Source organism: Pyrus communis, chromosome 6, assembly GCF_963583255.1.
Source record: "Pyrus communis chromosome 6, drPyrComm1.1, whole genome shotgun sequence".
Taxonomy (NCBI): Eukaryota; Viridiplantae; Streptophyta; class Magnoliopsida; order Rosales; family Rosaceae; genus Pyrus; species Pyrus communis.
The window spans coordinates 1,837,696-1,909,784 of NC_084808.1; the positions used below are offsets into that span (position 1 = coordinate 1,837,696).

Sequence of the window (72,089 nt, forward strand, 5' to 3'; positions counted from 1 at the left end):
GCCCCCTTGTGCCATGTTTCACCCTTTGTTCCCACCTATCACATGCATCATCATCAAACAAACTCCAATTGCCGTGGGTTCCCTTTGCTCCCCTTGTGCAATTCCAGTTTTCACATGTGTCCTAGCTGTTTTTCCATCATTCCTCCACACAAATGCTTAAACAAACAGCCATATGTTCCCTCCACTACCCCTATAAATACCCTAGCATTCATTCATTCACGCCCCATTCAATTCATATCTCATATTTCCATTCACAACACTTCACACAACACAAATACCATTCCATTGCCGTGAGTCCCATTCCATTTTCTGTGCAGTTTTTCTCCTTCATTGCAGCCACTATCCAACCACTTCCCATCCCTCCAAAACACTTCACATAATCCCCAAAGCTCACTTAGACCTTGTGCTACAACAACGAGGAAGAAAAGAGTGCCTAAACGTTCATACAATTCAAGTTTGAGTTGTTGGAATTTTTAGGTGTTTCTTTGATTTCAAAGTTTAAATTTAATTCTCTTTGTTTTGTACGTATGAGAATGGAAGAGAAGAGTGCCTAAACGTTCATACAATTCAAGTTTGAGTTGTTGGAATGTTTAGGGGTTTCTTTGATTTCAAAGTTATGAGGAACTAAACCCCCTTTAGCTAGGGGGTGATTCGAAACTATGTTTATATTTGCAATATGAATTGATTACTTTTGGTTGGTATTTCATAAGTTGTGGATTCAATTCGTTTAACTGTTTGATTGATGAATTATTTATGTATGTTCATTAAGATTGCAAGCTTAATTTTCATGCATGAATATGACGCTAGAATATAAGTGAGTTTCACCTAATCGTTATGAACTTATATTCACAAGTAGTGGAGGTTGCTTATAAACAATCGCGTTAAACGAATTCTTGGCATAAGTTTCATGCGTATTCCATAGTAACGAATGCCTCGTCGATGTTTATGATTTCCGTTGAACTTAATGATCTTTGTTGAATGTCTCTATCATGCGTATTCCATAGTTAGGGACTTTGATTAAGAATAATTTGGTTGTAATGCGTATTCCATTCAATCCAATGAATCTAGGGAAATCTGAAAGTTAATTTAAGCGAACCTAATTAACTTGGAGCATTGAGTTTCATAATTTATCGAAAGACCAACCGAAAATCAATCTTGTATTGCAAGTGTAACATGTGTGGAGAAGAACCCCTTGGCTATTCCATCATCCATATTTTCATCACATTCATATTTACGTTTATTCGTTTTACAATTTGCTTAGTTTATTAACTTGTTTTGTTATTTCAATTTTCGTCAAATCAAACTTCCCCCCCTATTTTGTTAAGTCTTAATCATTTGATTTGTCTTATTTTATGTTTTTAAAGTATTTGGAGTCTTTTGAACTTGTTTTGAGTCTTTTAAGTTTGTCTTAGTGTTTTAAAAGTTAGTTTTATTTATTTAAGTCAAGTGTTTAGCATCCCTAGTTAATCCCCGGTTAGAACGATCCCTACTTACATCATTACTACAATTGTCACAAATAGGGTTTAATTTGTATGCGTATAATGCTCGCATCAAATTTTGGCGCCGTTGCCGGGGATTAGCAAAGTTGCTAATCCCTTGTCTTTATTTTTATATTTTGTTTTTCGTGCATTCTTATTTCAGATTCTTAGTTTGTTTGTTTCCTTGTTTTTTTTTTAGGTACTGTGTATGACTCGTAGCTCTCGTCCTATTATAGAGAACATCTCCGACTTTGACGGTGATTTTGAACGCACTTTGAGGAGAACGAGGAGTCAACAAGAGCCACCACAACCTCCACCACAACCTGGGCTTGAAGAAGACGCGGTAGGTGTAGAAGAAAAGCCCACGGATCAGATTTTTGAAGAAGAACAAGCCATGGCAGCAGATAATAGAACCATCAAGGAGCTTTCGGCCTCGGGTTTGGCCAATGCAGACCCTCTTTGCATTCAATACCCCGCGGCTGCCCAAGGCAAGACCGATGAATTTGAACTCAAATCCAGTTTGTTACACCATATTCCGAAGTTCCATGGCTTATCTATGGAAGACCCCAACAAACACTTGAAGGAGTTCGAGGTGGTTTGTTCGAGCATGACCCCCGTCAATGTGGATGGGAGTATATTGAAGATGAAGGCCTTTCCATTTTCACTTATGGACAAGGCCAAAGATTGGCTCTACGAACTAGCCCCGGGAACTGTGACTTCGTGGGAGAGTATGAAGTGTGCTTTCTTGGAGAAATTCTTCCCTACTTCGAGAGTGATTCTCCTACGGAAGAAAATTAGTGGTATTCAACAGAATCATGGTGAGACATTCCCGGCTTATTATGAGCGCTTCAAGGGCCTTGTAGCTTCATGTCCTCAACATCAAATGAAGGAGGAACTTCTCCTTCAATATTTCTATGAGGGCCTCCTTCCTATCGAACGTCAAATGCTTGATGCATCAGCGGGAGGAGCATTGGTGGACAAAACACCAAGGGATGCCAAGAATCTCATAGCTAACCGAGCGCTCAACGCCCAACAATATGAAGGAGTGGGCCAAAGGGAAGCACCACGGCAACAAAGTGTAAATGAGGTGAGTGCTATTTCTGAAATTCAATCACAACTTGCTAATCTTACTTCTCTTGTTTCTCAGGTTGTGATTGGTCCAAAAGCACAAGAACACCAAGTTTGTGGCGTGTGCTCAATTCAAGGGCATCCATCCGACAAGTGCCCTCAACTAATCGAGAATGGCGGGTGGGAATCTGCCAATGCCATGGGCTATGGGAATCAAAACCAACCAAGGAACGATCCATATTCTAACACATATAATCCAGGTTGGAGAGACCATCCAAACTTCAAATGGAGGGAGCCACAACAAGCTGCCCAACAAGGAGGATTTAGGCCAAACCCCCCTGGTTTTTATTCCAAGCCGTATGCACCCCAACAATCCCAACAACCTTCGGCATCATCTCATTCAGGTACGTCTTTGGAAAGTAATCAAGCTATGCAATTACTAACCTCTATTTCGCAGGGGTTGCAAAATCAAAACAACCGGATAGAAAATAACGAGAAGGAGATGATGGATATGAAGAAACAAATAGGGCAGATTTCTGAGTTCCTTGGACAAATTAGAGAGCAAGGAAAGCTTCCTAGCTCAACCACAGTCAATCCAAAGGGAGGATTCGAATCCGCCAAGGCCATCACCCTAAGGGGTGGAAAAGAAGTTGGGACCGAGCCAAACAATCCCAAATCTGCCCAGAAAGTAGATGAAGATACGACACAACCTGAGGAAGTATCTAGCTCACCCACGGTAAGGGTGAAAAACCCAATGCCGCAAGCCCCCAATCACCCTAACTCGGCCAAATCAGGTAATTTAAGTTCAAATTCATGTACTTCAAGTTCTAATCTGCCCAATGTACCTTTTCCTCGCAGGTTCATGCAAGAAAAAAAGGAAGAAAGCGAGAAGGACATTCTTGAAACGTTCCGGAAGGTGCAAGTGAACATACCGCTTCTCGATGCAATCAAACAGATTCCAAAGTATGCTAAATTCCTCAAGGACCTATGCAATACAAGGAGAAGAAGGGCAAACAAAGAGGTAGTGAAGGTAAGCGAGAATGTGTCCGCTGTTTTGCAACGTAAACTGCCTACCAAGTGCAAAGACCCCGGTTAGAACCAAATTATCTAACATTATCCTATCTTATCCTATCCAAATCAGGTTGTGCCTTAAATCTAGCTATTTAGAAGGGATTAGTTATCCATTTAAACACCTAATTCAGATTCTATAAGCCTAATCCCTTTGTATGCCGCATGTAGGCCATTCCTTGTAGGTTTAGGAGTTGTAATCCTTCCTCTATACCTTTGCCGTGAGTTTGTCCCTTTAGGTCTAGGAATCTGCCCTAAATACTCTTTCTAGAACACCCTATCTTTCTCCTACAAATATGCCGCACTTATCCTTCTAGAAGTCCCTAAAACCTTGTCGTGTATCCCCTATCCCATTCCTTGTTGGTTTCTGCAAAGACTTAACCCTTTTCCCATTGGATTGTGCAATCCTTTTCCTTCAGAAATTGTGCATAAATTAGCCTATAAATACAACCCTATGCCGCACCATTCAATCCATCCATTCACTCATTCATTCATTCAAACTTTCAGCCATCAAACACCACAATTCACACCAGATCACCCTAGTGCCGCAAACAAGGAAGGAAGGAGAAGAAGACTTGTGCAATCTGCCATCCAAGGGAGTGCCGTGCATGCCATTGGAGTGTGGAGCGTTTCTTGGATCTTTCTATCCTTACTTTTAGTTCAATGTTTATGTTTATTTGGTTTTCAATTATGATGAACATGTTGAACTAATTTCTTTTTAGTTAGAGGTGAATTCGAAGCCATGATTATATGTTTTATATAAATTGATTACATCCAGTTATTGTTTCTTAAGCCTTGAATATGATTTGCTTATCTAAGTTATTAAAACTTGTTTATGTGTGTTGGTTAAGGGTCGACACTTAATTTGCATGCATGAATTTGATGCTAGAGTATAAGGGATTCTCACGTAATAGTTATTCACTTGTATTCACAAGTAGTGGAGGTTGCTAGTCACAATTGTGTTAAGTAAATCCTTGGTATGAGTCTCATGCGTTTCATAGTGATGAATGCCTTGTCAATGCTTATGGTTTTCACAAAACATAATGACTTTTGATATGTATCTTTATTATGCGTTTCATATAAAGAACTTGAAAAAGATAATTTGGTTGTAATGCGTATTCATTCAATTCAATGAAATAAGGAAAATCTGATGGTTAGTTGTGCGATGCAACTAACTTGGGGCGTTGTCATTCATAGTCTAAAGGAATAATAACTGGAAATTGGTTTATATGTATATGTCATGTGTGGAGAAGGACCCTCTAACTAGTCTTTCACTCATTTAATTCACTTAAATTCGTTTTTCCAAAATGTTTTCTACAAAGTTTTTGTTTTAAGTTTTAAATTCGTCAAAAATAATCCCCCTTTTATTTAGTCTTATTATTTGAGTCAAAATCTGTTTTCTTTGAGTCTTTTGAGTCAAGTTAAGTTCTATTTTCGTCCAAATCACTTGTTAGGTCTAGAATTGAGTCTTTTTTATTGTTTGTTGCTATTTTTTAAGTGTCTTAAGTTAGTTTTGAGTCTATAGAGTCTAGTTTATTGTTTTTGAGTCTTATTTGTATTGATTAGCATCCCTAGTTAATCCCCGGTCTAGAACGATCCCTACTTACATATCTACTACAATCGTCACAAATAGGGTTTAATTTGTGTGTCAAGTTAATTTTCACATCATAGGTGATAAAATCTGACGAAATTCATGAAAAACACTTTGTTTACCACCCCACACTTAAACCAAACATTGTCCTCAATGTTTCAAACATAGACTCACACACAAACAATCAAACAACACAACTAACAAACATGACAATTATGGCAAAGTAAAAGCAATAAAGAGTAGGGTAAAAGAAAGCAAATCTAGTTGTAGGAGTCGGAGAGTCTTAAGTCTTCTTTATTTAAACGCATGGGTTGCCTCCCAAGAAATGCTTGTTTTAACGTCTTCCAGCCAGAGGATACCTCTATTCAAGCTTTACTAGGGCCAACGGCATGGAGGGGTATGTCCTTCATGACATGCTCCTCAAAGTACTCATAGTAAGGCTTCAAATAGTGTCCATTCACTTTGAATTCGTGTCCTATCTTTAAACTTTGAATTTGGACTGCACCATAAGGAAAGACATTAGTAACAACAAAAGGACCAACCCACCTAGAACGCAACTACCTGGAAATAATTGAAGGCGAGAGTTGAAAAGCAACACTTTCTACCCTATAGAGAACGTCTTACTACGAATCATCTTATCATGGAATGCCTTCGTTTTCTCCTTGTAAATATGAGCGTTTTCATAAGCCTCATTCCTAATCTCTTCAAGCTCATTCAATTGAAGCTTCCTATGGATTCCAGTGGCATCTATGTCCATATTGAACGTTTTGACTGCCCAATGTGCTTTGTGCTCCAATTCAACGGGAAGATGGCATGGTTTCCCATAGATGAGCCGAAATAGGGACATCCCAATTGGTGTTTTGTAGGTTGTATGATACGCCCACAATGCATCATTTAAACGCAAGCTCCAATCCTTCCTAGTTGGCCCAACTGTCTTTTCCAAAATCTGCTTGATTTCTCGATTAGAAACCTCGGCTTACCCACTTGTTTGAGGATGATAAGGTGTTGAAACCTTATGCGTGACGTTATACTTCTTGAGCAGTGCCTCAATGGTTCGATTTCAAAAATGGGAACCCCCATCACTTATGAGCACTCTTGGCATCCCAAATCTGGAAAAGATCTTAGTTTTGACAAAATCTGCAACCACTTTGGAATCATTAGTGTGGGTGGATTTTGCTTCCACCCATTTCGATACATAATCAACCACAAGTAAAATATAAGTGAAACCATGAAATGAAGGAAAAAGACCCATGAAATCAATACCCCAAACATCAAAAATTTCGACAGAAAAGATAGGGCTTTGCGACATTTGATCTTTTGCACCTATATTGCCCGTTCTTTGACAACGATCACAAGTCATACAAAAAGTTCTAGCATCTTTAAAGATATTAGGCCAATAAAATCCACATTCTAAAACCTTAAGTGCTGTTCTTTGAGTGCCAAAATGACCCCCACGTGCATAAGTGTGACAGAAAGTTAAAATTGAATTAAACTCGGATTCATGTGCACACCTACGAAGAATCTGATCAGGATAATATTTCCACAAATATGGGTCATCCCACACAAAACCATGCATCCTTTTTAAGTTTATCACGTTCGTGCTTGTTTAGGGTGCTTGAAACTTGTTTAGACACCAAATAATTCACTAAATTGGCATACCATGGCTCACTTACCTCAATGGACAGCAGCTACCCATTTGGGAATGCTTCTAAGATGGGTAATGGCTCCTCATCGTGTACCAAACGGCTCAAATGGTCAGCCACCACGTTTTCACTTCCTTTCTTGTCCCGGATTTCGATATCGAACTCTTGGAGAAGAAGCATCCAACGAATAAGCCTTGGCTTGACCTCTTTCGTTGTGAGTAAATACTTCAAAGCTGCATGATCAAAATAAATGATAACTTTAGTTCCAAGTAAATAAGAACGAAACTTATCTAAAGCAAACACAATAACAAGTAGTTCTTTTTCAATGGTGGAGTAATTCAATTAATCATCATTCAAGGTCCAAGAAGCGTAGTAGATGACATGCGGCTACTTGTCCTTCCTTTGTCCCAAAACAGCCCCTAACGCATAATTTGAGGCATCACACATAAGCTCAAAAGGAAGACTCCAATCTGGCGGAACTATAATAAGTGCCGAAGTGAACATTTCCTTGAGGTGTTTGAAGGCATTCTCACATGCTTCATCGAACACAAATGGCACATTCTTTTGTAGGAGTCGGCATAGAGGTGTAGAGATCTTCGAGAAATCCTTGATAAAACATCTATAGAATCCTGCATGTCCAAGGAAAGAACGAACCTTCCTCACCGAAGTGGGAGAGGGTAAGTAGCGTACAACATCTATTTTTGATTTATCAACTTCAATTCCCTTCTCTGAAACAATATAACCTAAAACTATGCCTTGTTTTACCATGAAGTGACATTTTTCCCAATTTAAAACAAGGTTAGTTTCAATGCATCGTTTCAAGATTAATGTGAGATTAGTCAAACAATCATCAAAAGAATCACCAAAAACACTAAAATCATCCATGAAAACTTCAATAATCTTCTCAACAAAATCTGAAAAGATACTTACCATGCATCTTTGAAAGGTGGCTGATGCTTTACATAAACCAATTGGCATTCGACGATAAGCAAAAGTACCAAATGGACAAGTAAAAGTGGTCTTTTCTTGATCATCTGGAGCTATAACAATCTAATTAGATCCTGAATAACGATCAAGAAAGTAATAAAAAGAACGACCGACTAACCTTTCAAGCATTTGTTCAATGAACAGCAAGGGGAAGTGATATTTCCTTGTGGTGGCATTGAGCTTTCTATAGTCAATGCAAACTCTCCAACCTGTTTGGATACGAGTGGGCACAAGTTCATTCTTTGCATTCTTTACCATAGTGACTCCAGATTTCTTTGGAACAACTTGAACCGGTGAAACCCAACGACTATTCGAAATTGGATAAATCACTCCACAATCAAGAAGCTTGATAATCTCTTTTTTCACAACTTCCATCATTGGAGGGTTGAGTCGACATTGAGCCTCTCGAGTTGGTTTAGCCCCCTCTTCTAGAAGCATGTGATGCATGCATGTTGTAGGACTAATTCCTTTGATATCGGCCAAGGTCCATCCAATGGTTGTTTTGTACTCCTTCAACACCCAAACTAGTTTTTCCTCCTCCATTGTCGTGAGTGATGAAGAGACTATGACGGGCAAAGTCTCTTTATCTCCCAAGAAGACATACTTCAAATGATTTGGTAACGGTTTAAGCTCAAGGGAGGGTGCCTGAATCACTGAGGGTAACAACTTATTAGTAGAAACGAGAATTGGAATTGGGATTGGAGGCTTACCAATATGTTGTGGCAATGACTCAAGGGAAGCAACCATCTCGGCCTCTTCTTCACATTTAGGCACGGCAAAGACCTCATTCTTGCCGTGAGTGTGCATAGGTTCTGCCCCTTGGTCTTTGAGTTTCATTCCTTGTGTAATGGTTGTTTCAAGGGCATCCTCATTTAGGCCATCAAGGTATTCCTGCGCTAATGAATCGAATACATCAATAGAAAAACAAGAATGATCATCTTTAGGATACCTTATAGCTTCATAAATGTTAAAATCAATAATTTCAGCATCAAATTCCATTGTTAACGTCCCGTTGAACACATTTATCTTGGTGCAGGCTGTTTTCATGACAGGTCTCCCAAGTAGGATCGGCAATGGTGTGGAATGAGCCGAATCTTCCATATCAAGCACATAAAAATCTCCTGGAAATATCAAGTGGTTAACCTGCACCAAAACATCTTCCAAAACTCCTTTCGGATATGCATTAGAACGATCAGCTAATTGAATAATAACACCATCATTTTTAAGCTCTCCTAGGTTCATAGATGCATAGATAGAGTATGGCATGACATTAATGGAAGCACCTAAATCTAGCATAGTATATTCAAACTTAGTATTGCCAATAACACACGAGATTGTGAAACTACCTGGATCTTTGCATTTAGGAGGCAATTTCCTTTGTAAAACTGCTGAAACATTCTCACTTACCCGTACCACTTCCTTGTTCAAAATCCTTTCCTTGTTGTACAAAGCTCTTTCAAGAATTTGGCATACTTTGGAGCTTGCTTGATTGCATCTAGGAGCGGGATATTGACTTGCACCTTTCTAAACGTCTCAAGAATGTCCTTGTCACTCTCTTCTTTCTTAGATTGCATAAATTAGCGAGGGAAAGGCACATTTGGTGGAATAGGGTTAGAATTAACTGAATTTGGACCTAACTTACTTGAATTGGACGGTTTAAGATCCCTAGGTGGTTGCGGCAAGGGTTGTTCTACCCTTGTCGTGGCTTTGTCCTTTTCCTCCTCCTCGAGTTGTAGTTTCTCATCCTCCTTTTGGCTAGATTTGGATGGTTGTGGGTCGATTCTAACTTCCTTGCCACTTCTCAACATGATGGCCTTGGCAGTTTCAAAACCTTCCTTCAGATTCACAACGGTTGAACTAGGTAGTTTGCCTTGTTCCCTAAATTAGCCCCATGAACTCCACCATCTGCCCCATTTGATTCTTTAATTCACCCATCTCCTTGGCTTGGTTCTATAAGCCCTGCGTCAAAGAAGTTAGTACTTGAAGAATTTTATCATTATCCAACGACGAACCTGAATTTGTTTGGGCAAATTGTGGTGGAAGTTATGGTGGTGCGAATGGCCTTTGATAGAGTCCCGAAGGTGGCTGTCTATATATGCCTTGTTCCCTCCACTTCATATTTGAATGATCTCTCCAGCTCGGATTGTAGGTGTTAGAGAATGGGTCATGCCTTGGTTGATTTTGGCCTTCATATCCTATGGCATTAACATTTTCTCATCCTCCATTCTCTATCAATTGAGGACATTGATAATTGGAATGTCCTTGCATAGTGCACACGCCACAAACGCTTACTCTTTGCACTTTGGATCCATCAAAAACCTATGACACAAGAACAGTGAGATTAGACAATTGAGATTGAATTTCGAAAATTGTACTTACCTCATTCACTTGGGTTTGCTGTGGGGTGTCTCTTTGTCCAACTCCCTTATATTATTGTGCATTCAAGGCTCGACTGGCTATGAAGATCTTAGCAGCAACTGGGGTTTTGTCAACCAAAGCTCCACCTGCCCAAGCATCTAGCATTTGTCTTTCAATTGGAAGGAATCCTTCGTAGAAATATTGAATTAAAAGCTTTTCTTTCATTTGATGTTGTGCTCATGATGCAACTAAAGTCTTGAAACACTCATAATACGCTGGAAATGATTCTCCTTGGCTTTGTTGAATTCCACTAATCCTCTTCCTTAAGAGAATGACTCTCGAAGTTGGGAAAAATTTCTCTAAGAATGCTCTCTTCATGCTTTCCCAATAAGTGACGGTTCCAGGTGCTAGTTCATAGAGCCAATCCTTAGCCTTTTCCAAAAGAGAGAATGGAAAGGCTTTCATCTTCAAAATATTCCCATCCACATTAATGGGTGTCATACTCGAGCATACTACTTCAAATTCCTTCAAATGCTTGTTCGGATCTTCCATGGACAACCCATGGTATTTGGGAATATGATTTAGCAAACTAGACTTTAATTCAAACTCATCGGTCTTGTCCGGAGTTGCCTTAGGGTATTGAATGCAAATAGACACAACATTGTCCAACTCTGAGGCTGAAAGTTCCTTGATTGTTCGATTGTCCACCACCATGTCTTGTTCTTCTTCCTTTTCTTTTTCAAATTCAGATTCAGAGCTAGAACTAGGTGGATTTGGTTCTGGTTGCTTCCTCTTCCTTCTCAAAGTTCGTTCAAAATCGTCGTCAAACTCCAATATATGTGCACGAACAGGTTGGGAACATGGAGTCATACACTAGTACCTAAAACAAAGAAAACAAAACAAAATAAAATTAGAAACACAAGAAAAATAAAAACAGAAACAAAAGGGAGATTAGCAATTTTGCTAATCCCCGGCAACGGCGCCAAAATTCGATGTAATATAAAATAACACACAAATTAAACCCTCTTTATGTAGTTGTAGTATGTATAAGTAGGGACCGTTCTAGATCGGGGATTAGGAGGGATGCTAATCTACTCAAATTAGACTCAAAAACACTAAACTAGACTCTAATGACTTAAAACAAACTAGAATGACTCAAAATAGCACAAAACAAACAAATTGACTCAAAACAAGAACTAAAGGGTGATTTGGATGAATTCTAACTTACGTTGACTCAAAACACTAAAAAGAAACCAATTTAAACATATTCTAACTAAAAGACACGAAATATAAAGGGGGAGGTGGTTTTTGACAAATTTAAAGTAAAAGCAAACAGATTTAAAGACTCTAAACAACTTTGGACGAAATTGGGTGTTTTAATGGATGGATGGCTAGCTAGAGGGTTCATCTCCACACATGACACATATGCATACAAATCGATTTCCAATTATTATTCCTATAAACCATGAATGGCAATGCCCCAAATTAATTGTGAACTGCACATATTAACTCTCAGATTTTCCTAATCTCATTGAATTAGACTCATCGACGTAATCAAATTATTCTTATCAAGTTCCCTATATGAACTGTATGATAGAGATACATATCAAAGATCATTAAGTTCTATGAAAATCATAAGCATTGACATGACATTCGTAACTATGAACTGCATGATACTTCTACCATAGATTTACTTAACACGATTATGACTAGCAACCTCCACTACTTATAAATATAAGTTCATAACGATTAGGTGAAATTCCCTTATATTTTAGCAGGAAATAGATTCATATCACATATATGTTCATGGCTTTGAATTCACCTCTAACTAAAACGAATTTAGTTCCTCATGTTCACACTTAAACAAGATAACTTTAATTAAACATTGAAAACAAAAAATAGAATACACCTAAGAACATTCCAGCAATCCAAGCTTGAATGGCAAGGCACGGCTCCAAGGGTCTCCTCTCCTTTCTCCTTGCAAGGCTGCGACACTAGAGAGATTTATGTGTATGATGGATGTGTGGTGCGAATTGTGGTAAGAGATAGGTGATTTATGATTACTGCGGCACAAGATATTTATAGGGAAAAGGGAGGGCACGGCAAAGGCTGAAATGGAGGGGAATTAGGACTCCAAATCAACAAGGAAAAATGACACTTCTCATTCAGATTCCAGGGAGGAAAAGGAATGATCCTTGCGGTAGGAAACATGGCTTCTAGAAAGGATGTATACGGCATAGATTTAGGGATAGGGCTTTGGCTTCTAGAAACCTGATTTGTAGGTATCCTAATGTCATTTGGATGTCCTCCTTGCAGTTGGAATTAAGGTAAATTAGGATAAGGTTAGGATAAGATAATGTAAGATTTTGGATAATGTTTGGATAAGATAAGATAATTTGGATAATGTTTCCTTCTTCTTAGCTGATTCCTTATCTTCCAAGTCTTGAATTAATTTCTTCAACTCTTGAGCACATTCCTAGCCTCTTTTAATCTTCAAAAACGTTCATCTACCTTGCTCCATGCATGTGCTATCCATTTGAAGCCCAAAACTGCTCTAAAATGCTCCAAATTGCACTTTCTTACCAACTTTGTCATTTAAACCTGAAAACACACGAAAATAGTTTAAAACACTCTAATAAGTAGCAATTAGCTACGTAAATGCAAGAAAACAAGCTAACTAAGTCGCATAAATATGCTTCTATCATAAACCAATTCCCTGACACCCATATGGGTGTGCTCTCCAGTGCGAGAGGGTAAACTAATTCCCTGACACCTATACGGGTAAGCTATCCAGTGCAAAAGGGTAAACTAATTGCTCTTCAGTGAGAAAAGGTAAACTAATTCCCCGACAACCATCTGGGTAAGCTTTCCAACACGAGAGGATAAACCAATTCCCCAACACTCATCTAGGTAAGATCTCCGGTGCAAGTTGATAAACTAATTCCCCAACACTCATCTAGGCCACACAACTCAAAGGATCGAATACTCGAACACCAACTAAGTAGTAAATGGTCAGGAGGTAGCAACCGACGATGAACTCAACAGCTTGACGCCCCAAGAAGCCCAAACTCACGCCCATAATGACTATGTGAGATCATTAGCCTTCTTCGAAGTAGCGTGCTTAACCGACGATTTTATGGCTAAAAGTTTTGCAAAACGCTTCAAGCAAGCAAAGTTTCAAGAAAAACAAAGATGGAGTAAAGTGAAAGCAATTTATTAAATTTCTAGCAAATTGATAAACTTATTATGAAGGTCACCGAAATTCAACACAAGCTAAACAGAGCAAACTACTCATTTAGTAGCTTGGATAACCTTAGGCTCTCCAGTAGCCATCCTGCCTTCAGTAGCCACTTCGCACTCAGCAGTTTGCTCACCCGAGACTTCATCTTCAGCAAGTCCGATGTTCGTAGCACCATCTTCAATTACTCCATCTACGACAATTGAGAAATTAAACTCAAGCAGTTTCTTCCTTCTTGACAAGCAGCACAAACATGGCAGCCTAAATCGTGGCCCCTGCCACACCATTTCCTCGGCCCATGCCGAGCCAGCCCTTGGCTCCAGCCTAGCCGAGTAGCCCAAACGGTGGCCCTTGCCACACCACTTCCTCAGCTTATGCCAAGCCGACTCTTGGCCTATGCCGGTCAGCATGCCACACCACCCCGACGACTGCCGCACCACCCAAGAAGAAGACAAAGAAAATTAAATTTTTCTTACCTTGGTGCGGCGCGGGGAAGACAAAGAAATCAACAAAAGACGGTTCTTTGCAAGGGCAAGCAAAGAAGAATGGTAAGGGTGGGGGAACAAATATCCTCTAGGTTTCTCTCTTTCTTGTAAGGATAAATAATTGCCCTCCAAGTGGATTTAATCCCCTACTTAAGGTAGGCTTAAATAGGCTTTGGAGGTGATTTATTTCCTTTTCTTAGAAGAATCTAATTCCAAGTCCAACTGGGATTCTGCATCAGAGTTGGAGATCTCTACACCTGCTGCCCTTTCTTGTGAGCAGCCCAGCAGGTGTGAGGGCATTTGTGGAGGAAAAAAATAATCAAGAAAATTATGCAGGTGACACATGGACTTTTGGGTTAAAAGGACAAAATTACCCTTGAGGCACACTGGGATTCCCACACGCATGCAACAGACAATAACGGCTCAATCAAGGAAGAGCCAAATGTGATCAAAATGGTATTTATTCAAATCCCTCTCATCACTCCTCATCAAAATCTTATTCAAAAGGTAACTCCCAAAACTTCCTATTTAATTTGGGATTAATTACCATGTTAATTGCAAGATATTATTTCATATAATATCTTGCAATTATTCTCCAATTACACCATATATGACCGGCCACTATTCTCCAAATACGACTGGCCACCCTCCTATAAATACCCATCTTATCCCACTAAAATGTTAAGCCATTTGCCACAAACTCCTAAACACATTCTTTTTAGAATTCTAACTTTGGCATCGGAGATTCTTCGGCCAAAGCGCCCCCCCCCCCGGCCCATTCATCATTGGCGTGTGAGGCTTTTGGCCTTAATAGGTGCTATTATTTTTACAGGTGCATTTTCATCAAAGGAGAAGATGGTGGAAATTTGCATCCACAATTTGCACCTACACACTTGTGGAATCAAGCTATATCCATCTATTCTAAACCCACTTCCATACACCAAAGTGAAATTTTAAATGACTAAGATGCCCTTAGAATTGTTTTTTCCCAAAACTGTAAAATAAATAAATAATAAAATTTAGTGGTGGTTCCTGTAGTGTTTTCGTGTAGAAGACTAGAATATGCAGGAGTTTATGATGGCAATGATTTTGAATTCGTAGCTAGGTTGGCTACTTTGATATTGTAAAACTAAAGATGCGTTTGCATTTACAGTTGAATGGGAAAAAAAAACCTAGCTCCATTGTTTTTCTGTTCTAAAGAACAACGGTGAAAAGAGTTTTTTGATATTCCTAATGAATTGGATATTGTCTGGCAATGAATTTATCCATGATGAATATTGTACTTTTTTGGATTCTTAACGCTTTCTTTCTAATGTTATATTTGCATGTCACTTTGGTAGTCAATCTTCTATGAAAATTATTTTGTACTTTTCCTTTTTAGGGTTAGGTATTGTCCACTTTTGATGCTTTGGACAAGTAGTAAAGACCATTATGATGAAATTTAAAACTTCAACCAGTAAACTGTGACACTCAGAGCAAGATTCACGTTATCATTTGGGCATCTTTGTTTCAACTATTTCGTATTCGAAGAGATTTGAATTCTTTTTCAGGTTTTCTTAGACCTTAATTGTAGCGAAGCGGGAATTGGCATATGTCATTACTTAAATGAAATACTATTATCGTGACACAGCACAAAAATAAAAAAAGGACACCATGACACCATTGCAACATTAGCTTTATGGCTATCGATGAACCATTCTTAAAGTTGACTGGACTTGTTTCTGTCTAGCGGTTGATAGTTTCCATTTTTTGTTGTGGGCGAACTCGAATCATGGGAGAACTTATATCGTGGGAGAAATTTTATAAGGTATTCAGAGTTTAAGTTTTGGACGTTGTCATTTGTGTTTTTTTATGCTGATACATGTGATGCGAGAATTATACGCAAAATTTGATACGTGAATTATACGCGCACAAATTAAACCCTAATTGTGACAATTGTAGTAATGATGTAAGTAGGGATCGTGCTAACCGGGGATTAACTAGGGGTGCTAATCTTTTTTGAATTGACTTGAAAACACAAAAACTAAATGTAAATACTCTTAACAAGACTACTATGACTCAGAATGGCTTTGAAAAACTCAAACTGCCTAAAACAATCAAACTGACTCAAATAGAAACTAGAACTTGATTTAGACGAATTTGAAACTGTTTATGACTCCAAAAGCTTAAAGATATAAAAATAAAACAAATACGAATGATTAAAACTCAACGAAATATGGGGGAAATGTGTTTGGACGATATTAAATTAAATGGACAGAATATAATTAAAGGCAAAATGTAAATATGAATGTGATGAAAATATGGATGATGGAATAGCCAAGGGGTTCTTCTCCACACATGTTACACTTGCATACAAAATTGATTCTCAGTTGGTCTTTCGATAAGTTGTGAAACTCAACACCCCGGGTTAATTAGGTCCGCTTAAATTAACCGTCAAGTTCTCCTTAAATTAATGAATTGGATGGGTTAGCGCAACGTAATTCACCACATTCTCCAAAAGTCCTTTACGTGAAAAGCACAATAAAGATACAATCAAAGATCATTAAGCATTATGAAAACTATAAGTGTTGACGAGGCATTCGTTACTATGATGAGCATGAAACTAGTGCCAAGAATTCATTTAACGCGATTGTTTTATAAGCAACCTCCACTACTTGTAAATATAAGTTCATAACGATTAGGTGAAATTCACTTATATTCTAGCGTCATATTTATGCATGAAAATTAAGCGCGCATTCTTAATAAACATTCATAAATAAGTTATTAATCAAACGGTTAAACAAATTGAATCCACAACTTATGAAATTCCAACGAAAGTTAATCAATTCATATTGCAAATATAAACATAGTTTCGAATCACCCCCTAGCTAAAGGGGGTTTAGTTCCTCATAACTTTGAAATCAAAGAAACACCTAAACATTCCAACAACTCAAACTTGAATTGTATGAACGTTTAGGCACTCTTCTCTTCCAATCCTTATACGTACAAAACAAAGAGAATTAAATTATAACTTTGAAATCAAAGAAACACCTAAACATTCCAACAACTCAAACTTGAATTGTATGAACGTTTAGGCACTCTTTTCTTCCTCGTTGTTGTAGCACAAGGTCTAAGGTGAGCTTTGGGGATTATGTGAAGTGTTTTGGAGGGATGGGAAGTGGTTGGAGATGGAAGAAAAGATGCAGGAAATTGAAGTGGGACTCACGGCAAAGAAGGAATGGAAGTGTTTGTGGTGTGTTGTGTATGAAATGAGATGTGATTTTTAATGGGGAGTGAATGAATGCAAGGGTATTTATAGGAGTAGTGGAGGGAACATATGGCTATGTCATTTGTAGGTGAAGTAAGTGTGTGAGGTTGGTGAAGTAAGTGGAGGTTGTAGGTGAAGTAGGTGGATGTTGTAGGTGAAGTAGGTGGATGTTGTAGGTGAAGTACATGTGTTTAAATGGTTGAAATGTGTAGATGATTATGAGTGATAAGTGATAAGTGTATGATATGTTAAGTGATAAGTGAATGATTATGATAAGTGATAAATGAATGTATGATATGATAAGTGGTGAATGATATGTGGTGAATGATAAGTGGTAGTGTTTAAGTATTTAAAATAGGGAACAAAGCCCTTCCTTGCATGGCAAGGAAGGGAGACACAAGGAAACACACGACAATGTCCTAAGGTTGCTAGGAATGTTGTTTTTGTGTTCTAAAATGCGTAGGAGTTTTCAATGATGCTCAAACATGAGGTCTTTTTAGGATTTAACTTTCCTACTTCAAGTCTTCAATTTCGTCCATCCTTTTGGCTCCAAGCATATGATATCCATTCCAATCTCTAATTTGCTCCAAAAGGCTCCAAAAGACATCCTTTTGCATACTTTGCCCTTAGAACCTGAAAACACACAAAAGAAGCATAAAGAACTAAAATAACTAAAGAAACATAACGTAAATGTACGAGAACAAGCCATTTAAGTCGCATAAATATGCTCCTATCAAATACCCCCACACTTAGCTTTTGCTAGTCCTCGAGCAAAACAGAAAAACAAAACAAAAAGAACAAAACACAACCTACACCTTCCAACAATCGTATCAGGGACTTCCAATGCACATGACAAGTTAAAAATCATTATTCTCACAGATTTGAGCCATCTTTACACTTAAGTACATTCTTACTCATAGTCACCACATACTAGTTCACAATTAAGCATTTAAAACCATGTTTTGAATGTTACATGCCTTAGAGAATTCGCTCAAATCCTTACAAGATATGCACTCGTTTTTCACACAGATTTTCTGACTACACACCCTACACTAGTTATATGTGAGAGATTGATGTAAACATAACAGACTAGTATCTCACATATGTTATAACAAAGAAAGCATTTTCTGGAGTTAATAAGCATGTTTAGATATGATCTCATGAATGGAATGCTACTACTTAGACGCGAGAACCAGTGACGCCATATGCTCATACCAAGTTCAAACTCCACAAATTGAAATACACAACACTCAAGATAGAAGTCAAGGGTTGTAACGGGGCTTGGGGTATGTGGATAACAAAGAAGGGATATGGAAAACAAAGGTTCTTAAAGAAATAGTGAGCAAAGCATTTGAATCAACTTAGAATTCACTTTTGAATGAAAACTCAACTTTTGAACAAAAAGGGAGAATCTAGACAATTTACGCCCAGAATTGGTGTTTTGGAACCTTTCTTCAATCACTTATTCTTTCAATTTTTTTTTTTTTTTTTTTTTTTTTTTTTTTTTTTTTTTTTGAATCTCAAAACATAAACACTTAAACATTCTCTCCCCCACACTTATTTTCTTTCATAATGTAACTCAAAAGGAATTCAATTAAGTCATGCTCACTATCTTTTAAGAACAAGGGTGGGGATTGTCCTAAACTAGGCTAGGTGAGGAAAATGTGGGTAAACAAAGAATAAAGGCTAAACAAGGCTCAACGGGATTAAAACTTACAACAATACGAAGTATGGGAAGTAAGGCTATTTGGCTATGGTGGTGGTCACTACACAACTTCTTCTTGAATATGTGTTATGCAAATCAATAACATGCTTTGAATGAAATGGGCATAAGTTCTAGCATTTGGAACTATATGATGAAACGCTTTCTAAGTAGTAACCAAGCAAAGAATAATGAGATCATGCAACGACTTTAGAAAACAAGAAATCACAGATTATACTCTCCAAAGAACGTTATAGGCTCAAGTCTCTCAGGGTTGTAGTGTTTGTTTGAGTTCCTTCCTTCAAGCATGTTACAAAAACGAATTTTTTTTTCTTTTATGATTGCATGTGAAGTCATATATTATAACCATAACCAAGCATTTACCAAGAGTAAATCAAACTTTTCTCTATGTTCATAACTCTTTCTAACCGTCATGCAATTATAAACCAAATCCTTATCATTGTGTTGGAAGGTACCCTAAGACACAAACACACAAAAACGACTCAAAACACTCTTTTTAGGCTTTTCAAAACATTTTCTTCAAATTTTTATGTGATTTTCGGAGTTATAAAACAAAACACACTAAAACACTCTAAAACAATTTAAAAACACCTTAAAACAGCGAGGAACAACATTTGAAGTTATGGGTGATAAAATAAAATCCCACGAATTTGCATTAATAACATTAGTTACCCCCCCCCCCCCCCCCCCCCCACACTTAAATCAAACATTGTCCTCAATGTTCTAAGCATAGATTCACACAAAACATAAGTAAACACATAAAAAGAACTTAAACATACTAAACATGGCAAAATGTAATTAACAAAGAGAAGAGTTTAGGGACGCAAATCTGGTTATGAAGTGTAAATTCCCTCTTCTCCTTGGTGATTGCATTGAGGCAATGATCTTGGTGATTCCACAGGCATACTCTTGAACTGGGCTGCATGATTCTTTTGATCTCCTCCACTTGTTGATTTTCCTTTGTGCTACTAGGCTGGAGGATTCTTTTGGTCTTCCCCGAAGGTCTGAGCATACCCCTTTGGTCTGTTTCTTTGTTCAATCTTTCCAATTCGTATTGAAAAGGGTTGGAGGATGACTCAGCCTATGTTTGTCTCCACATGCTTCAATGTATCATTTTCACTTGCCTTACTCGCGCCCCTTTGCAGAAGTGGTCCCTTCTCCGGAAGTGTATCAACCGTTGAAGATGACTACTCGAGAGCAACGCTAGGTAAGCAATCAGGAATAGATTCCAGGCAGTTGGCTCCAGATCGGAAGACTGACTCCAAGTGCCGGCTGATTGCTTCTTTTACTTTGCCATGCAAGTAAGAACAAGGACAAAGAAAAAGACAGGGAAAGAGCATGATATGAGATACTTTTGTTTTTGACCTTGATGATATGAGATACCTTTGCTTTGAAGAAGCGGTGAATGAATCAGCACATGTTTCAATCCGCCGTTTCCTCCTGGGTCATATGTACTCCAGGCATCTGGTATCATCTTTGGGGAAGAAGAAAGAATTGAGTATTTCGAAAGGCTTTGCTGGGAGTGCGCCCTCAGAGGTGAGGGAGAGTTGGGCATTTTCTTCAGGTTTGCCCTGCCATAAAAGACGAAGGTCGACATATATAGAGATAATATCAAGTGGTGGTACTTTTTACCTTTGTCGACAAACGTTTTGATCCCGCAAATCCGGCTTTTTGAAATAATGGCGCCTCTTCGATCTCTGAACACGCCTCTTCGATTTCTGAGCAGGCGCCCCTTCGCTTTCTGAACGACGCCCCTTCGCTTTCTGAACGACACGTGGTAGTGCAGATGCGGCTCCTTTTGACAAAGCTGCACGCGTCTTCTGAAAAGCTGAGAAAGCGTCGCCGAACTTTGCGCTTGTCGGCTAAAGATGTGTAGTTGCGATGATGGCCTCCACGTGTTGTCTGAAAAGAAGAAATCTTTTGACAAAGTTGAACGCGCCTTCTGAAAAGCCGAGAAAGCGTCGCCTAAATTACGCCGGAAATTCTGGCTTTTTGAATTGGTGGACGCGTCGCCTTGGCTTTTTTATTGAGCTATCGATCACCACAACAAACACACTCTGAAGATTTCCCATTCTTGAAAATTGACTCCGGCCCTTTGAAATTTAACTCCATCCCTTCTCTTTGAACACTTTTGAAAAATGGCAAACTCATCGAACCTTAGCTTGGAATTGAGCCTTAGCAGTGATACGGGATAAGTGAGGGAGCATTTTCATGCGACTTAAATGGCTTGTTCTCGTGCATTTACGTTATGTTTCCTTAGTTATTTTAGTACTTTAAGCTATTTTCGTGTGTTTGTAGGTCGAAAGGGCTAAAGGAGCAAAAAGATGCATTTTGGAGACTTTTGGAGCACTTTTGGGCTAAGGACGGATAGCTTATGCTTGAAGCCAAAGTGTTGGACGAAATTGAAGACCTAATTGGAGCCAAAGTGTTGGAACCTTGTTCTCTTTAGTTTTAGGACATTTAAACCTTTCCTAATCCCAATCATGCCATGCATAACACACATCCATTCTAACACATTGTCATTGCACATGCATTTCCTTCATTAGTTAACCCACATGCACTTATCACTTATCATCACCACATATCATATCACTTAATCACTTATCACTTATCATAACCACATAACCACATATCATATCTTCAGGTTTGCCCTGCCATAAAAGACGAAGGTCGACATATATAGAGATAATATCAAGTGGTGGTACTGTGTTTTTACCCTTGTCGACAAATGTCTCTTCGATATCTGAACGACGCCTCTTCGATTTCTGAGCAGGCGCCCCTTTGCTTTCTGAACGACGCCCCTTTGCTTTCTGAACGACACGTAGTAGTGCGGATGCGGCTCCTTTTGACAAAGCTGCACGCGTTTTCTGAAAAGCAGAGAAAGCGTCGCCGAACTTTGCGCTTGTCGGCTAAAGAGGTGTAGTTGCGATGATGGCCTCCACGTGTTGTCTGAAAAGAAGAAATCTTTTGACAAAGTTGAACGCGTCTTCTGAAAAGCCGAGAAAGCGTCGCCAAAATTACGCCTGAAATTCCGGCTTTCTGAATCGGTGGACGCGTCGCCTTGGCTTTTTTATTGAGCTATCGATCACCACAACAAACACACTCTGAAGATTTCCCATTCTTGAAAATCGACTCCGGCCCTTTGAAATTTAACTCCATCCCTTCTCTTTGAACACTTTTGAAAAATGGCAAACTCATCGAACCTTAGCTTGGAATTGAGCCTTAGCAGTGATACGGGCGCACCGCGTCAAGGTAACGTATGGCGCCCTTCTTTCTTTTCTTCTAACGGTCTTCTTACAGGTGAAGACTCCGTGATGCAGGACGCCACAACAGCTACAATAGTAGCTAGGAACCTCCTCACTCCAAAAGATAGTAGGCTGCTGTCAGGACGGTCCGATGAGTTGGCCGTTCAAGAGTCCCTCGCACTTAGTGTTCAGTGTGCGAGTTCTGTGTCCAACATGGGCCAACGCCTGCTTGCCCGCTCCCGTCAGGTGGAATCATTGATGGCAGAGGTGGAAAGTCTTAAGCAGGAGATCAAACTGCTTAAGCATGAGAATAGAAGTTTGCACGTGCTTGCCAACAACTATTCGACGGGCATGAAGAGGAAGCTTGATGAGCTGCAAGAGTCTGAAGGTCGGATTCACAGTGATCGTCAAAGGTTTTCGTCTTTCCTCCAGAGGCACCTTTTTCCTGGCTCATCCAGCGCTTGGCCAAGTATTGAGGCCTGGAATGCTCTAGCTCCGATGCCTCCCGCTCCAATGCCTTCCGCTCCAATGCCTTCCGCTCCAATGCCTCCTGCTTCTAGAATTTTGCCCAGTAGTGGGGCTTCAAGTAAACGCCCTTTGTGAAGGCTCCATCTTTCCTTGTTTAGCAGTGCCTATCAATAAACCAAACATTTTCTCAATGTTACAATCATAGACTCACACAATTAATAAACAAACAAACAATAACAACTAAACAACCTAACAAGGCAGAAACGAAATATCAACAAAGAGAAGAGTTTTTAGGAATCTGGAATTGGAGTGTTTTCTAAGTCTTCCTTTGTTGAATGCATGGGTTGCCTCCCAAGTAGCGCTTTCTTTTACGTCTTGCAGCCGGACGGTACCTCCGTTTAAGCTTGACTAGGTTCCACGGCATGGAGGGGTACCTCCTCCACGCATACAAATTAAACCCTTGACGGACATCAGTTGCTCATCTGGGAATGTCTCTATGATAGGCACGGCATCCTCTTCATGCACCATACGGCTCAAGTGGTCAGCCACCACGTTTTCACTTCCTTTCTTGTCCCGGATTTCGATATCGAATTCTTGGAGAAGAAGCATCCATCGGATAAGCCTCGGCTTTGCTTCCTTTTTCGTGAGCAAATACCTCAAAGCTGCATGATTAGAATAAACGATTACTTTAGTTCCAATTAAATATGAACGGAATTTATCTAAAGCAAAAACCACAGCTAGAAGTTCTTTTTCCGTCGTGGAGTAGTTCAATTGGGCATCGTTGAGAGTCCGAGAGGCATAGTATATGACATGCGGCCGCTTGTCTCTTCTTTGTCCTAGAATAGCTCCTAATGCATAGTCGGATGCATCGCACATGAGCTCGAACGGAAGGCTCCAATCTGGAGGTACAATAATGGGGGCCGAGACTAGCTTCTCCTTGAGTTGGTTAAATGCCGAATTACACTCTTCATCAAACTTGAATGGCACATCTTTTTGAAGCAATCGGCAAAGAGGGTTGGACATCTTGGAGAAGTCCTTGATAAAACGCCTATAGAACCCTGCATGGCCAAGAAACGAACGTACCTCTCTAACCGAAGTAGGAGAGGGTAAGTGACGTACAAGGTCTATTTTCGATTTATCTACTTCAATTCCTTTTTCTGAAACAATATGTCCTAAAACTATACCTTGTTTCACGATAAAATGACATTTCTCCCAATTCAAGACAAGGTTAGTTTCAACACATCGTTTCAAAATTAAGGTCAGATTATCCAAGCAATTATCAAATGAACTCCCAAATACACTGAAATCATCCATGAAAACCTCAATGATCTTTTCAACAAAATCGGAAAATATACTTACCATACACCTTTGGAAAGTGGCCGGTGCGTTGCATAAGCCAAATGGCATGCGACGATAAGCAAATGTTCCAAAGGGACATGTGAATGTGGTCTTCTCTTGATCATCCGGGGCTATCACAATTTGGTTATATCCAGAGTATCCATCAAGAAAACAGTAAAAAGCATGACCGGCTAACCTTTCGAGCATCTGGTCGATGAATGGCAAAGGAAAATGATCTTTCCTAGTCATGGCATTTAGCTTCCGGTAATCGATACATACTCGCCAACCTGTTTGAATGCGGGTTGGCATAAGCTCATTCTCAACATTCTTCACCACTGTCACTCCGGACTTCTTTGGAACACATTGCACCGGTGACACCCAACGACTATCAGAGATCGGATAAATCACTCCACAATCAAGAAGTTTGATAATCTCCTTTTTCACAACTTCCATCATTGGAGGGTTGAGACGGCGCTGAGCCTCTCGAGTTGGTTTAGCCCCCTCCTCAAGAAGTATACGGTGCATGCATGTGGTAGGGCTTATTCCTTTAATGTCGGCCAAAGTCCACCCTATGGCTGTTTTGTGCTCTCGCAGCACCCTCACAAGCTTCTCCTCCTCCATTGCCGTGAGACTTGATGAAATGATGACGGGCAATGTTTCGCCTTTTCCCAAAAACACATACTTCAAATGGTCCGGCAACGGGTTAAGTTCAAGCGATGGTGCCTGAACAACAGAAGGTAGCATCTTAGTGGAAACTGAAATTGAAAGTGAGAGTGGGACCTTACCATATTGTTGTGGCAATGACTCAAGGGCTACCACAACCTCAATTATTTCTTCACTAGAACCCATTGCAAAGAATTCCTCCTCCTTGCCGTGGCCTTGCATTGGCCCAAATCCTTCATTTTTGCGCTCTATGGCCTTAGTGATGGTTGTTTCCAGGGCGTCCTCGTTCAATTCTTCAAGGTATACCTGCGCCAAAGAATCGATAACATCAATGGAAAAACAAGAATGGTCATCAACGGGATATCTCATAGTTTCAGAAATATTAAAATCAATCACTTCCCCATCGAATTCCATTGTTAAGGTGCCTTTGTATACATCAATCTTCGTTCGGGCCGTCTTCATGAATGGCCTACCAAGGAGAATCGGCAAAGATGTAGAATGGGCTGAATCCTCCATGTCTAGGACGTAGAAATCAGCCGGAAAAATTAAATGGTTCACCTGCACAAGCACATCTTCCAAAACTCCCTTTGGATACGCGTTAGAACGATCAGCCAATTGTATAATTACACCATCTTGTTTTAATTCACCCAAATTCATAGATGCATAAATAGAATAAGGCATGACATTTATGGATGCACCTAAATCAAGCATGGCATTTTCAAAACGATTATGTCCAATCACACAAGGAATCGTGAAACTACCGGGGTCTTTGCACTTGGTAGGCAGTTTACGTTGCAAAACAACGGACACATTCTCGCTTACCTTCACTACGTCTTTGTTTGCCCTTCTTCTCTTTGTATTGCATAGGTCCTTGAGGAATTTAGCATACTTTGGAACCTGATTGATTGCATCGAGAAGCGGTATGTTCACTTGCACCTTCTGGAATGTTTCAAGAATGTCCTTCTCGCTTTCTTCCTTTTTTTCTTGCATGAACCTTTGAGGAAAAGGTACATTGGGCAGATTAGGACGTGAAGTACATGAATTTGAACTTAAATTACCTGATTTGGCCGAGTTAGGGTGATTGGGGGCCTGCGGCATTGGGTTTTTCACCCTTTCCGTGGGTGAGCTAGACACTTCCTCAGGTTGTGTCGTCTCTTCATCTACTTTCTGGGCAGATTTGGGATTGTTTGGTTCGGCCCCAACTTCTTTTCCACCCCTTAGGGTGATGGCCTTGGCGGATTCGAATCCTCCCTTTGGATTGACTGTGGTTGAGCTAGGAAGCTTTCCTTGCTCTCTAATTTGTCCAAGGAACTCAGAAATCTGCCCTATTTGTTTCTTCATATCCATCATCTCCTTCTCGTTATTTGCTATCCGGTTGTTTTGATTTTGCAACCCCTGCGAAATAGAGGTTAGTAATTGCATAGCTTGATCACTTTCCAAGGACGTACCTGAATGAGATGATGTCGAAGGTTGTTGGGGTTGTTGGGGTGCATACGGCTTGGAATAAAAACCAGGGGGGTTTGGCCTAAATCCTCCTTGTTGGGAAGCTTGTTGTGGCTCCCTCCATTTGAAGTTTGGATGGTCTCTCCAACCTGGATTATATGTGTTAGAATATGGATCGTTCCTTGGTTGGTTTTGATTCCCATAGCCCATGGCATTGGCAGATTCCCACCCACCATTCTCGATTAGTTGAGGGCACTTGTCGGATGGATGCCCTTGAATTGAGCACACGCCACAAACTTGGTGTTCTTGTGCTTTTGGACCAATCACAACCTGAGAAACAAGAGAAGTAAGATTAGCAAGTTGTGATTGAATTTCAGAAATAGCACTCATCTCATTTACACTTTGTTGCCGTGGGGCTTCCCTTTGGCCCACTCCTTCATATTGTTGAGCGTTGAGCGCTCGGTTGGCTATGAGAATCTTGGCATCCCTTGGTGTTTTGTCCACCAATGCTCCTCCCGCTGATGCATCAAGCATTTGACGTTCGATAGGAAGGAGACCCTCATAGAAATATTGAAGGAGAAGTTCCTCCTTCATTTGATGTTGAGGACATGAAGCTACAAGGCCCTTGAAGCGCTCATGATAAGCCGGGAATGTCTCACCATGATTCTGTTGAATACCACTAATTTTCTTCCGTAGGAGAATCACTCTCGAAGTAGGGAAGAATTTCTCCAAGAAAGCACGCTTCATACTCTCCCACGAAGTCACAGTTCCCGGGGCTAGTTCGTAGAGCCAATCTTTGGCCTTGTCCATAAGTGAAAATGGAAAGGCCTTCATCTTCAATATACTCCCATCCACAGTGACGGGGGTCATGCTCGAACAAACCACCTCGAACTCCTTCAAGTGTTTGTTGGGGTCTTCCATAGACAAGCCATGGAACTTCGGAATATGGTGTAACAAACTGGATTTGAGTTCAAATAAATCAGTCTTCCCCTCTGCAGCCGTGGGGTATTGGATACAAAGAGGCAATGCATTATCCAAACCCGAGGCCGAAAGCTCCTTGATGGTTCGATTGTCCACGGCCATGGTTGGTACTTCCTCTTTAACCCAATCCGTGGCTTCCTCTTCTACGTCAGGTTCGGGACCAGGAGGATTAGACTCTTGAAATTTCTTGTTCCTTCTCAAAGTCCTCTCGAAATCACCGTCAAAGTCGGAGATATGCTCACGAACAGATTGTGAGTTACGGGTCATAAACTAGTACCTACACACAAAAGTAAACAAGATAAGTAACCAACTTAATAGACTTGGCACAAGTAAGAAAACAAGTTGCCACACACTAAACAATTTAAACAAGACTCAAGACAAAGGGATTAGCAATTTTGCCAATCCCCGGCAACGGCGCCAAAATTTGATGCGAGAATTATACGCAAAATTTGATACGTGAATTATACGCGCACAAATTAAACCCTAATTGTGACAATTGTAGTAATGATGTAAGTAGGGATCGTTCTAACCGGGGATTAACTAGGGGTGCTAATCTTTTTTTAATTGACTTGAAAACACAAAAACTAAATGTAAATACTCTTAACAAGACTACTATGACTCAGAATGGCTTTGAAAAACTCAAACTGCCTAAAACAATCAAACTGACTCAAATAGAAACTAGAACTTGATTTAGACGAATTTGAAACTGTTTATGACTCCAAAAGCTTAAAGATATAAAAATAAAACAAATACGAATGATTAAAACTCAACGAAATATGGGGGAAATGTGTTTGGACGATATTAAATTAAATGGACAGAATATAATTAAAGGCAAAATGTAAATATGAATGTGATGAAAATATGGATGATGGAATAGCCAAGGGGTTCTTCTCCACACATGTTACACTTGCATACAAAATTGATTCTCAGTTGGTCTTTCGATAAGTTGTGAAACTCAACACCCCGGGTTAATTAGGTCCGCTTAAATTAACCGTCAAGTTCTCCTTAAATTAATGAATTGGATGGGTTAGCGCAACGCAATTCACCACATTCTCCAAAAGTCCTTTACGTGAAAAGCACAATAAAGATACAATCAAAGATCATTAAGCATTATGAAAACTATAAGTGTTGACGAGGCATTCGTTACTATGATGAGCATGAAACTAGTGCCAAGAATTCATTTAACGCGATTGTTTTATAAGCAACCTCCACTACTTGTAAATATAAGTTCATAACGATTAGGTGAAATTCACTTATATTCTAGCGTCATATTTATGCATGAAAATTAAGCGCGCATTCTTAATAAACATTCATAAATAAGTTATCAATCAAACGGTTAAACAAATTGAATCCACAACTTATGAAATTCCAACGAAAGTTAATCAATTCATATTGCAAATATAAACATAGTTTCGAATCACCCCCTAGCTAAAGGGGGTTTAGTTCCTCATAACTTTGAAATCAAAGAAACACCTAAACATTCCAACAACTCAAACTTGAATTGTATGAACGTTTAGGCACTCTTCTCTTCCAATCCTTATACGTACAAAACAAAGAGAATTAAATTATAACTTTGAAATCAAAGAAACACCTAAACATTCCAACAACTCAAACTTGAATTGTATGAACGTTTAGGCACTCTTTTCTTCCTCGTTGTTGTAGCACAAGGTCTAAGGTGAGCTTTGGGGATTATGTGAAGTGTTTTGGAGGGATGGGAAGTGGTTGGAGATGGAAGAAAAGATGCAGGAAATTGAAGTGGGACTCACGGCAAAGAAGGAATGGAAGTGTTTGTGGTGTGTTGTGTATGAAATGAGATGTGATTTTTAATGGGGAGTGAATGAATGCAAGGGTATTTATAGGAGTAGTGGAGGGAACATATGGCTATGTCATTTGTAGGTGAAGTAAGTGTGTGAGGTTGGTGAAGTAAGTGGAGGTTGTAGGTGAAGTAGGTGGATGTTGTAGGTGAAGTAGGTGGATGTTGTAGGTGAAGTACATGTGTTTAAATGGTTGAAATGTGTAGATGATTATGAGTGATAAGTGATAAGTGTATGATATGTTAAGTGATAAGTGAATGATTATGATAAGTGATAAATGAATGTATGATATGATAAGTGATGAATGATATGTGGTGAATGATAAGTGGTAGTGTTTAAGTATTTAAAATAGGGAACAAAGCCCTTCCTTGCATGGCAAGGAAGGGAGACACAAGGAAACACACGACAATGTCCTAAGGTTGCTAGGAATGTTGTTTTTGTGTTCTAAAATGCGTAGGAGTTTTCAATGATGCTCAAACATGAGGTCTTTTTAGGATTTAACTTTCCTACTTCAAGTCTTCAATTTCGTCCATCCTTTTGGCTCCAAGCATATGATATCCATTCCAATCTCTAATTTGCTCCAAAAGGCTCCAAAAGACATCCTTTTGCATACTTTGCCCTTAGAACCTGAAAACACACAAAAGAAGCATAAAGAACTAAAATAACTAAAGAAACATAACGTAAATGTACGAGAACAAGCCATTTAAGTCGCATAAATATGCTCCTATCAACATGTTGGAGATATGTCAACAATCTGTAATAAATTTATATATGCTAATAAATAATAAATGCGAACAACTAATTAACAGTGTATGAACAATGAAATAATATTAAACATAAATATTGAAGATCGAGGGTTGCGTACCGCAATATCCATGAAAAAGAAATTCCGTCCCTACTCAGTGCTTGTAATTCTACGGACGTCTGCTTCACCAGGATTCAACGATCAAGTCATAATTCCAGCACCGGAAAACTTGACTTCTGGCGAATTTCCGTGTGGTTCTCTCAGAAAGGATATTTGTGATTGTATAAGAAGAATATTGATTTTCTGTATATGAAATGTCATGCATATGAATGTATATATATAGTATGTGTATGCCTGTTTGCAACCGGTATAAGAATGGGATGTGTCTGTTGGGAGACATCTTCTCCAGAGGGGTGCTTTGCTCTCTGCGTTCTTTCATCACTCTTCAAACACTTCATCTAAAATGATGAGTCTGTTGATAAAAAATAATAAAAATTAATTAATTAAAAATAATTAATTAAATCCGAAAATAATTAATTAAATAATTTAATTATTAGAGTCCGAGCCCAAGAGCCCCAAGGTCCATCTTTTGATCAATTAATTAGCACACTCCAAAGCCCAATCCCAAGGGTGAGCCCAATTTTATTCTCCAAAGTCTATCACTTCAATCATTTTTTATAAGGAACAAAGCCTTATAAAGTGAGAAAACTTTTTGGTAGTAACCAATGTGAAACAATGAAATTTCTATTTAAAATTTCGAACAATTCATTCCAACTGTGTGCAAGTACTTACCTTTTTCCACCTTGTGCCTTTCGAAACTGAGAGAAATTATGTTTGCTTTCCTTATGATTTTTTTTGTTTTCTTTCCGCAATGGAGGTTTAGAGCTTCTATGCAACTCTGTAAAAATTCATAATGTCAACGTTGAAATGCAAAACGGAGCAGAAAAGGTGAACTTCAGCTTTTGTTAAGGCTAAGAAGAATAAGTATAACCTGAAGGGGATTTGTAACCTGAAGGGGATTTGTCATTTCAGCGCTTTTATTTGTTCCTATTAGTCAATAGAACTTTTACGGGAATATTTCTTGTATTACTTGTTCTGAAATATATATATGTACAATCTAAGTTCCACAAGGAAACAAAAGCTTTAATACAAACCTACTTAAAAAAGGACTCCTATTATTTACATTCCTATTTTTCCTAATATTGACTCATGATCAACACTCCCCCTCAAGTTGGTGCATAGATATCACACATGCCCAACTTGACAAGTGAGTCATCAAACTCTCGACTACATATAGCATGAGTTAGAACATCTGCAAGTTGCTCCTCTGAACTCACAAACGGGATCGATACAATCTTCCTTTCAAGTTTCTCTTTAATAAAATGTCGATCAACTTCCACATGTTTTGTTCTATCATGCTGTACCGGATTATCAGCTATATCTCTCGCTGACTTATTATCACAGTATAGTCTCATGGTCTCCTTTGGCTTGAACCCAAGCCCCTCAAGAAGTTTTCGAAGCCAGAGAAGCTCACAAATGCCGTGAGCCATCCCTCGAAACTCAGCCTTGATAGGAGCATATTTAGGCGACTTACTTTGCTTGTTCTCGTGCATTTACGTTGTGTTTCTTTAGTTATTTTAGTCCTTTATGCTTCTTTTGTGTGTTTTCAGGATAATAAGACGTGTTTGACGAAAGGATGCATTGTGGAGTGTTTTGGAGCACTATTGGGCTAAGGATGGATAGCTTATACTTGGAGCCCAAGTGTTGGATGAAATTGAAGGCCTTGTATGCACTTGAAGACACAAAACAATGGCCCTAACCCAATCACATAACACCTTGCCATGGGCTTAACACAAACACCATTCCTTGCCATGCAAGGATGAGCAATTTGGGTCCATTTCATGTACTTAAACTCTAGCCCAATCCACAATCACTTCAAAGCCATGCAAAACCTTTCAACACCCTTTAATCATCCCCCTTTAAGTTATGATTTTATTTCCTAACCCTACATGCATTATTTATTAGCATCTTCACATGCATTCACACACACTTTACACATTCAAACACTAGCCAAAACCGTGAGCTCCCATTCCCTTATGCCATTTTCAGATTTCCACCCACTAACCTAGTCATCAACACATGCATTCCCTTCACATTCACCCACATGTCCCTTTAATCATTCAACCATAAAACCACATGCACTCCCATTTCTCTTCCCATTCACCCTTTGCCGTGCATAACCTTGACATTTCTAATCTAATCCACAACTTTTCCTAGCTGTTTGCATGTGCATTCCCCATTCAAACTTCCAGCTTTCATTCTACATTATTGCAGCTGCATCCTCTCACCCTTTAATCATTAAGCACATGCAAAACTTCATCATTCATCACACATTCCTTGGCATACAAAACAGCACCATTTAAACCCCAAAACAACTCTTTGCCGTGCCTTTCCATCATTTCCAGCATCCACACACATTGCTGCAGCTTTCCAACTTTCATTCTTCATCATTGCATCCATTCCACATGCATTCTTCATCATTGCACCACAATTCAATTAATCCCACACTCCATGCCGTGGCCTATTCTCATTTCAGCACACTCCACATGCAATTCCAGCTTTTCTCCTTCTCTTTGCAGCCACAAGTCACATGCATTCACTCATAATCATTCACCAAACATGCAGCCACATTTCCACCCACCTCCTAGCTGTTATGTTCCCTCCATTACTCCTATAAATACCCTTGCATTCATTCATTCATATCATCTCATTTCATACACAACACATTACAAACACATTCTCCCTTCCCTAGCCGTGAGCTTCCCATCTCTCCCCTTATAATCCAAACACCATTTTTCCATTCCCCTTCCACTTCTACACCACTCCTCATCCATTTCCATAATCCCCCAAACCTCACCTTAGACCTTGTGCTACAACAACGAGGAAGATAAGAGGGCCTAAACGTTCATACAATTCAAGTTTGAGTTGTTGGAATGTTTAGGTGTTTCTTTGATTTCAAAGTTTAAATTCAATTCTCTTTGTTTTGTACGTATGAGGAATGGAAGAGAAGAGTGCCTAAACGTTCATACAATTCAAGTTTGAGTTGTTGGAATGTTTAGGTGTTTCTTTGATTTCAAAGTTATGAGGAACTAATCCCCCTTTAGCTAGGGGGTGATTCGAAACTATGTTTATATTTGCAATATGAATTGATTAACTTTCGTTGGAATTTCATAAGTTGTTGATTCAATTTGTTTAACCGTTTGATTGATAACTTATTTATGTATGTTTATTAAGAATGCGCGCTTAATTTTCATGCATGAATATGACGCTAGAATATAAGTGAGTTTCACCTAATCGTTATGAACTTATATTCACAAGTAGTGGAGGTTGCTTATAAACAATCGCGTTAAATGAATTCTTGGCACGAGTTTCATGCTCATCATAGTAACGAATGCCTTGTCAACACTTATAGTTTTCATGATGCTTAATGATCTTTGATTGTATCTTTATTGTGCTGTTCACGTAAAGGACTTTTGGAGAATGTTGTGAATTGCGTTGCGCTAACCCATCCAATTCATTAACTTAAGGAAAACTTGACGGTTAATTTAAGCGGACCTAATTAACCCGGAGTGTTGAGTTTTATAATTTATCGAAAGACCAACTGAGAATCAATCTTGTATGCAAGTGTAACATGTATGGAGATGAACCCCTTAGCTAGCATTCATCCATAAATTTCATATTTACATTCTGTCTAGTTTATTAACTTGTTTCGTTATTTCAATTTTCGTAAAAACCTCAATCCCCCTTTTGCTTTAATGGTCATTTTAGTTAGAATTCAATTTAGTTTGTGTTTTTAAAGCATTTTGAGTTTTTGGTTTGTCTTAGTGTTTTAAACTTTAATTTTGCATTCTTTGAGTCTAGTTTAGTGTTTTAAACTTTATTTTACGTTTTTGAGTCAGTTTCCAAGAGATTTGCAATCCCTCCTAATCCCCGGTCCAGAACGATCCCTACTTATACTTATACTACAATTGTCAAAAAGAGGGTTTAATTTGTGCGCATATAATTCTCGCATCAAGCCTCAGCTGAGGATCTTGATACTACCTTCTGTTTTTTACTTCTCCATGTGACTAAATTGCCTCCTACAAAAGTAAAATATCCCGAAGTAGACCGTCTGTCACCTACACTTCCTGCCCAATCAGCATCCGTGAACCCCTCAATCCTCAAATGTCCATGCTTCCGATAGAGAACTCCTTTTCCAGGTGCAGACTTTAAATAAGCTAAGATACGCATAACAGCAGCCATATGATCTTCACTCGGTGAATGCATAAATTGACTTACTACACTTACTGCATAGGCAATATTTGGTCGTGTATGAGCCAAATAAATTAGTCTCCCTACAAGTCTTTGATATCTCCCCTTATCAACCGATTTCTGATTCGGATCCAAACATAGATGATGTTTTTCAACAATAGGAGTATCAACTGGCTTACATCCCAGCATACCAGTTTCTTTTAACAAATCCAACACATACTTACATTGTGACAAGAAAATACCTTTCGAAGATCGAGCAACTTCGACTCCAAGAAAATACTTCAAATCCCCTAGGTTCTTCATTTCAAACTCAGCCGTAAGATTTCTCTACAGCCTTGAAATCTCATCACAATCATCCCCAGTAATAATCATGTCATCTACATAGATGATTAAGGCCGTCACTTTTCCCTATCTCCGTTTGACAAACAATGTATGATCAGAATGACTTTGGTGATACCCAATCTTTTTCATAACTTGAGTAAACCTATCAAACCATGCACGAGGCGATTGCTTAAGCCCATAAAGAGACTTACGCAACCGACATACTCCGGTACTTCTACCAGCACTGTACCCAGGAGGAAAATCCATATATACTTCTTCCTCCAAGTTCCCATGAAGAAAGGCATTTTTCACATCAAACTGTTTTAATGGCCAGTTCATATTAGCAGCTAAAGATATCAGAACTCGTACCGTATTCATCTTGGCAACCGGAGAGAACGTTTCTTGATAATCTACACCATATGTTTGGGTGTATCCTTTAGCTACCAACCTTGCTTTGTACCTGTCGATTGATCCATTGGCTTTGTATTTGACAGTGAACACCCAGCGACAGCCAACTGTTTTTTTTCCCTCTGGTAAAGACGTCACCTCCCAGGTATTATTCTTCTGTAGCACCAACATTTCTTCATCCATTGCGTTTGCCCATTTTTGATCCTTTAGAGCCTCCTCCACACGGATTGGTACTCGAGTAGCCTCCATATTGTCCACCAAAGTCTTGCGCTCTGGTGCAAGACCATTGCATGAGACATAGTTGGCTATTGGATACTTCACTTTGCCTTCCGGAGAAAACCTGTTAGGTGGCACACCCCTATTTTGTCTCGGTGGCAGTTTATATGTATTTACATCATTACTTGTATTAGTTACATAATCATCCACAATACTTACCTCAGGTATATCCAGAGAAGAGTCATTGGGCAGCACTGTGGAGCTAGAGAGAGAGAGGGGTACATTAGTAGGCTCGTCAACAACCTGTCCTGACTGCATGCTGCTCTCGGCAACAGTCTGCAGACGAGATTTATTACTCTCGGGATCACTCTCATCTGGAACCGGTCCTGACTGCATGCTGCTCTCATCAACAATTGCAGATTTATCATTCTCGGCATGTATAATCACTGCACCATTATGCACGGCATCAACCCCAGGGATTCCTTCCAAGTTCAACCATTTCAGATCATCACTAGAGCTCTCCCCCTGGTGATCTGAAGATGAAGATACGGGAACATAAAAATACTCTGATTCAGAGAAGGTCACATCCATGGTAACATACATATGACGAGTCGCAGGGTGATAACATTTATATCCTTTTTGGTGAGAGGAGAAACCAACAAACACACAGCGAAGTGCACACGGATCCAACTTAGTGTGATGAATTTTCTGAATATGCACATACGCCACACACCCAAAGACCCGGGGTTGGAGATTATAAGAAGACACCACAGGAACATGTTGAGTGAGGACTTGAAACGGAGTTTGAAAATTAACCACTCGAGAGGGCTTACGATTAATCACGTAGACGGCATAAGTAACAGCTTCAGGCCAAAAAACCTTAGGAACAGAAGCACCCAGAAGTAGTGCCCGTGCCGTTTCTAAGATATGGCGATTTTTCCGTTCAGCCACCCCATTTTGCTGTGGAGTATGGGGGCAGGTTGTTTCATGGAGAATGCCTTGATCACCAAGAAACTCTGACAACTCACGATTAATATATTCACCACCATTATCAGAACGAAGAACTTTAATCACAGAGAAGTATTGGGTCCGAAGCATTTGAGAAAAATTCCGAAATACCATACCAACATCACTCTTATTTTTTAACACATATAGCCACGTCATACGAGTGCAATCATCAACAAACGTAACAAACCACTTAATCCCAGAAGAAGTAACAACCGGAGATGGTCCCCAAACATCAGAGTGCACAAGTTCAAACGGTAAAGCTCTTTTATTCATACTAGGCGGAAAAGAAGCACGATGGCTTTTAGCAAGAATACATACTTCACAATGTAAGTCTGATTCAGTTATTCCACTAAATAAACTAGGTAACATATGCCTTAAATACCCAAAAGATGCATGGCCTAACCGACGATGCAACAACCACACTGCTTGTAAATTACTAGACCGGGACGCGCGAACTGCATTTGCTCTTCCATAAACGACGTCGTCCACGTAGTACAACCCCTCTCTCTTAGTGCCACGCCCAATTATCTCCTTGGTCTGAATATCCTGGAGTAGACAAAAAAGCGGATACATTAGAACAACACAATCCAATTGTTCAGTAACCTGTGGTATGGATAATAGGTGATGGGATAAAGACGGAACAAGCAAGCAATGATGTAAGGGAAGTGACGGGGTGAGATGCACAGTGCCGGCACCACACACGGGTGCCAGAGTACCATTGGCAGTTGATATATTTTTCCTGTGAGATATAGTCATGTATTGAAACATATTTTTATCATATGTCATATGATCCGTTGCCCCAGAGTCCAGAATCCAACCTGTATGGTGCTGTTTCTCGGAGGCTAAGAGAACATGTCCCATGGTACCTGTGTCGGACGACGAGGCACCCTGAGTACCAAGCAACAAATTCTGACTAGAGTGACTAGAACTAGGTACGGCTTCCTGGACTGTGGTTGTAGCCGCAGCAAGGGAGGCACGGCCTCCACTGGAGCCGGCTGCTCCACGCTCCTTGGCACGCAATTTCTTCTTGAACTCTGGAAACCAATCAGGCACCCCATGCTTAGTAAAACATGTATCCTCAGTATGACGGGTTTGTCCACAGAAAGTACACTTCAAATCATCTTTATTTTCTCGGTTGAAAGGTCGAGAATTTAAAGATTGATTAGAAAAATTACTAGCACGATGAGTACCAGCTGGCCGAGAGATCATTGCCATGGACGGCAATCCTCCTTGATTGTTACTCCCACCCATCATGGTAGCATGTCGTTGAGCTTCGCGTCGAACAACAGAAAACACCTCCTCAACAGAAGGTAAGGGCTGAGTACGTAAAATATCACTACGTACTTTATCAAACACATCATCCAAACCCGCCAAAAAAGCATACACACGATCAACCTGAATTTCTTCTCGAAGTGTCTTGAAATCCACAGCACATACCATCTTGATCGGTCTCCGTTGATCTAACTCCTGCCAAACGGACTTGAGATCAGCATAATACACACCCACTGGCCGACCCTCTTGACGGAGTCTGAACGATTTAACCTTCAATTCATAAATCTGAGAAATATCTGAACCATCATAATAAGTTCGAGCCACCTCTTCCCAAACTTCTTTAGCAGTATGTAGGTGAATAAAAAATCCCATGATAGCAGGTTCCATAGAATTGATCAACCACCCTTTTACTATTGCATTCCCTGTCTCCCACGCCTCATACTCAGCACTAGCCTCAGCAGGCTCCTTGGTACTACCAGTCACAAAGCCCTTCCTACCGCATCCAGCAATGTGCATCTCCAAAACCTTGGACCAAAGAGGATAATTTGATCCATTTAATTTCACGGTATTTGGTACAGCAGACGCATCACTCTGAATAACGACAGGATTCACTACTTGATTATTGGTTGAATTACTGCCCCCTAACTTCAACATGCCACTGCCTCCTTCTGATGCCATTCGACTTTACCCAAAAAAAAACAAAGCACAACAATACACAAACAAACAACAACAACTTCCGCCGGAGTCGAACCCATGACCTATTGGATTCGAAAAAGGCTCAAACCCAACAACGCACAGCAATACACAAACAAACAACAACAACTTCCGCCGGAGTCGAACCCGTGACCTATTAGATTCGAAAAAGGCTCAAACCCAACAACGCACAGCAACAGCAATACACACAGCAATACGCACACTGCACTACCAGCAATACTCACAGCAACAACTTCCACCGGAGTCGAACCCGTGACCTATTGGATTCGAAAAAGGCTCAAACCCAACAACGCACAGCAATATGCACAGCAACAACAATACACACAGCAATACGCACACTGCACTACCTCATTCTGATGTTACTGTCCCCTGATGATTTACCACACTGCTACACCCACAGCAGTACCACACACACACGGCAGCACTGTGCAAACACAGCACCACCCACACTGCTGCACACGCAGCCAAAAATACACACACACGGCAACACTGTTTTTCTGCAGAAGATTTGCAGAAAAGAAACAGTCAACGCACAGCGGAAAAGAAAACTAGGGTTTTGGCTCTTGATACCAAATAGAACTTTTACGGGAATATTTCTTGTATTACTTGTTCTGAAATATATATATGTACAATCTAAGTTCCACAAGGAAACAAAAGCTTTAATACAAACCTACTTAAAAAAGGACTCCTATTATTTACATTCCTATTTTTCCTAATATTGACTCATGATCAACATAGTCAACACGATTTTCGTCTTCTTCTTCTCAGCTAACCATGAAGGATTTGCTCTCCTGGATCCGTACCCATTTGATCAAGGAGAGGCCTGAAATGTTTATGAAAGGGGATACTGTGTAAGATAAAATCTGCATCAGACATAATTTTAAACTGAACATGTTCCTCAGTCGCTTAGATAATTTTATAATAAATATGCTGTTAATGGTTTTGATAGGAAAACAAATAATTTGAAACATGGGTATAATACTGTTGCTATAACATGAAGCTTGGGTTGTCTTGCAGGAGACCCGGTGTTAATAGAAGCATATTTATGCAACTTTGTTGGCTTGTTTCTTTGCATTTAGTAAGTTAGTTTCTATTTATTATAGTGATTTAAGCTATTTTCGTGTGTTTGTAGGTTTAAAAAAACAAAGTTGGCAAGAAAGTGCAATTTGGAGCTATTTAGAGCAGTTTTGGGCTTGGAATGGATAACTTGCATATGGAGCAAGGTGGATGGACGAATTTGAAGTCAAGTAAGGCTAGGAACATGCTACAAATCTGGAGAAACAAGTTCAAGACAAAGAAGATAAGGAGAGAGCAAGAAACATGGAACATTATCCAAACAACCTTATCTTATCCAAATCTTATCCAACCTTATCTTATCTTATCCTATCCTAATCTTTTGCTACCTTAATTCCTGCTACAAGGGGGACATCCAAATGACATTAGAACACCTAAATATCAGGTTTCTAGAAGCCCTATCCTTCTCCTACATTGGTGCCACACCTATCCCTTCTAGAAGACATGTTTCATGCCGCAATGACCATTCCTTGTCCTCCCTGGAATCTGAATGAACGTGTCCTTGTTCTTTGGTGATTTGGAGTCATAATTCCCCTCATTTTCTGCCCTTGCTGTGTCTTCCCTTCTCCCTATAAATACATGATGTCGTAGCACTCATTCCACCACCCATCATTCACCACAATTCACAACACACATCCATCATGCACACAAATCCCCATTGTGCCGCAGCAAGGAAGGAAGGAGGAGTCACTTGGAGCCGTGCTTGCCATTCAAGATGTTGGATTGTTGGAGCGTTTCTAGGTGTATTCTATTCTTTGTTTTCAATGTTTAAATTTAATTATCTTTGTTTTGCGAACATGAGGAACTAATTTCTTTTTAGCATGAGGTGAATTCAAAGCCATGAACATATATGTGATATGAATTGATTTCCTCCAGTTATTGTTTCGTAAAACATGAATGCGATTTACTTATCTGTTTGATTGATAACTTATTCTTGTATGTTGATTAAGGGTGCACACTTAGTTTGCATGCATGAATTTGATGCTAGAATATAAGGAAACTTCACCTAATCGTTATGAACTTATATTTATAAGTAGTGGAGGTTGATAGTCACAATGTGTTAAGTAAATCCATGGTAGGAGTATCATGCAGTTCATAGTTACGAATGTCATGTCAATGTTTATGATTTTCACAAAGCTTAATGATCTTTGATTGTATCTCTATTATGTTGTTCATGTAGGAAACTTGATAAGAATAATTTGGTTGCCGATGCGTATTCCATCCAATTCAATGAATTTAGGAAAATCTAAAAGTTAATTTGTGCATTTCACCATTAATTTAGGGCATTGTCATTCATGGTTTAAAGAAAAAATAACTGGAAATCAATTTATATGCATATGTGTCATGTGTGGAGAAGGACCCTCTAGCTAGCCATGCACCCATTTAAACACCCAATTTCGTCCAAAGTTGTTTAGAGTCTTTAATTTACTTGTCTTTACTTTAAATTCGTCAAAAACCCAATCCCCTTTACTTTGTTGTGTCAAATTAGTTAGAATATGTCCAAACTTGTGTTTTTAAGTGTTTTGAGTCAAGTTAAAAGTAATTTTCGTCCAAACCACCCTTTAGTGTCTAGTTTGAGTCAATTTAACTTAGTTAGTGTGTTTTGAGTCTATTTAGCTTGTTTTGAGTTGTTAGAGTCTAGTTTTCTGTTTTTGAGTTAGTTTAGTGTTTTAGAGTTTAAATTGTGTAGATTAGCATCCCTTCTAATCCTTGACCTAGAATGATCCCTACTTACATATACTACAATTATAAGGTTTAACTTGTGTGCTATTATATATCACATCAGGTGTTCTAGCCCTTGTGAACGATTGCGATTGGGAGCTGAGCGGGCAACTTGATACAACGCTAGAGGAGAAGGATGTGGTTGTTTTCATTTCAACCTTGCACGGTGGATAGTACGCGGATCATTGTAAGTACGCTGATCATTGTAATAACTTTAGGATATGAACCAATTGTTTGTATCGGGATTGTAAGATGTTGACGCGATTTGATATACGTATGTGAACATGACTACTTCCCCATGTAGTGGTTGGCTATTATATGAGATTTATGTACATATATCTAGGAGTAGTTAGATATTGATGCAAATAAAACCTGTAAATTGCCTGTGATTGTTATTTGGATATAGGATAATGGCAAATGGGTTGGATTGTTATTTCGATATAGGATGATGGGGCGATATTCATTTCACTTTTTAGAGCGATGAGTGCATAATGAGATTTATGAAATGTTAATAACAGTTCTCTTTATAAATTGTTCAAGATGTCACATTATCAGCAAGACTCAATATAGTCAAAAATCGTCGCTACATTGAAGTTGTCATGCATCAATTTCGCATTGGAGAAAGGTTCAAGTCATACCAACACGTTCAGATAAGACCTGTAGAATAATATACGTAGAAATTGTTTGAATTTTGGGTATAAAACGGGAACATATGGGCCTAATGACCTTAATCAATTGACTTAGTTCACTTATTTTAATTTGGTATTGTTTAGGCCTCAATATGAATATTCCAGTTCCAACGGAAAAAAAAAAAAAAAAAAAAACTTTTGGTGTACTATGAGAATAAATAATTACTAGCCTCTCCGCACGCGCTCACGCGCATGTGAGAGGCATTTTTGCATCACGGACGCTACGCGTCCTAAGGATTTGTTAATTTAGATATTATTTTAATTTTGAATTGATTATTGAAAATAAATAGAATCTCATTGCCAAAGATGTCTCGAGTTAGTTATTTTTCATTGTAATTGTTAAGATATATTTTTAATGCATTGCGAATGCGAGAGACATTTCTTTATCAGCCCCTAAAAATGTGTTGCTTTATATATATATTTTTTTTCCTTATTTCTTAAGTGCTTATTTATATTTTGTGCATGTGAGGGCCATTTCGCAGTTTTTGATTTTGAATTTGTGAGAGGCCAACATCCATCTTTCCTCCTATTTTTTTAATATATACCTTCAACGTGCATTTTTTTTTACCTTCTGTTAAGAAGTAGTAAGCACAACCATGTATGTAACATCCCACATCATCTAGTGGAGTGATCCTTATATGTATATTCTCATCCCTACCTAGTACGAGGCCTTTTGGGAGCTCACTGGCTTCGGGTTCCGTAGGAACTCTGAAGTTAAGCGAGAAGGGGGCTAGAGTAATCCCATGATGGGTGACCCACTAAGAAGTTGCTCGTGAGTTCCCAAAAACAAAACCGTGAGGGAATGGTAAGCCCAAAGCGGACAATATCGTGCTACGGTGGTGGAGCGAGCCTGGGAAGTGATCCGCCCCGGGCGGGGATGTGACAAATTGGTATCAGAGTTTAACCCTGGTTGCGTGTGTGCCGACGAGGACGTCAGGCCCCTAAGGGGGGTGGATTGTAACATCCCACATCGCCCAGGGGAGTGATCCTTATATGTATATTCCCATCCCCACCTAGTACGAGGCCTTTTGGAAGCTCATTGGCTTCAGGTTCCGTAGGAACTCCGAAGTTAAGCGAGAAGGGGGCTAGAGCAATCCCATAATGGGTGACCCACTGGGAAGTTGCTTGTGAGTTCCCAAAAATAAAACCGTGAAGGAATGGTAAGCCCAAAGCGGACAATATCGTGCTACGGTGGTGGAGCGGGCCCAGGAAATGATCCGCCCCGGGCCGGGATGTGACATTTGGATTGTAACATCCTACATCGCCCAGGGGAGTGATCCTTGTATGTATATTCTCATCCCCACCTAGTACGAGGCATTTTGAGAGCTCACTGGTTTCGGGTTCCGTAGGAACTCCGAAGTTAAGCGAGAAGGCGGCTAGAGCAATCCCATAATGGGTGACCCACTGGGAAGTTGGTCGTGAGTTCCCAAAAATAAAACCGTGAGGGAATGGTAAGCTCAAAGCGGACAATATCATGCTACGGTGGTGGAGCGAGCCCGGGAAATGATCCGCCCCGGGTTGGGATGTGACATTTGGGTCACCCATCATGGGATTGTTCTAGCCCCCTTCTCGCTTAACTTCGAAGTTCTGATGAACTCCGAAGCCAGTGAGCTCCCAAAAGGCCTCGTGCTAAGTAGGGATGGGAATATACATATAAGGATCACTTCCCTGGGTGATGTGGGATGTCACAATCTACCCCCCTTAGGGGCCCGACGTCCTCGTCGGCACACCACAGCCAATGTTAGGCTCTGATACAAAATTGTCACATCCCGGCCCGGGGCAGATCACTTCCCGGGCCCGCTCCACCACCGTAGCACGATATTGTCCGCTTTGGGCTTACCATTCCCTCACGGTTTTGTTTTTGGGAACTCATGAGCAACTTCCCAGTGGGTCACCCATCATGGGATTGCTCTCGCGCACTACTCGCTTAACTTCGAAGTTCCGATGAACTCCGAAACCAGTGAGCTCCCAAAAGGCCTCGTGCTAAGTAGGGATGGGAATATACATATAAGGATCACTTTCCTGGGCGATGTGGGATGTCACATGTAAGCAAGAAATATGCTAGTATAAAAGAACCAAAAGGGGAAAGAATTGCAAATATATATATATATATATATTTTGGTGACAAATACACACCAAATTATCTAGTCTTTCTACATGCGCTCTTGCACTACTTTTTTTTTTTTTTTTTTTGGGTTTACCTTAGGATTAGATTTAGAAATAAAATGTTAAGTGACAATTTTTTTTTACTATTGTGTTGGACAGCGTTGAAAAGAAGTTACTTTGCAATATTTTGTACTCTTGTGCTATAATAAATTGGTAAATAGGGATACGATGGTAGTATATTTCTAAACAAAATAAAAATCATGATGCATATATACACTTGTATTACATTTAACGCGGACCAAGAATAAAAAAAAAATTTCTCTGTCTTGATAACTTACAGAAGTATGCATCTATAAGCATATTGTTTTATGACACTACAAAATAATAGGTGAGGCAAAAACATTATCTTTGTGCAATCAAATCTTATTAGTAACACTTCGAAAAAATAGTTTGATTTCCACCAGCCAGTAACTGTCACATCTCGACCCGGGCCTCCACCACAACTTGGGCTCGACTCCACCGTAGCATGATATTGTTCGTTTTGGGCCCCTACCACACCCTCACGGTTTTGTTTCTGGGAACTCACACGAGAACTTCCAAGTGGGTCACCCATCCTGGGAATGCTCTCGCACGAACTCGCTTAACTTCGAAGTTCCAATGGAACCCGAAGCAAGTGAGCTCCCAAAAGGCCTCATACTAAGTAGAGATGGGAATATACATATAATGATCACTCCCCTAGGCGATGTGGGATCTTACAATCCACCCCTGTAGGGGCCCGACATCCTCGTTGGCACACAAGCGGCCATGGTTAGGCTCTAATACCAAATTGTCACATCCCGACCTGGGCCCCCACCACAACCCGGGCTCGACTCCACCGTAGCACGATATTGTCCGCTTTGGGCCCCTACCACACCCTCACAGTTTTATTTTTGGGAACTCACACGAGAACTTTTCAATGGGTCACCTATCCTGGGAATGCTCTTGCGCGAACTCACTTAACTTCGGAGTTCCAATGGAACAAAAAGTCAGTGAACTCCCAAAAGGCCTCGTGCTAGGTAGAGATGGGAATATATATATAAGGATCACTCCCCTGGGCGATGTGAGATCTTACAGTAACACCCAAAAAACAAAGCAACTTCTCCTGTAGCAACATAATATACATAACCGAAATTTTGTCCATAAGAAAAAAAAAAAAAAAAAACCTCCATGCCACTTATTCTCTTTTCTTATTTTGATGGGTAAAATGTACTGAAACCAAACCGCATGTAGGCATACTTCATTATAGTTCCATGATATATATGTACAAAGAGTAAAGCAAGAAAATTCCTTTAAGAATACAACCAAATATATGAAGTTCTCTAAAATAAGAACGAAAAAAGAAGGCATAAGGAACTCATAAAGCTATCAAATGAAGAAGAATATAAAGCACAGAGCAATTTAAATAAGTTCCAATAAACCAAATATTAGAACTCTAAAGGCAATTACTTAAAAACACAATTGTAAGACGTATACCTGAACAATTTTATTGTTTGCACTTGAGTTTGTACCCGAATTGTCTCTGCTTTTGTCATTCTCAATCGGTTTTTGAGCCCCTAAAACGAAAGAAATTAAGCTAATAGAGATACGAAAATGAAAACCGAAACTTAAATTATAAAAATGAAAAAGAAAACTAAGAAAATTTTAAAGCCAAAATGTACATACAAAAATTGAAAATTAAATATTTAGAGCATACGTGCCATGATGTCAAATTCACCCATTAATGATGAACCTAGGCCTGTAGTTATGAAGATATCTAAGCAAAACTTTGTTAGAATGTTAAATAATAAATAAATAAATAAAAGTAATTACCACATTAATAGATACTGAAGAAAAAAGATTATTCTTTAAATTTGATTCGATCACTTAAAAAAAAACAATATTTTGTTCCCCAAAATCAACTGCCCAGCATCAAGGGCGAAAAATGAATCAATTAAAACCGACTTCAATCATATGATCACCAACAAGAGATACCCAACCTTATTCATAAATTTGCAAGAACATAAAAATAAAAAAATAAAAGAAATAAAAGAAATAAAAAATAAAAACCCAAATGATAAATATTAGTAAACTTAAGGCAATTACCTTATTGCAGCCTACATGAGCACTCTCCAATGGCTCTCTTCTTTACTCATGAAATGTCTTGCTATTAGACAAAATAAACTCATAATTTTGTAAAAGCAGTCTCCAAAACCAAATAGAATGTTAATATGAAAATATTGAATTAACAAAATTAATTATGAAAAATAAAAGATTCTCATGCAGTGAGCAATTCATATATACCTTGGAATTCTAATATCTAGTACAAATTATTCTTCAATAAGGAAATCGTAAAGTTCCATAAAATTTTGAAATAAAATAAAATATACAAAAGATGGAATTCATATATACCTATATATATATATATATATATATCGATATATCTATCAATTTACAACAACCAACATAAACAGTACTCAGAAAGAGTGTACATAGTTGAATCCAAAGCAACAAAATGCCACTCTGTCTATCTCTTCCTCTAGGTTTCTCAGGATGGGTCGTGCTTCTTTCCATCCGCTCCGTACAATAGATTTTCTATAATCTGAATCTATAATCTGAAATTAAAATGCAAGACCGGGGGGGGGGGGGGGGGGGGGGGGGGGGGGGGTGAATCAAACACTAAGAAGACAAAGAGAATTGAAAAAAAGAAGAGAAAACTTGAGACCTGAAAGACTGAGATGATTCAGTTTTTGCGTGATGCAATCTTCTTCATCTCAATTCATTTATATAAGTAAGGAACTAATTTGTTTTGTCAAATATTTCTCTTCGCAACAATTTGTCCAAGAAAAATGACTGCTTGAAATTGAACTTCTGTTAAATACTCTGCCAAAAGATGTATGTTAATTAGCTTAGGGATTATAATCATACCAACATTTGACCCAAAATTGAAAGGAAAAAAGATAAAATTCTATGCATATAGTAGATAATTGATAAATCAAACTTTGCAACTGAAAGGTTGACAATGGCTTCAAAATTAACTAAATATCTAAAACAACTTGTAATCCTAATTATATGGAAGAGGGTAGAGAAAAGCAAAGTGCTTCTACCCTAGGTTCTGATGCTTTGCAGACAACTTACATCAACCTCTGAATTTCTTCCTCAATTAGCCAGCTCTTGAATGCACCAATAACATATGTAACTGGGACTTGGATTACATAGCTATCAATTCCATTGACTTCGTCTATTAATTTTTAGAGGGTTACCTATAGTTTTTTTGGGAGTCTTAATGAAAAGGGATTTCCATTATTCATTCTTAATCAAAAAGATATTTTGTGTATGAAAAACCCATAATGGGTCAAGCTCTTTTCTTTATTTACTCTTATGTCATTATTTCCTTATTATAGCGGGGTCCACAATGATGTTGACATTTCTGTTTGAAAATATATTATTTTACATGATGCTATTCAACTTATGCTAATTTGCTACCAGCTCTTCATGCTTCCATCATGTTGTCAATGTTATGCAGCTCTTCTTCTGTCAAATTGTTACAGTATTGTTCATCACCTTCTATTAGCTATGCATCTCTTTCTCTATCTTCTTTTACCTTGTGATACATATCTGTTGTTTCTCCTTTGAAATTTTGAGGCTTCCAGTAGGGTTAATGACTGATTCTTGTCTTACTGTAAATATACATTTCTTCTTGTTTTACTACTAGTAACATATCATACCTAAGATCTTCAAACTCATCTAAGGCTAGCATTTTGATCCCTCGAAATCTTAGAATATTTTAGTATGAAGGAGTCCACCTGTATGGGGAGATTAAGGATAGTCTAAAGGACTCTTCATTAATCATGACTATATACCTAGCTTTCTCCTTATGCATATGTGCATACCAATCTGGATGACTACTAATAAAACTTATGCAAATTTCTTTTCACTATTCTAGATAATTTTCTACTACTTTTATAAGCTTTTTAGGAAATGATTCTAGTTAGGAAATATGGTTAATAAAGATTTTATCAAGATAGCCAAACTCTAATAGTAAGGCTGGGAAAACTTCTACTACATTATGCTTTTTATGATGTTCATAACTAAAATGTCATGGTTTAAAATCTCTCATGTTAATCCTGGCTACAGCTATGCTAACCTCTGGTTTACGAATACAACTCTCTGTACTATCACAAAGACATGGTGGATAGATCTTTGTAATAATATTCATCCCTAGTTTTGGATCAAAGATGGACTAATACAAAGCACATTGTAATTGTAATTGTAACTCTTTCATGGACACTGATGCTTTGCTCAAGATCTCATTTTGTATATCTGGTGGCATATTCTTAATTTTGCTTTTAAAATTTCTTCTAATAGGATATCATCTATTATTAAGTCTAAAGATATATCCCTAAGAAAACTTTCATATCTTTCTTGTTTTTCTTTGTCACTCAGATGCTGATGTTGCTCATTATTTTGATGCTGCTCCATTTCAATGTCTTCTTTTAAGAGCTCAATCTTAATCTCTTCTATGGGCTCATTAACCTCTTGTTCTATGGGTTCAATAACCTCTTTTTCTTTATTATTATGCTGATTAATTTGCAAACCTATTTTCAATTCTCTTTTTAAGGTGTCACGTGCCTTTTGCTGCATTCTAAGAGATTGGAGTTCTTGATTCATTTTGGTAAACTTACCAAGTAATAACTCATGGTCACTAGAAATGACTTGAAGGTTGTGCTTAAGAGAATGAATATGATGTTGGCTTTGAAGGAAATTAAAATTAAAGTTATCAAACTCTTGTTTTAAAGCTCTGATACGTTTTTCATAACCTAACCTCATGCTTGGCTGTTTGATTTGGATATTCCAAAAAATATCTAAGAGAACCTGTTGCCTATTAGAGAGTTTTAGTACCCTTGACCTATACCTCAGAGTTGAATTTCTGATTCCTTCAACAAGAGTGCCATTAAAGTTGAAAGTAGGTACTGGTGGTGATGCTAGTCTGCTTATGCTATTTTAGAATCCATTGAATGATGGAGGTCCATGATGCATCATTATGCTATTGAAAGGTGCTCTTCTGTCTTGTGGTCTTGTGCTATTTGAGGATGATGGTCCACAATATTCCATTCATGTTCAACGAATCAATCTTGATAAGATATCAGCTAATGCACTGTCACTACCTTTTATATGTTCAAAAATTGGTTTAATATCATTTCCTATAATTGAATCAATAAAATTAACCCATCTTTGGGTTGTTTGTTTATTAGCATGTATCTTGTTATAATGAGAAACTATATTTTGACAATCTGTTCTAATCGTAAATACTTCATTATGTAAAAACAAAGAGAATGCTTTAAGTGGGTTAATTATTCCTAAAATTTCTAAATCTGTTAATGATAATCTTGAATATACATCACTAATTAAATTTTCCTGATGAATATCTACAAACTTGTTCGTCAGACTTTGGTGACTCTTTATGCTTTTTCTGATATAGTATACATGCCCATCCTAATGATGAAGCATCTTTTTCAATTATTTTGTAACTGTCATCTAATGGTAATGTTAATGACTTAAGTTGAGTAATTTCTTCCTTTATATTTTGAACTAGTTTAATATCTTCACTATTAAAATATTTTTGTCCTATTTGCTAGTTTTACTATGTAATACAGCTATTTTTCTTCCTAAATTAAGGTAAAGTTTCTTGCATAATTTAACAATCCTAAAAATGCTTGTAACTAGTTTTTATGTTCTAACTTATCTGGAAATTCTAAGACTTTTCTAGCTATATGATCTTATAATTATATTGTACCTGACCTGATATACATTCCTAAAAATTCTATATTGCTTTTCTAATGCTATTTTATTTATTTTTGCTAATTACAATTCCATTATTGATAAATTCTTGTAAAACTATCTCTAAATGCTTCCTGACACACCCCGACCCGGAATGTCCACTAGGATCCCAAATCGAGCTGTGTTGGCCGACACCTAGAAGGTGACGAAGCCATAAAGTGTGATAGTGTATAAAAAGTGAATAAATTTGAATATAAAAGTGTCTAAATACCAGAGTGCGCTACGAGTGGGAGCAAACCCATTTTTAATGCGATGTCAGAGCATAAGTAAGGTACAGTAGTGTGGGTAAGAATCATACCCTTAAAAGTAGCCACCAATACTAAGATTAGCTATATATCCTCGTCGATACGAACTCGACAATTAAAACCTGAAGGGGTACAAAACAGAAAGTGTGAGTAAGCAGTAAAATCAAGCTTCCCAAAACTATTACCTTTCTAACAGTAATAACCGCTCACTGTAATTCCCTTATCGTTTTCTATAGGACAGTACAACATATATACATATATCCAAACCATACTCAGAAATGACCAAAACCACGGTTTGCCATCAACTCCATCATACATTAATAAGTAGGCCAAATGAACTTAATCAATACAAAATGATATATCAGTCAGAGTCATCTAAAATGACCTGTACGACTTATCCATATCTCATCAATCATGGCTAGCATATAAGTTGGAGTCACCTCTTGTGACCTGTACGACTTATCCATATCTCATCAATCATGGCTAGCCAATAGCTCAATAAGTATACCTGCACACGAGTCGGAACCACCTAAAGTGGTCTATATGACAGGACTGGATGTAAATAAATACGCTCAAGTGCTACGATCACGTGAAGACTGTGCGAATAATCGCGGGTCACCTACGAGTCGGAACCACCTAAAGTGGTTTGTACGACAAGACTGTGCACCTACCTTGGATCCAAGGTGAGCGTAAGGTGCGAGAGGTGAACATCACGTGAAGGACTATGCCCTGGCCACGAGCGGGAGCACTAACACCGGGGTACAGGTTTATGAGCTCTCAATGCATCTCAATATAACATGTGCAACTCATGGCAATCAGCACGACAGTATCGAAGTTGCCTAACACATAACTGTAGTCATGCTATAACGCAATCGATTCAACTAATACCATAAACTCACCTGAACTTACCTGGGTGTTCTGCGTTCACCTTTGCACTTGAAAGCATTCCCAATAATTATATGCAAGTAATATACATATGGATGAAAGTTCTAGTGTGCATATATTTTCATTTATTATAAGCAAAAAGCATTCAAAAGAAAAGAAAAAGTACAAAAACAGAGGACAAAGCTTCCTCTGGCGTGTGTGAATGCATATGAACAATCACGTTTGATCCGGATATGTATTCTGAAACGCAAATCCTGTCTAAGTTGCCAGCTTGGTGTGTCTCAGTAGAAGTAAAGCTGGGGACCAAATTACGTATTACCATGGGACCATGCAAAATCAGATTAAAATATGTAGCACTTGCACCAAAATCAGGCACAAAGGTCTCTGTTTGTTGTTTTATTTGGACTGTAGAATAACCTTGAACTGTCACTGCAGTTGCAGGCATTTTGCAATGGCATGATGAGAAGACATCTTTTACATATTTCCTTGCTTTGAGTATGTTGTATTACTGGTTTTTCCTTTCTGGAAGAACTTTTGCCTCATCTATGTCCAAGCTTCTGCTGTTTGTTTCATTTGGCCTTTATGGATACAGGATTCTACCACCCAAGATGTAAGTATTTTGTTTATAAAGCTTTTGCTGATTAAATTCTAAGTGCTGGAAGAATTCTTTCGTGCTTTATTTTATTATATACCGACCATAATGTCTATTGAACAGGTTGGGTTTTACCCTTAAGACACTATCTTTATCTTGTTTTGAGATTCCTGAAACGGTAGTGAAAGATAAGATAGCAAGCATAGCGTATTTGTGGAACAAAGGGGTTTGTTATTTGAGACTACTGGCCCGAGGACATGGCTGGGATATTTTCTTCAAGGTATGGACCATAATAACTCATTCCCTTCGGTGAAGTGCATGACTCCAGGAAATGTCCAATTTCATGTTTTCTGTAGCTTTTATCCGAAACCTTTTCTTCGGCAGACTATTGCAGGTGTAGCTGTCGAAGTTCGAGTATTTTAGGAAAATTTGGACCTAAATTTATTTATAAGTCATGGCCAGATTCTCAAGAATTATTATGATATTTAACTGTTCAATTTTGACTCATTAATTATTTACATTGGAATTGACAGGCGGTATTTGAACGCTACTGTCCAACACTATTGTATCCCCTGCTTATTATATTTGGTGGAAATGTTTGCATATAATCATTTGTCTACAAAATATTTCCTTATAGTCATTTGTCTGCAAAATGTTTCCATATAGTCAAATTGTCTAGAAAACGTTTGCACCAACTTGATCCATGCGGAGTATGAACTTCAGCATCTTTTTTCTTTTTCTTTTCAAAAATAACCGTTTAAACCTCATTTATTTTATTAACAAGTATCTCTTTGTGATGCATAAATTTTGATATTTCTCCATACTACTTTTATATGAATGGGTGAGTTTTCATTGACAGCAATTATTCTTTCGTGGCCATCTCTACAGTTTGCAGCATCCCTCTTTTTCCTCAAGTTGATTTTGTCTCAAGCCTTGACTGTGTTAATAGGTGTAGGTAATGGAATGCCAGTTTCACCATGCCGGAGTCAATTAATCGCTTACTTGTATAAACTTTGTATTGATCTTGTTGGAAATGTTTTGCAGTGCTGGTGTTGGCCTTCGCCCTATTTTTCGTTTGTGAACAATATGAATCGGAAATAGATGGATTGGCAAAGCTCCTGTTCGACGGATTCGTATCAGTTTCTGAGTCATTGAGAAGAAAACTACATGCTTCTATGCAACTGTATCTTGAAAAACATGGAATCTTGCATCACGATAAAGGTAACGCATCATAAATAGCTGCCACTGTCACCTCAATAGCCCTTTCGCAGAGGTTTTTCTAACTGTATAAATCCAATCCAATCCAATGGTCTGCTAGCTAGCTTAGATTTTTATGAAAATATAGATTCTGGGGCAAACCCAACAAACGAAATAGCACAATACAGACTCTTGCTCTGTTCTTATTGTTAACCAAAAAGTTATAGGCTGTAGAAATCAATGCCTTATCGACATATCTGTAAAACCGAGAAATATTTTGGTAAAATATTAATCTCTTGTGAGTTTGATGTTCTTATTGTTACAAGTACGATGAGGTCGTTCGAATCAAGTTTTGTTTTTCTTTCAGTTTGGGTGAAGGAATCAAGCTTTGCATTGAGTGGGAAAGATTGGTAACATAGATTAGTGCTTGAGGCCCCTCAAGTTTAACCTAATCACTTGAAGCGATCAATTTCCCAGCATTGCTACTCAAACATCTCGTGCCTATCAACACCTGTCATCCTGCAAAATCGCCTTCTACATCGTGGGAATGGTGCACCGGGCATAGCCAAAACCCGGATAAGCTATGAAGCTCGTGTAAGTGATAGTAATACGACGTATGTGATTAAAAGTCAATTGATCTATGTTATAAACATTTCACAATCCCTTGCGTAAGTAAAATAAGTCTCACTCAAAAATCTTGATTGAATCCACAGGGACATTCAACCGACTTTTCTTTCACACATATAATAAAATAATAGAGATGGTAGGCTAGCACAAATCACAATTATCTGCATTCCAAATGCACTCATAGAAGCAGGAAACAGAAATATATAGAAATTGGATTTCGGACTTTCTCATGGCAAACCGATAACAGAAAAATTTAGATATTGTATTCCAGATTTTCTCATGGCAATTCGAATATGGTTCTGCCCCATACTTTCTCATGGTTGACAGAAAGAATTCTAGGCCCTGGCTTTCTCATGACAAGCTTAGAATGAAGGTATTCACAGGGATTCAGATCTACTCATGAAACAAGAAAGAAAGATGGATATCTAGGGTTACGATCACACTCATGCAACTAGAAAGAAAATATGCAACGACAACTGTTCTCTATTAACCCTCTTAGTTCGCAATCATTTCAAACTTGTATACATATATCATTTCACAAAGTAGATCGATGACTAGATAAGAACACATTTGTAAATCCATACTAAACACACAAAGTATATAATAAGGGAATCTTTCATATGCCAAGTAATTTATCACACATTATTAAAGTCAACTCACCTGGAGTTCAAGCTACAAACAATTGTAGCACGAAGGTCGAAGCACTCAATCACAATCAACGCCTATAAAACACTTAAATCTTATCGTAGATACCTATAAATAAACAATACAACAAAATAATTCAGGTCATGTGGACTAAAAAGTCAATCATCGTTCAAAGTCAAAGTCAAAGTGGGCCCCACTTGGGTCAACAACCTAAGATTCTCCAATTCGGAAGATTTGAAGTCAAACTTTCCTTCCAAAAGTTCTCAAAGGTTCGAAAATCAATAAATAGAAAGCTGAATAAATTGCACGATGATCCAATGGTCAAATTGTCGCTAATTATGAGAAACGTACAACAATACAATTATCGCAAAAGTTGAATAATCAAACCATCGAATTGAATTTCAACAAATGGACGTTGGATATGGTCTCAGGACATCGAGAACATCTTGCTGTTCAAATCCATGAAATATGATTTTCCCACGCACCACTACATGAGTTTTCTGGTGAATGGAAACTAAGCTTTTCGATCAACTTTAAATTTCACCAAATTTTACAAGCATGTAGAGCTCAATACAATGGACAACTTTTATAACTGCCATGAAGTCCAAAGTGGAAGTAAGACAACCAATTTCGTAGGTAAACACTGTGGGTGCCCAAGACTTCATGGTGTCGGTTTGCTGCCTACTTTGGTTTAACAACGTCGAGGTTGGTTGGGTTTTACTCCTTGGATGATGGGCTACAAAACCCAAGTGGTGGCATCAGTCGCTACTTAGCCGATTTATCAGAAAGTCAAAAAGTGTCATTCAAATCTGTTGGTTTTCATCGATTTTTGTGGCTTCAAATCGCCATGTATAGGTTAATCGAGGTATTTCTACAGTGGGTTTTGTGGAGGGAAGTCTAAGCTTCAAAGTGATGGTGGTGGCATGCTCTAATTCCTCTTGAGTTAGCCATAATTCGCATAAGAAGTTCGAAAGGAAAATGAGTTGGTGGAAGGGGTCACGTGTCGTTGGACTTGTTCTAAATTCTCTTTCCAGAAATGGAAAATTGCTATTTTTGACAATTCGTGACTTGTTCTAAATTCTCTTTCCAGAAATGGAAAATTGCTATTTTTGACAATTCGTACTTAGGAAACTTACTATATATACTAAGTCCAAATGACCAAAATGTCTCTCAATTTTGAGGTTCGTAATTTCTTTGTTGTAACTTCAACTCGCGAACTGTATTCGCATAAATGCTCGTGGGATAAAGCTCTATTATGAAAGTACTAGAGTTGGCCATTAAACCAATGGAAATTTTTGAAAAAAAAAGGTCAAATCACGCCTTAAAACTTGAAATTTTCAAATTCAATGAAAATAAAATAAAATCTTGAATTAGAAAATGCGTCACTAAACAGTGAATTTCAGGAACTGTATTTCACAAATAAAGGTGATTGTGTATGTGATGTGGTGGCAATGTGGTTGATGTACGGGTGGTGGAGATGTCCATGGAATTGTGGTGGTGTTGGCAATGAGGTGGTGGCAATGACAATAGTGGTGGTGATGATGGAACTAAAGTTGGTGGTGGCAATGCAGGGGTGATGATGATGCCTATGAAAATGTGGTGATAATAAAGCTGTCGGTGGATAGTGATGGTAGTGAGGTGGTCGCAAAGGCAATGGGTGGTGGGGATGGTGAAAGTGGGGGTTATGGTGATGGTGATGTTGCAGTGGTGGTACTATCCATTGTAAGGTGGTGTTAGCAAAGGTAACGATGACATCCGTGGTAGGGGTGGTATGATGGTGGCAGGAAATGGAGTGGTGGTGGTGATGGATATGGTAAGCTAGTAGTGGTGAAATTGGTACCAGGTGGATTACCCTACAATAAAACTTAAAACCAATTGTACTGACTAGCCAAACATACTAGTTAACTGAGTACAAAGTGAACTTCAGTTAACACTTAACAATGTGAACTTCAGTTAAGTTTTAGTCTTAGTACTTGAGTTAAGTTCACTTGATTAATTAAGTGTCAATACTAGCAAACCCTACAATGTTTAACTCCAACAAGGGTTATGAATAAAGCTTTGTAAAGTATTGAACACAAGGAAGTTTTTGGCTGGAAAAATCCACCTCTGGTTAAAAAACTGGGGACTCTCCACTGAGTGCAATCCACTAGTGTAAACAAAGTTCATACAAAGACCACACAAGCTCAATTCCTAGATCTCTATCTACGGAGCAGCTTTACCTTTGTATAACTTTGTCTTACACAAGATGGACTCCTTCAGTTTTCATGAAGTGGCAGCTCCTCTTGAGCTCTTCACCTTATGGCACCAAGATCAACATGATCAATGATATGATGTTATGATATGTTTATGAAATTTGGATTCAAATGACCAGTCAGGTTCTCCAGTCAAACAATTGAAGGAAGAATCTAACTTAAATCCAACTGCTTGGTCTATGAAGGATATGAAACTTAAATTTAGACCAAAGCTTAATCCAAAACCATTAAAACAATGCAACCCTAATATGCAGTGATTGGGTGTTTGTGCATGAGATGTTTTTTAAGGCTAGGGTTTCTATTTGGAAGCTTAAGATGTAGCTTTAGGGCAAGTACACTTTTTTTTTTCTGAAATGTAAAAATCCTAACCAGTGGACAATTGAATCCTTGAGAACCTTTTTAATGGGAGAGATGAATGTTTCAGACAAAGGGAGCAAGGAGACACATGTCACAAGCTAAAGAGACATTTCCAGATCAAGGGTGAGAGATCCACACACAGGAAAAGGTGTCAGATGGCCCATGCGGGTTGTCTTAATTTGCATGCCTAAACAGCTGGACAACAGATCAAATTTCTGACTAGACAACAACAATAAACAAAAGGAATATGGAAAAATAAGCTTGACAAGCATATACAAATGTATGATTCAAACCTTTTGTAGTGAAGATGACAAGTGCTTTGACAAGTTCAATCCCAGTAGAAATTCCACATCAACATTGTGCCCTAACTCTAAATTATGAGCATATGTGGTAGCATTTACAAATTTTGACAAGGGAAGCCAAACAAAAACCTAGTAATTAACAATCTCCCCCTTTGTCTTTCCTTGACAAAATAACCCCAAACCTATGACTAATTCATACATCACCCACACTCAAGAGATCATGCAGTGACAAGAGAAGAGCAAGTAACAACTCATGTAGCAAACATATAATTCTTGGCAAGAGACAAGTGAGATTCATCATGGGTTATTATAATATAAGCTCATTTAAAAAAAAATTGACACCACACATTGCATGATCAACATAGGATACTCCAGTTACCACGTTTAAAAAAGTTTCAAAATTTTTTCCCCCATTTTGTCATGGTAAGACAAAGGAAGAAAGTAACAAGAAGCACAATACATAACAAGGAGTAAATACTGAAGCATAGCACGCAACAAAGAAGGGTCAATGCATCTTGGAGAACCAAAACAACCCACAATGGTGCAAAGTTTTGGAACCAAAGTGATAATATGTAGCAATTTTAAGCTCAAAAGGCACAAGATCCAAGATAGAATCAAAAGAGTAGCAAGATTAATTACAACAGAAACCAAAAGAAATTGGAGTTTCAAATTTAACAAACATTGTTCAATAGTTAACAAAACATAACTCCCCCATAACACTTGCTCTCAATTAAACTAAAACCCTACAAGAACTCCCCCATAAACTTAGCACTCCTCCGATTGTGATGAGCCATCTGAGCCAACAGAAGATCCAGCAGTAATGGCATCTTCAACAGGGGCATCTCCAATGCGGGTACAACTACCAAAACCTTCTGCATCTTTATCTTCATCAGAGGAATATGTGAACCTGATGTGCTTGCCCTTCGAGGTAAGAGTGGAAGGAAAATGTTGATGGATATTGATGGACACTCCCTTTCCTTTAGCAGCATAGATTGCTACCATCTTGGCAGCAACAGCCCTCAAATGACCAGACGAGGTAGCAGTGTGATCGGACAAGGAAGATGGATCCAAGGGACGCTAAGGGACAAGTTTTGGAAGATGCAGAGATGGCTTGGGGACAAAAGACGGAGGATTCAGGGAGGTTTGACTCTGAGGCGGTGTGGAGAACGAGTGACTAATATTAAGAGAAGACGCTGATGGACTGACCAAAGTTTAAAATCAACTAATTGTCTCCTAAGAAAGTTGATCTCAAACTCAAGATGTGCTATTTTCCTTTCCTAGGAAACATTTGGTGGTGGGACTGATCTAAGATCACCCAGAGCAATAGCACTCATGACATTGCTCAAGCTCATCAGATTTTTGTCAAGATCTTTAGTGGTTCTAGACAAATATCACCTGGATGTTTTTGGACTCCAGCACGCTCACAAAGCTGAGTGATCAGATAAGGAAGAGCCTCTCTGGTGGGTTCCATATCATTTCGACTTAGAGAAATAAACTTAAAAATCAGAAACCCAAAAGGAGCATCACAATCAGTCAACATTGTGAACAACACTTTGGCAGATTCTAGGGTAGGATTACCATTGTTGGAAGACCCTAGGACATTTCTATGCAGAAAATCTGACCAACTCCTATAGAAGGGTTTGAGACGAGACTTAGACACTTGACCTTTAACCAGCTGGATGGATGAGTCAACATAAGCCTTACGATGGTAGGCTTTTATGTCATACTAACAAGTAGCTAAGTTATAGCTTGGTAAAACAGAGGCAGAGGAAGGATTAAGTTCTAGAACTGTGCAAATGACGGACGGGTCAAAGGGTACTAAAATACCACAGACACACACAATCCCACAAAATTCAAGAAAATTAGATGAAATATTAAAATAAAATTTTTAAACCATGGTCAGATTGAAATTGGGAGGAGGAGAGTTTACCATATGAAGCTTGTCTTTTTCAACAAAACTAGTAAAGTGCAAACCTACAGATACAAACCTAGTACTATTTTAGCCACATCCAACTATGAATTTCAAGAGAAAAGACCAAGAATAAACAGATTCAACAACCAAGCTTTCATAACAATTTGATAATAAATATTTGACAAAGCAAGTACATTTGAAAAGAAACATGCAATGCAATACTTCAAAAACAATTCTTTACGGACACACAATGATAGCTCAACAAGATTAACACTTGTTAATTCCACAACCATGATGTGTCTAGGTAGGTGAAATGGATTAGTGATAGCCATTGAAAACTAAGTTTCACGCAACTAAGCAAAGATTTAATTCAAAGGCTAACCAAACTTTTAATAACCCATTGAGATTAAGACACAACCCTCACAACATAAATTGAGTCAATATCTAAACACAAAACTACTCACAATGAAGAACCAAGCCTAATAGAACTTTTAAGCTAGCAAATGAGATACGAAGCACATGACCATTGATAGGATTGGTGAGAATTGTACTTTGACAATCTAAGACACATTTTGAGTCTTTCTTGAGATAGGGAGAGAGGAATTGAATAATCATGACATTGCATGAGAAATACTTTTGAGAAATTTAGAATTTTCCTCTCTCCCCCCCCCCTCTTTTTTATAAATTTTTTAGAACTTTCCTTATGTGTGAAGTAATTGAAGCTCAGATAAATTATTTTACTTTTGAGAGGATTTGAGCACAATGAAGGACAAACTAGGTGGTGTTTTGCACTGAAAAAGACACTTAGCCCAATTTATAAAGAAGAATTGTCACTACACCTCAATCAAGACCAAGGTAAGCCTAACCCTCATATCAAAAAGTGCTTTTGTCAAATGAGACAAAGATTTTCACTAGCTATTAGCCATAACAGGGAGAATCTTTGACATCACAGAGAAGGAATTAATCAAGGCTAATCAACAAAATGCCAACATGTGAGACAATTAAGAAATGCACAAGGTGACACATAGACTTAACTGATGAGTTGATTGACAAGACAGACATAAGATCAAGAAAAAGAACATGCCGAAGAATAACAAAATGGAAGCAAGATTACTTAACCTATTCAGTCAAAGGCACAAAAGTCAGCAGACCATTGAAGATTTTTGCGTCTTCGATTTTCCAAAAGACTTATGAAATACGCAACTGGCAGTTCCTCACATGGCACCAAGTTTATAATAAAAACATTTCTTTGCAGAAACCTCCTAAGAGCAAGATATTTATTCCCAAGACACTTGGAAGATAAATATTTAACAACATTCATCCAAATAACCAGTGCATAATCATGATCATAAAACACATCAGGAACCAAATCAAGGTCATCAACTTGAAGAACAAGTCACACTGCAAAGATGTAATCAAACAAGGCATATGAAGAATTCGCATTCATAAGTGAAATAAAAGCATATCTTGGTGTTGTAATGCTTCCAGTAATCAATATGAGAGGCATCTCATCATGAATCAACATGGAGATTGAATTATTGAAATTTCATTCTCTGGATAATAGGCTTTGGAAACATCAGAGCAATACGCCTTTGTGTGAGATATAATAGGCATCCCAAGATGCAAGGCTCACACAAGTAGCATTCAGACACGAAAACTTGTAATTGTCCACATTGGATCATTTGTTGAAAAGGATCAGTGTTCCAACTTGAGCAATCATCACACTTAGAGGCAACAATTGAATAACAATTTCATTTGATCTTCGAACCACCAACATGTTCTTCCCATGTTTATCAACAACTCTGCAACTCACCTTGGAAAAACAAACTTCATTAGCAACTTCATCACAGAGTTGACCGATACTAAGAAAACTAGTTGACAACTTAGTCATATAGTAAACATCTTCAAGCATAGGAAGTCCAGGAATCTTGACCACTCATTTTCCAACAATCTCAGCCTTGTCTCCTCCACCAAACTCAATCAAACCACTTTTGAATAGTATAAGAGATAGGAAAGCATCTTTGTTACCAGTCATATGGTGAAAGCAGCCATTATCAAGATATAAGGTGTCTGATTTGTAGAATGATATTGACCTTTGAGTAATCAAACACCTATCAAAATCACATTGAAAGCCACTTGAACTTGACTTGACATTTCTTGAGCTTGATGAAATGATAATATTGGACATTCTACTGATCTTTATAGTTAGACGACCTACTTGTTCCTTTAGAACATTTTGCCTTTCTAAATGTAACTTTCTACACATAGGTCTAATGGGGCCAAGATCACCACAAGGATGACATTTGGGAACAAATCTAATCCCAGAAGGAGAGTCAACCAAAGGGGATACAAAAGGAAGTTCCTCCAAAGAATGCGAGTTGACACCTATGGAAGTTGAACTGCTTTCATTAATAGGAAGCACATGTGTACCTTCAAACTGATTTCCAACAGACAGTACTCTTTCTGATGAGTCAGCACCCAAAGATAGACAGTTTAACTTGTATGTAGCCTCATTCAATTTAGAAAATAGCTTCATATTAGCTTCTCGATACAATTCATTGTTTTCCCACAACAAAGGAATTTGTTGAAGCAGACTTTCATGCGATATCATTAAACTCTGAACATGATCTTCAAGAGAGGCGATTAAGTCATCCCTTTCATCATCATCACCATAAAAGGAGCCTTTTTCATTCAGCATGCAAAGTTTGACCTCTAATCGTATGATTTTGTCACTTAATTCTATTCTGACTAGTCGGAGAGACTCAACCTCTTCTTATAACACACACACCTTTTTGGTGAGCTCAGTATTGTCCAGAGATGTGACACATATCTCATCAAACAGGGATTCATACAAGCTTGACAACTCCTGAGATGATGACACATTAGTATCATCTAATGCTTCAATTTTTCCACTAGAAGATGCTTCGTCAATAGATGCAACAAACCCAACAATCTCTTCTTCAACATCTGATGACTTATCTAATGACACAAAATCTTGTTCATCATTGTCACTCCAAGTAGCCATCATAGCTTTTTTTACGTTTCTAACTAAGAAGTCTAGTGTTGGCACATTCAACGGCACGGTGCCCACTTCCACCACATGCAAAGTAGTGACCATAAACTTTTGATAGATTTTTGCCTTTCTTTCCTGAGGAATCACTAGATTTTTCACTAGAGAAAAGTTTCCCATGATTGTTCAATGACCCCTTAGACCACTTAACATCTCTTTCTTTGTTTTTTAAACCTCTTTTGAATTACTTGACAAAAAGGGCAAGATCATCCTCTGAAAATTGTTCACATGTGTCACTTGTAACTTTGTTGTTCTCAACACTTTGAAGAACGACATCTTTTCCCTTCTTGGAGACACCTTCATCCATGTCAAACTCCATCTCATATGTAATGAGTTTCCTAACTAACTTTCTGAGCTTGATCTCACTTAAATCATGGAACTCTTGAATGGCAACCTTCTTTGCTTGGAATCTTTTGGGTAAGGATCTCAAGATCTTTTGAACAATCGTTGTTTCATTGATAGGTTTCCCCAATCTCAAAGCTTCATTCGTCAACATTTCAACTTTCTCATACAAGGTTGAGAAGGTTTCAGACTCAAGCATTCTTAAATCCTCAAACTTTAAGAAGGTCATTTGGAGCTTTAAATCCCTCACTTGTTTATCACCTTCATGAAGAATTCTGAGTTTATCCCAAGCTCGCTTGGCAGTTGTGCAGTAACGGATATAAGCAAACTGAGTTGGTGATATGGTAGATACAATGGCATTTATTGCCTTTCTGTTTGCCATGGCAAATGTCACTTCACTAGAAGTCCATTCACTTTTAGGTTTGATCACCACTTCCCCATCAACAACTCTAGATGGAGCCCTCCACTCAAGGGTAAGGTAATCAACAACAAAAAAAGTCATGTGCCTCAAGAAATATTTGAAACTTCTCACTCCAATCCGTATAGTTCACGCCATCAAATTATGGAGGAGAGTTACATGATCCAGCAACATGATCATGATCCATGATGATAGTCCACCTAATACCAGCAAAATCACAGAGATTACTCTATGTATGCCTAGAGCAAGGCTCTGATACTATTTAAAATTGGTACCAGGTGGATTACCCTACAATAAAACTTAAAACCAATTGTACTGACTAGCCAAACATACTAGTCAACTGAGTACAGATTGTTAGACCCCCATGCATATAAACCAAACAAACTTAAAAGGTTAACACTTAACAATGTGAACTTCAGTTAAGTTTTAGTCTTAGTACTTGAGTTAAGTTCACTTAATTAATTGTCAATACTAGCAAACCCTACAATATTTAACTCCAACAAGGGTTATGAATAAAGCTTTGTAAAGTATTGAACACAATGAAGTTTTTGGCTGGAAAAACCCACCTCTGGTGTTGAGCCAACAATAATTGAGAAAAATATGGAGGCGACACATGGATTCTTGGGTTAAAAAGACAAAATTACCCTCGAGACACACCGGAACTCCTACGCTCAAGCAGTAGACAATTACGACTCAATCAAGGTCAAAAGTGATCAAGATAGATATTTATTCAAAAATTATTTCATCCATCCTCATCAAATCCTCCCCACAAGGTAACCTTCAATTATTCATTCAAAATAGGATTAATTACCTAAATTCATTGATTAATTTTCTAATTAATTTCCTAATTGATGGCAAGATATTATTTTGACATGATATCTTGCAATTACACCCAAAAACCACCATAAGTGGCCGGACCCCTTTTCTCCAAATAGGGGCCGGCCACACCCCTATAAATAGCTCCCATTTCTCCCAAAAACTTAAGTCCCATCCTCTTGCAAAATTCTCCAAATTTCTCTAAATACTTTTCCCTCAAATTCTAACTTTGGCATCGGAGGTTCTTTGGCCAAAGCCACCCACTCACCCCCCATTCATCGTGGGCGTGTGAGGTTCTTGGCCTTGACCTAACGTGTTAATTGCTTTGTAAGTGCATTTTCGTCCAAGAAGAAGAAGGTGGAAATTTGCATCCACAAATTGGTGCTTTCATTAAGAGTTTGAGTCACACACTCGTAGAAGACTCTCACATTCAAGGTTTTTCGTTTTCGTGTTCATTTGTAGGACCACGGTGACAAGAGACTCAGAAACCTTGATGAATGGAAAATCCAACGTTCAAGAAATAGGACCACGGTGATTCACAAGACTCAACATGATGATAAGTGGAGTGACACGACCCCCACAGGGCACCACCATGGCAACCACCACAGTGGCCACCACGGCAGCCACCCTCAGCAAGGTCCATAGCACCACAACCATAGCCTAAGGCATGCCATTCAAGCCCACACAGGCCTAAGCCCAAGGTGAGCCGGCCCGAACCACTCAAGCCTAACGTGAACCCAACACATTGACTAGCTGAGTCCTAGCCTCGCACCCATTTACGCCGCACGCCAAGCAGCCCACTCTCGTGGTCCAACCCACTCTCGTGGCCTTCCAAACAGCCCAAATCGGTCCAAGACTATTTCAACCATCCCGGCTCTAAATTTATGGACCGACGATTGAACCAGGGGCATTTTCACCTCATTTCTCCACTAATTTGACATTCCCTAACTCAAATCTCTCGCTCGGAGTCTACCACACTTCCACTGCTGAAGGAGACGCATTCCTTCCAAGCTCTTCAAACCCAAATGGAGAACAACACTTGTCTCGACAAGTTATAGAGTTGACGAGCGCCCTCACACAGTAGACAACCTTGGTGAATCAGCTCTTGTAGCGCATCGAGAAACAACGTGCCCCAGATCAGGTGTCCTAAAGTAGAATAAGGACAAAAGAAGAACCTTTCCAGCAGTGTCCCGGCAAGTAGCCACTCGACCAGCTAGGAACTGAGCGTTCGAGCAGTGTACACTCCTGAGAGGGACCCCGAGATAACGTATACTCCCATCTTAGCGCGCGGAGGAACGTGCACTCTAGACTAGGCCCACGGATAAGTATACATTCGCGGTTAGGGCCACACTCCGATAGTCAACATGAGTAACCTTCCAGGTGAAATGTTCATTTGTTGCTAGGCCCGCAAAGAGCATCCTCCACCTCACATTAGAGTAAGCAACACGAAGGACAGAGAGAAGCAGTCACTCAGTCCGGCTTAAGTTCAACTAGTAGCCTGCGAAGAATTCCCTTGCCTGCTAGGAACGAACCATATGCACCGCCGCCATGGCATAGATGAACTAAGCATGTAGAAAAGCAGCCTAGATTAGCAGGTTAAGACTGGGGGTTGTCGAGAGCTCCACTACCCCCAACAAAAGCAGATTCAGGAAGACATAGAGAGGCTTTTAAATGAGTGATTACATGATTTCCAATGCAACGAAGTCACCGACAAAGCGCTACGACGGGACATGACCAATATGAACAGGTCACCCTTCACATACGAGATCAAGTAGGTAGAGCCTCCACCCAAGTTTAGCATTCCACATTTTACATCATTCAAAGGAGATTGAGATCCGGAAAGACACTTGAAGCACTACCGAAGCACGATGGTCCTTTATTGGAACAACGATGCTCTTATGTGCAAGATATTCACCACCACTTTACAAGACGAGGCGCAAGATTGGTTCCACACCCTACCACCATGATCCATCTGGAGTTTTGATGATCTTTCCTTAGTTTTCACTAAAGAATACTCATCCTACAGCTTGTTCAAGAAAAAGTCCGACCATTTGTTCAACGTGAAAAAAACCCAAATGACTCGTTTTGTAACTACGTGAAGAAGTTGAAAGCAGAGAAAGCGAAGATAGTTGGATGCGATGACTCAATAGTAAGTGTAGCTTTCCAAAAAAGACTCCCAACTGACCACCTACTATTTGGAGAATTGATCATGAAAGAAGATCTAACACTGGCAGACTCTTTTGCTCTGGCAGAGAAGCACGCACTTTGGGACGAGGCTCGGCGAACAGACAAGGTGCCCGAGTAGCCTCGAAAAGAGTCGGCAATGGCTCAAAAGAATGAGGATGGGAAGCAGTACAACAAAAGCAGGCATGAGGCTAAGTGTAAAGATCGACCCATGACCAAAGAAGGCCCCGACGACCAAGAACTACTCTAAGTTCTCAATTCTAATCCACCAAATCCTTTGTGACATCAAGAACGAGCCATGGTTCAAGCTATCGAAACAATCAAAATGAGATATTTCCAAGTTGGACCACACCAAGTACTGCGCATGACACCGAGGTCCCGGTCACACAACACAACCGACTGCTATACTTGGAAGAACTACCTAGAGAAGCTCGTGAAACAAGGCAAAATCGACAGATACATAGACAAGCCGGCTGCTCAGCCTAGAAGGAACGCAGATGCCGATAAAGAACCACCCAACAAGACGATTCAGATTAATGGCATCTTCGTCGAATATGAGCACTTGGGGGCCACTAACAACTCTAAGAAAATGAAGATCTAGCAAGCTCTACTAGTCTCACAGGTTTAGGCAGTCAACACCCAACCTAAACCCATTGTTGGCTTCATCGAGCAGCATGCAGAAGGCATCGACTTCCCACAGGACAACGCACTAGTGGTATCTATCCAACTAGCCTATGCTATAGTCGACAGAATGATGGTTGACAATGGAAGTGCAGTCAACCTACTTCAACTCTCAGTAATTCAAAAGATAGGCCTGGAAAATACAATTATAAGTTTAGCAGAGGTACTCACCAGATTCAACGGGCACACCTCAACTGCCATCGGTAACATTACACTTGATGTGAGAACACTGTTAGTTGTCTTAAAGCAGACGTTCATGATCGTAAGTCACCTATCTCCGCACAATGGGATTCTTGGGAGACCTTGGCTGATCAAGCTGGACGCTGTAACCTCTGTCAAGTATCAAAAAATTCAATTTCACATCCCGAGAGGATGAGTTGAAGAAATTAAGTCTGACCAGGCCACATCTCGACGATGCACTTTGCAAGTATTGAAGGAATCAAGAAAGAAGACATTTACCCCCGTAAAGGCTACCGAGGTCCAAATGGACAATGAAGCTACCAAATAGCAATTGTAGCAGTTGGATCAAGAAGATGGTGTCCAAGTCAACACGCTAGCAGATGAGATAGGATGAAAGCCCGAAGAGGATGCCAAGCACATCATTCTTGATCCCCAGCAGCTGGAGAAGACTACTAGTATTAGCTCACGTCTAAGCCCAAAGGAAAAAGAAGAACTCACCGCTTTCCTTAGGGAAAATCGTGACATCTTTGTATTGTAACCTTCCGACATGCTCGGCATCAAACCCAAGATAGCTTGCCACAAGCTACATGTCGACCCCGCTGCCAAACCGATGATCCAAAAAAGAAGGCAATTTGCACCGAACGAGTGAGGATCGTTGAAGTGGAAATAGACAAGCTACTGAAGGCCGGATTCATAGAAGAGGTAACACACTCAGCATGGCTTGCCAACTTCGTATTGGTAAAGAAGAAAGAGAAGGGAAAATTGAGGGTTTGCAAAGACTACACTGACTGCAATAAAGCATGCCCAAAGGATCCTTATCCATTTCCCCGAATCGATCTATTAGTATATTTAACTTGTGGAAACCAGATGCTCACTTTCTTGGATGCATACTCCAACTACAACCAAATAACCATGTTCGAGCTTGACAATGAGAAAATCACGTTCGTGATCGAGTGAGGCACCTGCTGCTACAAGGTCATGCCTTTTGGCCTCAAGAACATGAAAGCCACCTACCAAAGGTTAGTAAACATGATGTTCAAGAAGCAAATTGGAGTAACCATGGAGGTATTTGTCGACGACATAATGGTGAAGGGCAAGCATCGATCAGACTACATCGGCAACTTGGCGAAAACTTTCGACATCCTTAGAAAGTACAAGATAAAGCTCAATCTTACCAAATGCACATTTGAAGTATCTTTAGGCAGATTCTTAGGGTACCTAGTAACCCAACGAGGAATCGAAGCATATCCTAAGCAAATCCGAGCGATCCTAAAGATGAAATCTTCAACTACCTTGAAGGAGATCCAAAGCTTGACCATACAAGCAGCCGTCCTCAACCGCTTTCTCTCGCCGTCCACTGATCGATGCAAGCCCTTTTTCAAGGCCATCAAGAGTGCACAATGAGACAAATGGGATAATGAGTGGGAAAGAGCTTTCCAAGACCTGAAGAAGTATCTCACATCACCTTTCTTACTATCCAAGCTGAAAGCAACGGAGGACTTATACATCTACTTGGCAATCTCAGAAGTAGTAGTGAGTTCTGCCCTCATATGAGAAGAGTTGGGGGCCTAACTACCGGTATTCTACACTTCTAAAGCTCTTTTCGATGCGAAAACTAGATATCCAAAGATCGAGAAATTATTTTTGGCTTTAGTTATTGTGGCTCAGAAGCTCAGACCATACTTTCAAGCTCATACAGTCATCGTCATGACTCAATATCCTCTGCAATCAATCTTACATGGTCCAAATGTTTCTTAACGAGTGTTGAAATAGGCGTTGGAACTTGGCCAATAAGATTTAGTTTTTCGACCTCCCACAGCGACAAAGGCCCAAGCTCTGGCGGACTTTATAGCAGAGTTCAAGCCTAGCCTAGGCGATGCAACAGAGCGGCCCAACGACGACACATCCTTCAATCCACCTGATGGAAACTTTTGGCACTTGCATGTCGACGGCGCATCCAACTACAAAGGCTTAGGAGCAGGCGTGGTCTTTGTCACTGCTGTCCACACAGACACGTTAGCCGGCCTAGGCTCCGCCTTTGACCACCAACTCAAATGATGTATCCCGGTGGAGTATCTAGACAAGCCAAGCATAGAGGCGGAGCCAACAACCAAAGTGTCACATGTTAGTACAACTCTTAACTGACAAAGTTCTATTATAGACTACCTAGTCAACGACATACTCCCCATAGAAAGATTAGAGTCTAGAAAACTCCAAATAAAGGTAGCTCACTACTACATGTGGAACAACATTCTCGTCCGAAGATCCTACACCATATCACATTTCTGCTACCTAGCGCCTCCAGACGACCTAAAAGTTCTAAGCTCAATCCAAGAAAGACGTTTGTGGAAATCACTCCGGAGGCCGATCCTTAGCTCAAAAGACTCTAAACGCAGGCTACTATTTTCCTAGGCTTACGATCGTTTAAACTGGAGCTTTATTAGTGGTGTGCTCTATGATATTAGCCTGCTTGAAAGTTTGATCCATCTTATTATGGACTACATATCCTCTGTTAAATACCAGGTTTGTGTTAATGGTGAATTAACTGAGAACTTTACATCTAGTAATGGTATCAAGCAAGGGGATCCTTTGTCCCCTTATACTTTTGTACTTTGTATTGAGAAGCTGCCTCACATTATTACTAATAAATTCAATTCTGGTCAGTGGAAACCTAAAGCTTTTTAATTTGGACCCGGCATCTTTCATCTTTTGTTTGTAGATGATCTTATGCTCTTTGCAGATGCAACACCAAAACAAGCTAGGGTGATGATGAGATGTATTGAAAAATTCTACGTAGCATCTGGCCAGGCAGTCAACTTTGAGAAGTCTATGTTGTATTGTTCTCCTAATACTTATGCAAATAAGGCTAGAAAAATTAGTGGTATTTGTGGATCTCCTTTATCTGATAATCTTGGAAATTATTTGGGGATGCAATTGATCCAATGTAGAGTCTCTAAGTCAACTTACAAGGGTGTGATTGATAAAGTTCAGAGTAGACTTTCTTCTTGGAAAAGTAATGTCCTTTCAATGGCTAGAAGAGCCACCTTGCAGTCACCTCTGCAATACCGGTGTATGCTATGCAAACTACTAAGCTTCTAGTTAGTGTTTGCGAGCATTTGGATAAGTTAAACATAAACTTCTTTTGGGGGGACTCTCAGCAGAAAAAGAAAATCCATTTATATCAATGGAACCTTATTTGCAGGCCTAAATGCATTGGAGGTGTGGGATTAAAGAAAACGGCAGAGATGAATTAAGCTTTGTTGGGTAAAATTGGATGGAGAATTCATGCTAAGGATACAGGTCTCTAGGCAAAAATTTATGAGGCAAAATACTTGCAAATGAGCTCTATTTTGGATACTAAATTACATGAGAAATCTGACTGCTCCTAAACTTGGAAAGGAATTCTTCATGGAACTGACTTATTGTGCAAAGGAATGAAGTGGAGAATTGGGAAAGGTGATGGTGTAAAGTTTTGGAAAGAACCTTGGGTGTTAAATGATCCTTTAATTAATTATGTTGATGCTAATAACTTTCCTGATGAGGACTTTCCAATCTCTTATTTCCTTCAGGATGGTTGGTGGGATGTCAGTAAGCTAAGATTAGCTCTTCCAGAAAACTTAGTCCAAAAAATAATCAATTGGCTTGTTGGGACTATTAATGTTGGAGAGGACAAACTTATATGGGGGTACACTTCAAATGGAACTTTCACCCTAAAGATGGCCTATAATGTGTTATATGATTGTGAAAGAATGCTTGTTTTTTATTGGTTTGGGATTTAGACTCTCAAAATCCCCCCCCCCCCCAAACTTAAATTATTTCTCTGGTTCATTGGTCAAGGTAAGTTACTGACTAACGAACAAAGAGCCAAAAGAAACTTAACTGTGGATTCCTCTTGCAAACTTTGTTCTTGGCCTTTAGAGACCATCACGCCTATTCTAAGGGAATGTAGCAAAGCTGGATGCATTTGGGATATTCTACAAATTCCTTCTCAATTGCTCAATAATTTTAATTTAGACTTCAAAACCTGATTGATGGCTAACGTGACGTCCAAGTAATGTGGTCTAAAATGGAATTGTTTGTTTGTCTTTGCTTGCTAGTATATCTAGAAATTGAGGAACCACTAGATTTTGGTTGTGGATTTCTCCCTCCCTAGTGATTTTAAAAAGGTTATTGTTGGAGTGCATCTGAATGGATGGATTCCCTTCTAAAAATTGATAAACCACATCCTCATATGCATGTTATGTTGAAGTGGGAGCCTTTTATTTTTAGTTGGCACAAGTTGAATGTGGATGGATCTAGAAAAAAGGTTTCGAGCAAAATCGTTGCTGGAGGAATTTTCCATGACCACAATGGTGACTGTTTTGGAGGTTTCTCTATTAACCTAGGGCAAGGGCAGATTATAGATGCTGAAGTTTGGGGTTTGTATTTCAGACTTCAACTTGGTATTGAAAAAGGCATATCTAAGTTAATCATCGAGATGGACTCTTCCTCTGCTATATTGTTATTGAACCAGTTTGTGCCAGATTATTTTCACCCCCTTACTACCCTTTTGAAGAGTTGCAAGGATTTGATGAGATGAATTGAGCATTGTGAGCTAAAGCATATTTTCAAGGAAGTGAACAATGTTGCTAATCAGCTAGCTAAATGGAGCTATAATTTGGACCTTGGGTTGTATTCTTTTCAGTTTCTTCCCCAATGGCTTATGCAACATCTAATGGATGATCTTGTAGCGCCCCTATGAGCCGCTCTATTGTTCCTAATGCTATGTATTAGTTCGTCTAGGGTGTCTTCACCCCCTCTATTCACCAAAAAAATAGGAGCATGTCACGCCTCGAACTCGAGATCGGTGGAAAAATAAACCTCGGCACCTGGTGCGTGAGTAAAAATAAAAATAAATACGAAAACTGAGCTTCTCTTATAAAAAAATAAAAAAAATTACAGGGTGTACACAAAGTGTAAACACGAAAAATTCCTGAAAACAAGAAACAAGAATACGTGTACAAAGTATATTTTTGTGTTAATGATTTTGGGGTTACAATCTCTTTGTAATTTGATCCTCTGATTCTATCTTCGTAGGGTGAAGGCTTGTGGATGAGCTGTTGATCCAAAGGGCCGTCGGGGCTTGATCTAGGGATGAACAGTTGATGAACGGATCTTCGAGGGCTTTTGGGCTTGATCTTGAAGGTTGATGGATGAGCGGATCTTCAAGGGCTTTTGGGCTTAATCTTGAAGAACGATTGGATGTGTGGATTTGTTGAGGTTGTTGATCCAAAGGCCCGTTGGGGCTTGATCTTAGGATGAACGGATGATGAATGATGAACACTTTCTTCAGGGGCCGTCGGGGCTTGATCTTGAATAATGGTTGTGTGGATTTCTTCAAGGGCTTTTGGGCTTGATCTTGAATGAACGGATGATGAACGATGAACACTTTCTTCAAGGGCCGTCGGGGCTTGATCTTGAATAATGGTGGAAGTTCTTCGAGGGCCGTTGGGGCTTGATCTTGAATGAACGGATGATGAACGATGAACACTTTCTTCAAGGGGGCCGTCGGGGCTTGATCTTGAGTCGGTGGAAGTTCTTCAAGGGCCGTTGGGGCTTGACCTTTGAAGGAGGATTTGACGAAGAACGAAGAGTGTTTTCTTGATCCTTCGGGATTTGCTTGAGAGCTTTAGAGTTTCGAGGCTTCAAGGTTTTGGTGTGATGTAAATTCCTTTCTTTCTTTCTTTCTTTCTTCCTTTCTTTCTTTTTCCTTTTTCCAAAATGAATGCCTTGGCTTCCTATTTATAGAATTCCAAAACTTGATTTTTGGATTTAAATAATCAGATGAAATAAATCATTTCTGCCAGGTAATGACACGTGTCCTATTTGATGACTTTTCCAATTTATTTCAATTTTTTCGTTGAGTCACACGCTACATGTAAAATTTATGTGACACGTAAGCGTTGAAATTTTAATTATTGGTTAACATTCATTTCACCGAAATTTCGATGTCTACAAATGCCCCCACTTCAAGGCGCGTCGTTGACATGTGCTTGTCACGTGTATGAGATGCGTTTTGAAGTTCCTTAATGTAGATGTCGATCCAAGGGCCGTCGGGGCTTGAT

General features: G+C 39.1%; 2 protein-coding genes across 4 annotated transcripts; both read left to right on the top strand.

The window, feature by feature from the left end:
* Positions 1–29,713: 29,713 nt before the first annotated feature.
* Positions 29,714–40,803, top strand: LOC137737317 (ubiquitin-related modifier 1 homolog 2-like). Its single transcript, XM_068476759.1, has 5 exons — positions 29,714–29,864; positions 30,461–30,531; positions 38,602–38,684; positions 38,851–38,858; positions 40,694–40,803. Exons 1-5 carry the CDS (start codon positions 29,714–29,716, stop codon positions 40,801–40,803), a joined length of 423 nt encoding a protein of 140 aa, XP_068332860.1.
* A 9,997-nt stretch (positions 40,804–50,800) lies between these two features.
* LOC137735886 (3beta-hydroxysteroid-dehydrogenase/decarboxylase-like) lies at positions 50,801–53,399 on the top strand. 3 transcript variants are annotated; one of them, XR_011068741.1, is made up of 6 exons: positions 50,801–51,020; positions 51,126–51,282; positions 51,387–51,957; positions 52,047–52,223; positions 52,567–52,793; positions 53,154–53,399. XR_011068741.1 is itself a non-coding variant. In XM_068475240.1 (5 exons), exons 1-5 carry the CDS (start codon positions 50,908–50,910, stop codon positions 52,611–52,613), a joined length of 561 nt encoding a protein of 186 aa, XP_068331341.1. In that variant the 5' UTR covers positions 50,801–50,907; the 3' UTR covers positions 52,614–52,872. The 3 variants fall into 3 exon arrangements, 1 of the variants encoding a protein (XP_068331341.1); XR_011068740.1 differs by having other exon boundaries at positions 51,891–51,957; XM_068475240.1 differs by lacking the exon at positions 53,154–53,399 and having other exon boundaries at positions 51,891–51,957; positions 52,567–52,872.
* The last annotated feature ends 18,690 nt before the right edge of the window (positions 53,400–72,089 follow it).

Coding starts and splice junctions, on each gene's coding strand:
- LOC137737317 (XM_068476759.1), top strand. CDS start 29,714: ATGAAAAAGAAATTCCGTCCCTACTCAGTGCTTGTAATTCTACGGACG. Junction 29,865..30,460: donor CAGAAAGGATATTTGTGATT/GTATAAGAAGAA, acceptor TCCGCAATGGAG/GTTTAGAGCTTCTATGCAAC. Junction 30,532..38,601: donor TGCAAAACGGAGCAGAAAAG/GTGAACTTCAGC, acceptor TCTTCTTCTCAG/CTAACCATGAAGGATTTGCT.
- LOC137735886 (XM_068475240.1), top strand. CDS start 50,908: ATGTTGTATTACTGGTTTTTCCTTTCTGGAAGAACTTTTGCCTCATCT. Junction 51,021..51,125: donor AGGATTCTACCACCCAAGAT/GTAAGTATTTTG, acceptor TCTATTGAACAG/GTTGGGTTTTACCCTTAAGA. Junction 51,283..51,890: donor GCTGGGATATTTTCTTCAAG/GTATGGACCATA, acceptor CCATCTCTACAG/TTTGCAGCATCCCTCTTTTT.